Source organism: Nuphar pumila, chromosome 11 (genome assembly GCF_984573655.1).
Source record: "Nuphar pumila chromosome 11, dmNupPumi1.hap1.1, whole genome shotgun sequence".
Lineage (NCBI taxonomy): Eukaryota > Viridiplantae > Streptophyta > Magnoliopsida > Nymphaeales > Nymphaeaceae > Nuphar > Nuphar pumila.
Window position 1 is genome coordinate 3,913,048 of NC_143259.1, and position 72,089 is coordinate 3,985,136.

The following is a 72,089-nucleotide window of genomic DNA, read 5'->3' on the forward strand; positions in this document are numbered from 1 at the left end:
CACGAGCCAGATGAGCTGAGCTGAACAATGGCTTGCTGTAAAGGACCCCATTGTTGGGTTAGTTCGGCTCGTTTACTAGCCCTAGCTGTGAACATGTACCTGCACTTGGATTTCAGTGCAAGTGGCCAGATCGATCATCAGGATGATATGAAGTGGCAAGTGAAGACTGGGACTGGACTTACCTAATCGGTTGAATATCGGCCATTTTTTTTCAATCTCCCAATTTTATTGTGAGATTTTAAAAAACTATTTAATCCCAATAAAAACATGATATTTTCATAATATCGCTTATTTTGAAATTATCACAGCAACATTATCTTGTTATCATTGTAATATTTGTATTAGTATATATTTTTATATTTTCTTGAATATTTTTAAGATTAATTATACCAATATTTTCCCCAGAATTTTCTGAGAAACACAAATTTTTTTAATTTATCTCTTATGGTCAGTTCCAAATTAGGGGTGCAAATGGATCAATATGAATTGGATACCCGATCTAAATGTGGCACATTAATTTTGGATAAGATTAGCTCTGACATATGCGTTGAAACGTTTTTATGGATTCGAATTTAGATTTTGGATCAACATTTTCTATGAAATTGGGTTCCTATCGATCAAGATCAACTTTAATTTTTATACATGTAAAACAACCACTTTAGATCCTCCCTTTTTTTAAGCAAATATAGATACTACTTATAAATTTCAGATCTGAATTCAGTTCTACTATATAAAATTTAGTTTGGATCTGGATATGGATTTCAGACTTGATGCTTAAAATGCAGATTCAGACTTCGCTCCATCATCGTCCATATCATGTCCTACCCGTTTGCAAGCCTATTCAAATATGCTTACTGGGTTCATACCATAAATTAATTACCGCTAGGGGCGGCTCAAGATAGAGAAGTTGAGGCCCTAGGCGAAGCCTCCCAATGAGGCCTTAATTTTTTTTCATTGTACATAAAATTTTTATTATTTATGAAAGAGGTTGCACCATTTTTTTTAAATTCTCAATATCCACTGTATTTACTAATTGGGTTCATATATATATATTCATCATACTACACCAAAAAAACATAAAATAGTTTAACAAATATTATCTAAAATCTATATTTCTTGCTTTTAATGATGCAAATGTATTGATTAAATCTTTATGGTCAAGCTTTATCATTATATCTCGTTTAATAGATAACATAGTTAATCCACTAAATCTTTCTTGTAATATAGATGTTCTTAGCGTTGTCATTTATAATTTTTAATATATATATATATATATATATATATATATATATATATATATATATATATATCTAAAAGGAGCTTTTTTAAATGCTTCAAAATTTAATGGTCCACAATGCTTAAAGATTTAACTAATGAGAAATTCATGTCTTTACATCGAAATTACTTAAGGTAAAATGATCTTTTTTCTTTTCCGTGGGGACTAGGAGATTGGATTTTAGCGGTAAAAAAAAATGTCTGATATGAATAACTCAGTTTTTGGTCTCATTCCCTCAATCATTAACAAGAAGCGACACCTGATCACTCTAATGGGACGTGTCTAATTATTTATCTCTTGATTGGGAGCACTAGTTAGAGTATAATTACCAAAAAAAAGCCTACAAACAAATTGAATGTTCAAATGTTGATCGAACGATGTAGATCACATCTATGGAACCTGATTTGATCTAAACAACTTGCATCAATGAAATCCTAAAGAGAGGTACGAAGATAGGGATGGTCTAGAGGATGAGTGAAACCGGACTCGCGTGCCTATCTTGCCAAACCCACAAGCTCTCCAGTAGGTTTTAACCACTTTGGAGTGGGTCAGGTGACAAAGCATCATTCTCTCACAAGAAAAAAAAGGCTCATAGATGTGTGTGTCATTGGAAGCACTAATTGGGGTATCATTATATGCAATTTGACAATCTTTACCTTAGTATCCAGTTTTTTTTAGAAGAAAGCCTTAAAGAAATTCTTCAATTTCATCTGATTCATGTGCTACGACCCCCACCACTTGAGAAGCCTTTAAACCAGAACCCATCTATTTGTTTAGGGCTTTGTTTTGAAGGAGTATCCATCCTTTTTGCTGATTTGTGCATGATAGCTTTAGAAGAGGAGTGTAAAACATGATAATGTCCCAATTGAATACCAATAACGATTCATTTTTCTTTTGGGGGGACATAAGGGGATGGTCATTTTGGCTTTGCAACCACATTTTTTAGAAACGTTTTGCTTTTCTAACTCTCCAGTTGGTTTTTTGAAGTCTTCTTTTCCACATGTGAATTGCCTTCAATATAATATTCCCCTTACTTTCTTTAAAGAATTCATGCGTGTCAAAACCACTGATCATAGCATAGCAATTGTAAAAATTATATTCATTCATTTTAGCTTTGAAATTTCATTCCAATAATAAATTCCTGTTTACATTATGCATTTATATCTTTATCTGAATTCCGTGTGACAATTTGATATATATAGATAGAGAGAGAAGGGTGTAACAGTGGATGCCCATCTGGTCGAATGAGAATAGGACGCGCTTAGTGCATCGACACATAATGCCGAACAGTTTAAGTGTTAAGCCCATATATATATATATATATAGGGCAATACATCTGTGCTAAATATGGCAAGGTGTGTGCTAAATGAATCATTTTATTGAATTTTTAGTGTTTTTTTAGAAATTCTGAGTGTAAAGATGTGTTCAACATTTACTAGAAATCGACACTTTGATCATGCATTTTTGGATGAAAAAAATGGTATTCGGAGCCTTGAAAATTTATGACAATTGTAGGCCGTTAATTTTTGAAACCTTATAAAATCCTATCCATGCATCAGAATCAAATGCTCCAAGAACTGATTCATATAAAAACAAATATGTAGATCACATCTTTACCGTCATAATTTTGAAAATCCCCCGAAAATCCAATAGCATGTTTCAATTAGCACCAATGTATTACCCTATATATATATATATATATACTAGAACATGAGAACTGAAAATATGAGAGCTAATGTGTAAACTGCAATTTTCATGAATTTTATGTTTTTTCTCTTGAATCTAACTGTACGGCTGTGATCTACATGCTTGGATTTATAAGGACCTACTCTTAAATTATCAGATTATGATGCATAAACAAGATTTTTTTAACGGTTTAAAATCAACCCCTCATAATCTTCATGCATATTTAGGTATTCAAAAATAACATTTTTTCATAAAAAATACACTATCCAACAATTGATTCCTAGCAAATTCACCATGCCGAACGCATCTACGTGGCTGGATTTGCAAAAAAGGCATCCATATTTCTAGTTCTCATATTCAAGCCATATATATAATATATATACATACACCCACAAACTTTCAACCACTTCAAACTAAAGAAAAGAAAAAACTTCCTTTCCTTTATTTGTTTCATGATCCAGTTGTTGAACAAACAAAGATATGACAGACCTAACCCATATTGAAATTACAGGTTGCATTTTTTTTTTCATATGAATCCAATATTGTTCCAAGTGGATTGGATATGGACAGGATCATGACAAATCCAAGTTCATATCTGATGTCATAGATCTGAGTCTGATTCTAGATCTGAATGATATCTGATGAGGTAGGGCTTAACCCAGATAAAAAATATACACAGTAAAACTGGATCCAGTAAAAAGGACCGAAAACCAGCTTTTTGCATGTTAGGTATATTTTGCATCGGCACACTTGAAATGTATTGTTTGGTTGTTTCTTCTTCATGAATATCGCTTTCATATCCAAAATAGTTACATGACTGTCAATAGCTTGCTCTTCATCCATTGGTGAAACAAATTCTTCATTTGTATTCAAAGAAACTCACATCTAAGTTCTCGTAATTACCAACATCCTTCCAATGTCTATATTACTGTCAAAAGACATGTCTAACTTCCTTGTCACATTCAAATTAGTAGAACATCGACTTGTATCCATATCTTAGATATTCTTTTACCTAGCAAACAAACATTGAAACAAATATCAATGTTACAGAATGATGGTGCTTTCAAAGAAACTAAAAACTAAGAAGAAACAAAATGCAGTTTCATTCAAGTGAAGCAAGTAAAAAAGATAAAAAGGATGGATTGGCTTTAGAGGCCCTATTTTCCATTTCAAACTCATACAAAAAAAAGGTCACAGAGAGAATGGCTTTTGGGGAAAATGGCCGGACAAATGCTTATCAGGTTTTTAGGATCAAAAGTGATGCTGGTATGGAAAGTTGCTTCTATCTTAGCCAAGCAGTCTCAAGCTCAATTCCCATAGAAGTGCTTTAAAATCAACTTTTAGTAAACAAAATGAAAAATGTAACATCAATGACAATGACAAAAGCAAACAATAACTACAACATCTAAGAGTGTAGAAAACGCTAAATGTGAAGAGAAGTTTCCAATGAACTAAATGTAAAATCTAAACCATAGAAACAGAAAATATTTGCCATCACATAATGGGAACTTTGGGACTGTAGAAATCCATGTAATGTGGTATTTTGCTGTCTCTATTCATTTTCATATTTATTTTGATAAGTGATTTTTCTTCTAAATATGAATCAAAGTTACAAAATATTTATTTTGGGATGGGATTGGGAAGGAAGATGCTACAAGATTTCAGACAAGATTCATATCTGAAAACCAAAATCCTTAGATTTTTTAAAGGCTATAGAGAGAGAGGTCCGCTGCTAGGATCCGTCGATCAGCTGGGCTCCGCTAGCCATGCTCCACTGCGAGTTGGAGAGGGACTGAGAAGCGGAGAGATGAAGGGGAAAGGGGAAGAGAGACAAGGAGGGTAAGAGAGGGAGTGAGAACGAAGAGTGAGAAAGGTTGGGATCCGCCGTTGGGCTCCGTCAGCTGGGAAGAGAGTGAGTGGGATTCGAAGAGATAAAAGGGAAAGGGGAAGAGAGAGAGAGAGAGGAGTCGGGCAGAGAACAAGAGAGAGGTCCTTTTTTCAGGGTTTACATACGCCCCATGTTGGCCGTCCGATTTAACTAAAAATAGGACGGCCAGGATGGGTCGGATATTGTCAAAAGCAAATAGCGTCCCGCGATACTCCCAACTCTATCTATATGCATATAGATTAACAAAAATATGTAAACCATTCAAATATGTAAAACTGATAAAAAGTAAGATTTTTATTGGTTTTTTATTTTTTTCAAAAATTGAACCAAGGATGCAATCTAGATGCATGGTTTTATAGAAACTCTTGGATCACACGACTACCATGTACAAGAAGGAACTTTTAAGGCTTGAAAATTAATGGCTCAAAATTTTTGTAAATATGCAAGCATAGAAAAGAATCGTTTACGGTGGTTTGGACATATTCGGTGAAGGCCTAATGATGCTCCAATTAGAAGGATGAAGAAATAGAAAAATATATTAGTTAAAAGAGGTCGAGGTAGGCCTAGAAAGACTTGGATGGAGATCATAGGAAAAGATATGAATGCTTTGAACCTCACTGAGAACGTGGCATTGGATAGAAATGATTGGAGGAGAAGGATTCATGTGGAAGACCCAGAATGAATTTCTTTGTTGGTTCATATCACCGACCCCAATTGTTTTGGGATGAAGGCGTTGTTGTTGTTGTTGTATGCAAGCATAAAAAATACATTTCTTGATGGGATTACAATGATCTAATAGTTAATTCCAAAAAAATGAAAGGGTTTGATATGCAAAAAAACTATAAAAATCTTGGGGTTTACATATTTTGCTAGTTCACGTAAGGATGTAGAGTTAGCCAAAAATAGAGTTTTATGTTTTAATAGGTTTTTTTGATAGGTAAAAAAAAAATACAAAAGCGAGTTTTCAAAGTTTTTTTATGAGACTATTTGATGGTTTAGAGAGGTTCATAAATAAAGATGATGATTATCCTTTTACATTGTGGATCATATATAGATATGATTACTTTTTACTTCAGCATCTTTCTTTCAAGCTACTGGCAAAACCTGTTACATCTTTTTGTGAAAGAAATTGAAGCACATATGCACAAATTCACAATATTAAAAGAAACAAACTTACTAACAAGCGCGTAAAAGATTTGGTATTTGAACATTCTAACTTCTGATTGCTTTCACGAAGCACAGAAGAATACAAGTATTCAAGTTATAATGTTTTGTGTTTACTTCTTTATAATTTGTATATCAAGTTTTATACTTTTATTGTATATTTAATACATAATAATTTAATTTTTTTTGCAAGCAATGAAGTATTAGGTTTTGGGATGTTAATGCTGAAGATTTTGATTTAGAAGGGGATCGTGACTTTGAAACTCTGAAGATGAGATTAGATGATTGTGTTCTTTCATCATCCATTAATATGGATAACAAAGAAACTGACGAGCCATGACTTTTTTGTTATGAATTTTTTTTATAATAAAATATTTCATTTTAAAATCAAATTAATTTGAAAGGAAACTTGCTTCTTAGTAAATAAGTAATGATAAACATATCTAACAGTTTAGATCGAACAAAAAATACTTGAAAGTATGACTTTTAAAAGGTCCTAATCGACCTTAACAATAAAAAGGGTATGACCATTATATATATATATATATATATATATATATATATATATATATATATATATATATATATATATATATATATATATAGAGAGAGAGAGAGAGAGAGAGCACTTTTGCTGTCTTATATCTCTAGATATTGGTTTTTTGACTAGTGGAACTATGTCCAACAATAAAAAGGGCATCTTTCTTTCACCTTCAAATGTCGGTGTAGAGCCTTTGTCTCATTTCTTAAGAATTATCTTTTTTTATGATGAGAAACCCTTGCCAAGAGCCAGATCACTTAGTGGGCCTGCCCTCTGCAAGGTAAACCTGGTGAGGTCATTGACATCCAAGCTCTTGCTGAGCTCACCAGTTAAAGGTACAACCGTCAGGGACAAAGAGGTAAGCAATTTCTTCTCAGCCCCACTGCCGCTTAGAATATCTAAACTAGGCATGCCTAATTAATGGAACCCTAAGAAACCGTAATTAGCCATGAGAAAAATTAAATTAATCATATAGGAGGTGCTACTATGTTGGGAAAGAGATGATAACAAACAAACAAACAACTACTACGCCTTCATCCCAAAACAACTGAGGTCGGCGATATGAACCAACAAAGAAAATCATTCTGGGTCTTCCACATGAATCCTTCTCCTCCAATCATTTATATCCAATGCCATGTCCTCGGTGAGGTTCAAAGCATTCATATCCTTTCATATCATCTCCATCCAAGTCTTCCTAGGCCTACCCCGACCTCTTTTAACTAATATATTTTCCCATTTCTCCATCCTTCTAACTGGAGCATCATTAGGCCTTCGCCGAATATGTCCAAACCATCGTAAACGATTCTCTCTCATCTTATTTTCAATGGGTGCAACGCCTACCTTCTTACGTATCTCCTTGTTCTGAATCTTATCTTTTATTGTATTTCCACACATCCATCTAAGCATACGCATCTCAGCTACACTCATTTTTTGAATATGATGTCTCTTGGCATCCCAATATTCCGTACCATATATTAAAGCGGGCCTAGCAGTCGTCCTATAAAACTTTCCCTTTAGCCGCAATGGCATTCTACGATCGCACAACACTCCAGTTGCACTTTTCCATTTCATCCACCCAACATTTATCCTATGATTTGCATCTCCATCAATTTCTCCATACTTTTGAATGATAGATCCCAAATATTTGAAACAATCATCCACTGGTATTTCTTGCTCACCAAGCTTCACTACACTCTCATCACTACTTTGTTGCTTACTAAACCGACATTCCATATATTTTGTCTTACTCTTACTCAACTTAAAACCTCTTGCTTCCAATGTTTGTCTCCATAATTCTAACTTAGCATTAACCCCAGCTCTAGACTCATCAATCAAAACAATATCATTAACAAACAACATACACCACGACACATTTTCTTGAATTGATCTCGTACGCTCATCCATCACTATAGCAAATAGGAAAGGGCTTAAAGCAGATCCTTGATGTAACCCAACCGTTATAGGAAAATTGGTTGTCATCCCTCCACAAGTGCGGACATTGGTTACTACTCCTTCATACATATCCTTAATTATATTAATGTACTTGAGAGAAACACCTTTCTTCATCATTGTCCATCAGAGAACGTCCCTATGTACTTTATCGTATGCCTTCTCTAAATCAATAAAAACCATATGCAAATCTTTGTTCCTCTCTCTATTTCTCTCAATAAGTTGTCTAAGAAGATGTATAGCTTCCATAGTTGATCTTTCCGGCATAAAACCAAATTGATTCTCCAATATCATGACAATCTTCCTTAACCTAGACTCAATCACCCTCTCCCAAAGTTTCATAGTATGATTCATGAGTTTTATACCACGATAGTTTGTGTAATCTTGTATATCAGCCTTATTATTATGTAGAGGCACCAAAGTACTCTTCCTCCACTCATTAGGCATCTTATTTGTCTGCCAAATCTTGTTAAAGAGATTTGTCAATCATTTTAAACCTTTATCTTCCAAGCATTTCCAAGTCTCGATAGGTATACCATCTGAGCCAACTGCTCTCCTTGATTTCATTTTCTTTAAAGCCTCTGTAATTTCTTTCTTTTGAATCTTGTGCATAAAGTCACGATTCATCTCATGAAAAGGAATGGATAAGTCTCCAAGATCCAGAGCATGACTTCCATTAAATAGCTTATCAAAATAATCTTTTCATCTCTCCTTAATCTCTTCATCTTTGACTAAAACCCTTTGTGTTTCATTTTTGATACATCTAATCATACCCAAATCCTTCAATTTCCTATCTCTCATCTTTGCAAGCCTATAAATATCCTTCTCGCCCTCTTTGGTATCCAACTTGTCATAAACCTCCTTATATACCTTATCCCTCGCATTTCGAACTACTCTGTTAGCTTCCTTCTTTGCTATCATATACTTCTCCAAATTCTCATTATCACGACTCTTACTTAGATTTCTATAACACTCTCTTTTAACCTTAATAGCTAATTTGATATCCTTGTTCCACCATGATGTATCCTTACCTAGTGGTGCACTGCCTTTAGACTCACCCAATACCTCCTTAGCCACCTTTCTCATGCCACCCGCTATCTTATTCCACATTGAGTCAGAATCCTCCTCGAGACACCAATCAGCTTCCTTAACTACCTGCTCTACAAACATTCTTTGTTTAGCTCCTTTTAGTGCCCACCACTTAGTTCTAGGATCTATCCTATGTCTATCCCTTTTGCAGTATTGTCTAATTCTAAGATCTAAAATTAAGACTCTATATTGTGTAGCTACACTTTCTCCCGGTATAACCTTACAATCGATGCAACAACCCATATCTCTTTTTCTAAGTAGGAAAAAATATATCTGACTCGTATTAACCCCACTTTTAAATGTTACTAGGTGAGACTCCCTCTTCCTAAACCAAGTGTTTGCTAAGATGGGAAAGAGCTGATAATGGCCCAATTTATGCTGCCATTCCAAACCTTAAATTGTGCTTTAACACTTTTAGGTGCCCCCCTCATTATCTTATTTGGACTAGTAGTAAAAAAAACATTGCATTTCATCCATAAGGTACTATAATGAAGTTGTTCAATCTTTTAATGGCGAGAAACCCTTGCGGTGAACCGGGACACCTAATGAAAGTGAGGTGTCAAATGACGAGTGTAAAACTATAGAAGGGTAGAGACTCCCTCCATGCAAGGTTAAGCCAAAGCGTGGTGACTCCATGGGGGCAAGGGGTAAGCCCACTCACTTTTATGTTATCAGGACAGTGATTACAAGTATGGCAAGTAGAGCTAGAGCGGCTAGGTTTACGATCCTGAGGATGGCTTCTTTGTGTAAATATCAAAAAAGCTATAGAAAGAGTCGTGTAAATTTTTTTTTCTTTTACGAAGAACTGCTTTTCAGTGAAACCATCAACTTTGTATAAAACCCTACCTGAAGGGGGAGTCTCTCCCCCTCCCCCACTTATTGTAGAAGTAGGGAGAGTGGGGACGACACATTAAACAAGAGAGTAGTGAGGGTAACCCCCCACATACTCATGTGGCTATATAAACCCATGAAAACTCTCTCCCATTTCTTCATTTTTAGAGAGAAAAAAAGGTAAGAGAGAGAGAGAGTTCATGGGAGGCTGAAGCATCATTCGACCGAGAAAAGCAAAAAGCAACTGGTAGGTAGGTTGCCTACCCTTCCTCATTTTTTTATGAGAAAGACAAATCTGGCAACCATGATGGTTGTTGGCATCTCTCAAACAAGGGAGAAAAACAAGAGGTAGACCACCTAAGGTGGTTCCCATTGTTACCCGAATGAGAAAGAAAGAGAGATGTGAGATAGAGGGAGTGTGCCTCTGTCTTCGCCGACAACCATGCATGGTTGTCGGCGTCGTTCGAAAGAGAGACAAGAGAGAGAGAGAGAGATGAGGTCGGTGTTGCTTGTGCATGAATGTGACAACAACAAGATAGAGGAAAACGCCCTCTGTCTCGGCTGCTGTTGTAGGAGCCACAATGATTTACTTAGTCTAGATTTGAATCGAGTCTAAGATTTCTTGATAGAGACGGGTGAGACAGGCTCCTCTCCGTCTTGGCCCGTCATGGTTCGCACCCAGACCAACTCAGTCTGAATCAGACTGAGTATGGTCCAATGCACGGGCGAAGAGCGAATGCGCTCAGTCTTAGTCTGTTGGTGCCAGAAAAACTGACTTGGTCTGGGTAGAACCAGACCGAGTCTGGTCAAGACAAACGCGCGCGAGAGAGAGAGAGAGAGATTTCTCTCTGTCTCAGTTTGTCGATAAGGGACAAACCAACTCGGTTTGGGTGAAACCAAACCAAGTCTAGTCAGGTGGAGTGAGTCGCTCTCGGTCTTCGGTTATCATCAACAGATAGTTTGACTCAGTATGGAATCGAACCCAAATCGAGTCGCCCGTTCGGGGCAGATTGGACTGATTCGACCTAGGTTCGAACCCAGACTGAGTCCGTCTATACGAGATGAGATGGAGAGAGAGAATGAAAATGCTTTATCTTGGGTTTTAATTCAGCCCAAACTGACTCGGTCTAGGTATGAACCAAACTGAGTCAGCTCGCCAGACCAACTATGGCCAGAAGATTATTAAAAAAGACAAAAAATGAGAGAAAAATAAAAGAAAAGAAAAGGAAAAAAAATCAAGAGAAGGATTGTCTCATTTTTTCTGTCATGAACAGGGCCCATGCAAATCGGGTCTGGGTCCAAATTTGGTTATCCAGAGAGGTCTCAGGTCCAGTTGGGCTTAGGTTCAGTTCAGACCAAATCTAGATTGAACAGGGTCTTGATCTTGTTGGTACCAAGCATGGACTGAACCAAGATTGATCCAATTTGTACCTTATGGGGATTGAATTGGGTTTGATCTAGTTTTGTACCAAATTGGATTTGGATCCAGTTTGCTTAAAAGAGGTTTGGAACTGGACCCATTCAAGTTCAGTAAACCGAGAAAGAAGTGGGTACAAAAAAGAGTGAGAGAGAAAATGGGTTGGACCCACTTGGGTCGAGTTGAACCCTATCTGAATACATACTTATATATATATATATATATATATATATATATATATACAGAGAGAGAGAGAGAGTAATAGGTAGGTGCTAAATGAAATATTCTAAATGATACATGCAAAGTGCATTTTTTTGCTCTTTCAAAGTTTTTTTCATTGTTCTGACCTCATAAATGTGTTGGGCATGGTCGATTTACAAAGAATCCACACCTGGATCATGTGTTTTTTATGAAAAAAATGATATTTGAAGCCTCAAAAAATTTACAAAGATTTTGAACCGTTGATTTTTCGAACCTTATGAAAGCCCATCCATGTGTCAGAGTTGAAGACTTCAAGAGTTGATCCCTATAAAATCAAGTACATAGATCACATCTGTACGATCAAAATTTAAAAATAAAATCAACAAAACCTGAAAAACTCATTTAGCATGTATCGTTTTGCATATTTTATTTAGCACCTACACATTACTATATATATATATATATATATATATATATATATATATATATATATATATATATATATATATATATATGGAGTCTTGGGTCAACCAAACCTAAGCTTAATCAGTCAAGCCTAGATTGAACTCAGAACGAGCTTAGTTCTGACATAGACTGGGTCAAGTCAGTAAAAATACCAAATTACCCTTTAGCATGTGTGAATTATAAAATGGTCACAACTTATCACCTCAAACTCAAAATTTGGTGAGGTTTAGATCGTTGGAATGAGGAGTTTGAGAGAATTTGTATGTCCTGTTTTCATGACCAAATACGCATCATGAAAAATAAGATTTGATAGACCACCATCGAGAGGGATAATTTGATATTTTTACAAAATATAAGAGATGTTTGTTTAGTAATTAAGTGAGTCTTTATGTACTAAATAAATCTTAATACTACTATAAGAGACTCAACTACAATTTAGAGTTCAGTGTTTGTTTACGTGTATGATATAGTTTGCATGCAATCATATATGCTTGAAAATGTAGTTGTTCCTTCACTTATAGTGTAGTTGTATTATAAAAATGATTTGTATGCATACTTGAGAGACAGAATGAATTGTGTGATTTTAGCTACAATGCCGAGAATGGTTTCCTGTATCCTTGAGTTTTTTACATATATTAGAAAATTATGTAATTTTAGACAAAAAACTATATTCTATGCTTCTTAAGAATATAGAACTACATGCATGTGAATATAATTGAGTATTTGAGTGATTTTCTTTAGTCACTTCTTTTAGTTATATTTAATGTAATTTGAGTTATCTTAGTATGTTGGATTTAACCTTATAAATTTGGAAAGAGGCGACGGATGAAAATAGCTACCTAATGGCAGTTTGAGTAAGAGACGTCATAAGCATCCCACTCGCGATTTATTGATGTAGAGACACTACATCATCTGTATGCTTAGATTTTTGTGAATATCAGAACCCTAGGAAGAACTTGAGAAACTTATTGAGATATAGACAAAATAATGAACTTGAGGTAATTCATGTAGAAAATTAAACAAGAATTGTATAATGTATCATAGGTTTTATATTTTATAGAGTGATTTTGAACTCTAGTCTGACCAGGATGTAGCATAAGCCATGAACCATAGGAGTAGGTATAGCTCATCAGCCTGACTCTCTGGCTAGCTACCAATGGGTCCACTTTCACTGCAGTGCATATGATCCCAGTCGGAATCACTCATAGTAGTTCATAGTCTTGCCAACATTGTAGAATTGAAGCCTTTTATGTCGATTGTTATGCCGTATAGTAAGCTATTTTCGGTATAATAAATTCAGAGAAATGGTAAGTATTTATGAGTTTTGAGAAGGTTAATAGGGGTTAAAAGAGATAAACATATGTGTTATGTGATAAAAAAATAAACTAAAATTAATGGCTTAGAGCTCATTCTAATTGTAAGTCAAAGTTTAAGTTACTTATAAATATTTCTTACGGAGTTATAGACTCTCCCTTAATAATTATAATTGAAGGTTCTAGGAGATTGACTAGAGACAGGTCGACGTAGCCGCGACTTCAGCAGGTGTTCTTAGGCTACTAGATGAAGAATGGACTTTCATTGGTTTATGTTTTTATTTTGTTGAACTCAAATATGTATGGATTATATAGCATGGGAGAACTTTTATTATGAAATGATGATGTTTTATTTTGAAAAAAAAAATATGATATGGTTTCACTTTGTTTCAGTGTTGTGAGAGGCGTACGCCTCAGTACCTGAAGTGTACGCCTCAGAGGCGAGGCACACGCTCAAGGTAGTGAGGCGTTGCTGTGATGCGCTTAAAGTAAATATAAAAAGTTTCTAACCCAAATCTGGGATTTCTGGGTTAGAAGCAGCCATGTTCACCATAATAATGATGAAATGTTTCACTAGTGCGAGGCGTTGAGTGTGATGCCACATATTTTTATGATATTTTAGATAATACCACGGATACTTGAGAGTCTCATGTTGTGAGAGGCTCAACGCCTCGCTTCGCCTCATCGCATTTAACAACCTTGCTTTGTTCACTTTGGACTCTTCTCTTTGAAAAGTAATACCTATGTAACTAAAGTCGACAGGTCCCAGATCGGAGTGTGACACTTTGACTGAAATGTGAAGGGGGGATCATGGAATGAGATACCCTTAGGAGGTTTGTTCAATCTTAAATAAGGGGTGTAACAAAAATTTGCAATGAAACCCTTCTTAGCTTAGCTTCTTTGAAGGGTGTCCAGCTAGAGGGAGATTTTTTTGTGAGGAAAGATCTGGCGATAAATTTAAAAAAAAAACTCTCTTGAAACAACAAGAAAAACCATATATCAAAAATTGAAATTTACCCCAATGTAGAAAAAATAAACAAATGCAAAATTATGAAAAAAGAGATCAAAAGTATTAATATTACGTTAAGATCATGCATGACAAAATCATGGTATTCTGAAAATATTGCATTTTGGGCATTGTTATCAACCTTTTTAAATACCAAGAGAAAATCGAGAGATGCTTTGAAAATATCGACAATACTCTTGATAATGGCGAAGAGCATAAACAAAATAGTCTTTAAAGTAGTGACATAAATGAAAATTATTCCTTTTGTTTTTTATAGTATTTATACTTTTTTATTATAAAACTAAAAATGATAAAAATAAGATGACATGTACTTACTAGAAATAGCAACTAATATCAAATACGTATCCTATCTCAATAACCAACCGTTGCGTGCACATTTAGGTAGGGAGGTGCATTTAACATTCTAAGGCTACCTCCCATTATGTGTGGGGGTGCCTTTAACTGGGTGGGCTTCGGAAGGGCTTGAGTGTGGGTGATCCTACTCGAGGTGTTTTTTGGCCTGCGGTTAGATTCTGGACGAGGGTTCCTCGTCATAAAAAAATCCACTTGTTTGGTAAGAGCTGTCATTGCACGTCACAGCTGATGGGATGTTGCAAGTTCAAAACCCAATAGTACTTTGTATGATTGATGGGAGTCTACCTAACCCTAGCTTGCCTATTTCTAAAAAAAATACATTCTAAAGCTACTTAGAAGTCTAAGCATGCCAGGTAAGAGTGTCAATGGGTCAAGTTTACCCGGACCTGACTCAGAGTCTTGGTATGATGACAAATAAGAAGATCCGAGTCAGGATCCGAAGGTTCCAGGGTATAGTTTTTTGAAATTTTATACGAGACTTGGACCCGACCCGAGTTTTGATTAAGACCCACAATTTTCAATGTAAAAATGATAAAAAATATCATTTTACTGGGTATGGTACACGTATTTTATTGAGAGATTTTCAAACACTATTTAATCTCAAGAAAAGCTTGATATTTTCAAAATATCACCTGTTTTGCAAATATTAAATCAGTTCTTCTGTGAAAGATCCAATATTTCAAAATTGTATCTAGAATGATCGGAAAAGTAGAAACGAAGGAGCGGCTACACTATGCTCGCCTGAGAATAAAGGTCCCCCTACATTTTCTGTTGGGTCCAGCCCTATCCCTCATTAATGGTATGGGGAAGTGGATTAGCCACCCACTTGTCATTAATGCAGAAGAAGTTGAAGGGTTAGCCCTATCCCCTCATTTAATGATGTGGGGAAGTGGAATAACCACCTAACTCCCATTAATGCAGGAAGTTGAAGGGTTAAAACCCCTTCGGTTTCTGGAATGAGTCTAGAAGGCTCACTTCTAGGAGGTTCATATCTAGAAGACTCTATGCCATCTATAAATAGGGGTGTAGAGGATCTGTGCTAGGTGGAAAAAGGGTAGAGTGGCTGTGTGCAGTGTGCAGAGAAAGAAGAAGTAAGAGAGAGAGAGTAGAAAGAAGAAAAGGAAGGAAGAAGGTTCGTCACCACGCATTGATCCTCAGAGAGAGGTGTTGGTTGTGGTGTGGGCTTTGACTCGGGTTGTGCACCCGAGAGGTAATCTTGTATTCATTTCTTCCTGTGATTTCTTTGTTGTTATTATCTTTAGCTTTGGGCAAGCTATTGGACGTTGTACTCTCTACATTGTACTCTCTACTTTCATTATAGTGGATTATTCTGTCCGTGTCCCGTGGATGTAGGTCGTGTTGACCGAACCACGTAAACCCTTGTGTTGTGATTTGATTGTGCCTTTGTTAGATCATATATTGCTTCCGCATATTTTTGTTATCTTAATTTCTCTACAAGTGGTATCAGAGCTGGTTCGTGGAAAATCATGTCTTCTAAGTCAATTAGCTCTAAGTTTGAGGTGGAGAGGTTTGATGGCAAAGGAAACTTTTCTTTATGGCAAAGAAGGGTGAAAGCTCTACTTGCACAGCAAGGGTTGCACAAGGCTCTTGTCGGGAAGGCGAATAAGCCAGAAAGCATGACCGATGATGAATGGGATGATCTTGACTTGAGGGCTGCTGGTGTGATTGAGTTGTGTCTATCAGATGAAGTCATGTGTAACGTGATGGAAGAGAGGACAGCAGCGGGATTGTGGTTGCGGCTAGAGAGCCTCTACATGACCAAGAACTTGTCCAACAAGTTACACCTCAAGAAACAACTTTATAGTCTTCGTATGAAGGAAGGTACTCCCATTCTTGACCATCTTAGTGTGTTTAATAAGATTATTGCTGGTCTGTTTAGTCTGGATGTTAAACTTGAAGATGAGGATAAAGCTTTGTTGTTACTAACCTCATTGTCACCATCTTATGAGCATCTTGTGACAACCATAATTTATGGAAAAGAAACATTGGATATGGAAGAGGTCACAGGTACGCTCATTTCTAATGAAATTAGGAGAAGACCATCACCGAATAAGGATTCTGGTGAAGGATTGATGGTGAGTTCATCCAAAGGCAGGGGTCGGTCAAAGGACAGGAAAAATGACCGCAGATATAGGAGCAAGTCCAAGTCAAGGAAGGACATCACTTGCTACAATTGTGGAAAAAAAGGGCACTTCCAGAATCAGTGCAAAGAGCCAAAGAAAAATCAGAAAAAAGAGAAAGAGACAAAATCATCAGAAACCAAAGAAGATATCACAGTCACAGTTGAAGGTGAGCTTGTGATTTTGTCTACTACTAATGATCCATGTATCTGTGTATGTCAGGATACAGATTGGGTCATAGACACAGGAGCCTCGTACCATGACACACCACAGAGAGAATATTTCAGTACATACAAGACCGGTAATTTTGGTGTTGTCCGAATGGGAAACACAGGAACGTCAGAAATTGTATGTATTGGAGATATTCATCTCCAGACCAGTCTTGGGTACATGTTGGTGCTCAAGGATGTCAGACATGTTCCAGACTTGAGGTTGAATTTGCTTTCAGTAGGAAAGCTTGATAAAGATGACAGAAACAGTGTTTTTAGCCAAGGACAGTGGAAACTCAGCAGCGGGTCATTGATTCAGGCCAGAGGAAAGAGATGTTGTACTCTTTACAAGATGCAAGGCAAGGTATGCAAGGGACAGTTGAATACAACTGAGGACTCTTCTATTGATTTGTGGCACAGTCGATTAGGCCACAAGAGTGAGAAGGGCTTGCAGATTCTTGCTAAGAGGGAGCAACTCCCAAAGTTAAAAGGTACACGTCTAAACCTGTGTGTTCATTGCTTAGCTGGTAAGCAACATAGAGTATCCTTTGTTAGAAATGCCTTTCATAGAAAATCTCACATTCTGGAGCGAGTTTACACTAATGTTTGTGGTCCTCTAAGAACAAAAATTGTTAATGGTTTTACTGATGTGAAAACTTTCAGTGGTGCACTCTATTTTGTTACTTTTATAGATGACTTCTCCATGAAGGTTTGGGCATACCCTCTGAAAACCAAGGATCAGGTTCTTGATGTATTCAAGCAATTTCATGCCATGGTTGAGCGAGAAACAGGAAAACAACTGAAATGCATCAGGTCAGATAATGGTGGCGAGTACACAGGTCCATTCCATGAATATTGTAAAATTCATGGAATTCGCCATGAGTTGACAGTTCCAGGTACCCCACAACACAATGCAATTGCAGAAAGGATGAATCGTACAATTGCAGAAAGAATCAGGTGTATGCTTGCACAATCCAAGTTGCCAAAGAAATTCTGGGGCGAGGCCTTAAGGACAACAGTTGATGTGATCAACTTGTCTCATGCTCATGTCTTAGCAAATGATGTTGCAGATAGGGTATGGTTAGGAAAGGATGTGTCTTACAAGCACCTGAGGGTATTTGGATGCAGGGCATTTGCACATATCCCCAAGGAGGAGAGGTCCAAGCTTGATGATAAGACGAGGCAATGTATTTTTCTGGGATATGGTGATGCCGAATTCGGCTACAGGCTATGGGATCCAGAGAAGCAGAAGGTATTCAGATCCAAAGACGTAGTATTCTTTGAAGACCAGACACTTGAAGATATCAAGAAAGAGGTGTCAATTCAAACTTCTGCAGGTGGATCTATCCACTTAGATCCAGTTACTCCTCCAGTGGCACAAGTTGAAGGAAGAACAGTGCAGGAAGATGATGCAGAGGCGGATGTTGATTTACCCGCAGGCCATGTTGAGCAGGAAGAAGTTAGAGAACAACCTCTTCCAGAACCCCAATTGAGAAGATATTCCAGAGAGTCACAACCTTCCAGAAGGTATTCTCCACATGAGTATGTGATGCTTACTGATGCAGGTGAACCAGAGAGTTACCAGGAAGCACAAGAGTGTGAGCAGAAAGAGCAATGGCTAATAGCTATGCACGATGAGATGGATGCATTGCAGAAGCACCACACTTATGATTTGGTGGAACTACCAGAAGGCAGAAAGGCCTTGAAGAACAAGTGGGTTTTCAGGTTGAAGACTCAAGAACAATGCTCTCAACCAAAGTACAAAGCTAGATTGGTTGTGAAAGGCTTTGGTCAAAAGCAAGGTATTGACTTTGATGAGATTTTCTCTCCTGTTGTTAAAATGTCTTCTATTCGTGTTGCTCTAGGTATTGCTGCTAGCCTGGACTTGGAGATTAAGCAGCTAGATGTGAAGACTGCTTTTCTCCATGGTGATTTGGAGGAGGAGATATACATGGAGCAACCAGAAGGTTTTAAAGTCAAAGGTAAAGAAAATCTTGTATGCAGGTTGAAAAAGAACTTGTATGGGCTGAAACAAGCTCCAAGACAGTGGTACAAGAAATTTGATTCATTTATGGCTGAAAATGGATACAATAGATCGACTGCAGATCATTGTGTCTACATAAAATAGTTCGGTGAGAATTTTATTATTCTCTTGTTATATGTTGATGATATGCTTATCCTTGGAAAAGATATGTCTATAATTGACAGGCTTAAGAAGGAACTGAGTAAGACCTTTGCAATGAAGGACATGGGTCCAGCAAAGGAAATATTGGGCATGCAGATCTCTCGTGATAGAAAAACCAAGAAGATATGGTTATCACAGGAGAAATACATCGAAAAGGTGTTGGACAGGTTCAGTATAAACAATGCAAAGTCAGTTGGTTCTCCTTTTGCAAGTCACTTTAAGCTGAACTCAGAGCAGAGTCCATCAAGTGATGAGGAGAAGGAGAAAATGAAGAAAGTTCCTTATGCTTCAGCAGTTGGAAGCTTGATGTACGCGATGGTATGTACGAGACCAGACATCGCATATGCAGTAGGTGTTGCTAGTAGATTCCTTGCAAATCCAGGAAAAGAGCATTGGGCAGCAGTAAAGTGGATCTTTAGATATCTCAAAGGAAGCTCCAAAGTTTGTTTAAGCTTTGGTGGTGGATCACCTGTCTTGACAGGTTACACAGATGCAGATATGGCTGGAGATATTGATACGAGGAAGTCCACATCTGATTTTGTACTCACTTTTGCAGGGAGAGCTGTGTCATGGCAGTCAAAATTGCAAAGGTGTATTGCTTTGTCTACTACTGAGGCAGAGTACATTGCTCTTACAGAAGCTTGCAAAGAGATGTTGTGGATGAAAAGATTCTTGATAGACTTGGGTTTTGAGCAAGACAAGTACTTGGTGTACTGCGACAGTCAGAGTGCCATTCATCTCGCCAAGAATCCGAGTTTTCACTCAAAGTCAAAGCATATAGATATCAGGTACCATTGGATCCGAGATGTGTTTGAGAAAATTTTGCTTCATCTTGCAAAAATCTCCACAAATGATAATGGTGCAGATATGCTGACAAAGGCCTTACCGATGGAGAAACAAAATACATGTCGGCAACTGGCCGGCATGAACTTCAATTGATTAGTTGAATTGAAGTATCCCCTAGGGCTGGAGGGGGAGATTGTTGGGTCCAGCCCTATCCCTCATTAATGGTATGGAGAAGTGGATTAGCCACCCACTTGTCATTAATGCAGAAGAAGTTGAAGGGTTAGCCCTATCCCCTCATTTAATGATGTGGGGAAGTGGAATAGTCACCTAACTCCCATTAATGCAGGAAGTTGAAGGGTTAAAACCCCTTCGGTTTCTGGAATGTGTCTAGAAGACTCACTTTTAGGAGGTTCATATCTAGAAGACTCTATGTCATCTATAAATAGGGGTGTAGAGGATCTGTGCTACGTGGAAAAAGGGTAGAGTGGTTGTGTGCAGTGTGCAGAGAGAGAAGAAGTAAGAGAGAGAGAGTAGAAAGAAGAAAATGAAGGAAGAAGGTTCATCACCACGCATTGATCCTCAGAGAGAGGTGTTGGTTGTGGTGTGGGCTTTGACTCGGGTTGTACACCCGAGAGGTAATCTTGTATTCATTTCTTCCTGTGATTTCTTTGTTGTTATTATCTTTAGCTTTGGGCAAGTTATTGGATGTTGTACTCTCTACATTGTACTCTCTACTTTCATTATAATAGATTATTCTCTCTGTGCCCCGTGAATGTAGGTCGTGTTGAACCACGTAAACCCTTGTGTTGTGATTTGATTGTGCCTTTGTTAGATCATATATTGTTTTCGCATATTTTTGTTATCTTAATTTCTCTACATTTTCGACTGGCGACCTCTCTCTAAATAGAAATAGAACAAGGTCCAACCTTCCAGCAAGAAGTGTTCTATGAAAATAGTATTGGGTTCTGCGTTTTTTCATAGCGATGATGCATGTCGCGGATTGATGTCAGAAATGACTGATAATGGAGGAGACCACAACAAAAGAACGCACTGATGAAGGTTGGTGCCTCGTCAAGGTTACCTGGAAACCCCCGAAACTGAAACAAGGACGGAAATCGCCTCAAGCGAATAGGTTCTCGGCCTTACCGGAGGAACTGTCAATCGTGGAAATGTTAACGGAAACTGAAGTCCTTGTTTTCGCTGGAACTGAGCAGCGAGGCATAGATGCGCGGTGCAACAGGAAGCATCTTGGAGAATGGAGCACGACCATCTTCGATGAGGAGAAGGAGGGCCGAGTCCGGCCAAAAGAAATGGATGAAATCAATGGCAGAGACGATGACATTACAACGATGGAAGAGGAGGGAGCAAGAAGCGCCCCAGTGTGGAGGTCTCGGTGTGTCCCACCCCTGAAAGCGTGAAGGTCATGGCTGGAATCAACGAGTCATGGTGACTCGACGACAATGGAGGAGGATGTTGAGCGATGTGTCCCTGTGAGGAAGCATGTTAAAAAATGTGTCCCTGCAGAGGACATGATGTGTCCTATATCCTAAATCTTGATATTGAGGACAGATGGGGAAAGTGTATGGCAGAGGCGGTACAGAAAATGGCTGCACAACCCACAATTGACAGCGGTCATGTATCATCTCCAGCCAAAAGATGGGAAAGAGAGGCGTTGATGTCAGCAGCTAGGGAGAGCAGTTGGATACAGTTTCCCCAACTGATTTAATGTTATTGTTACCATTCAATGAGTCAAGTCCTCTTAAAGAGGAAGCCATAATGATAGATATACCCCCCAGCTTCCTTAATATTTCTTATCATAATGCATATGGTTCGAGGAGGGATCAGAATGTCGTGTCCAATCTGGTCCAAAAGGGATACCAGAAGATCAGAAGCATGAAAGAACTAATAAGGAAAGAAAATAAAATCAACCATAGGGGATTCAAGCCATATCAAAAATATACTCTTAAGGGAAGAAAGAACGATGCTGGAATTGTTCCAGCGCCAACTCTGCAAGTTGAATCTGGGCAAGGAAAGGTAGAAATTGAATTGCAACGCAGCAATGGTAATGGGCAAGGGAGAAATGTAGAGGAGGAGGTCGGCCTAGCCGACCATGGCCCCGTGACCCGCAGAGTTATAGTGAGGGCTCTGAAAGAACATCAAGTGGATGTAATTTTTATGTTAGAAACAAAAATCACTGCAGAAGCGATGCCCACCATGCAGAAAAAGCAATTTTGAGACATCAGTTAACAATTGTATTATATGTATGTCGAACCCGAACACTATCACAGTGGAGGTGATGTTAACCATAGACCAAATCATCATAGTTTTGGTGGTACAAAGTAACAAATGGTGATAGCATTAGGTGTGTATGGTCATAATGATGTAAATCAGAGGGGTCTGTGGGATATGTTAGAACAACACCCAAAAGAGGCCCCTTGGGTAGTACTTGGATATTGGAACACGATCAGATCTGTGAGCGATAGGCAAGGTTCCCTCACGGGCCACCAGGACTCGACCCATTTTAATGAGATGATCAGTCAAGGTGAACTACTAGAAGTCGAGCATTCGGGGCATATATTCACTTGGAACAATGGCCAACAGGGAAACCGATTCCGGGCGCCCGTTTAGATAGAACTCTGGTAAACAAACTATGGATCGAGAGGTTCCAAATACTATAGTCTGAATTCTGCCATAAACTATGACAGATCATAATTGATTACTACTAAGCAGTGCACTCAGAACTCGAGTGGCCTCTTCCTTTAAATTTTTCAAATTTTGAACACTCAAGAAAGGATGTAGAGAAGTTGTCTGGAATAGCTGGGAGATAAATATCAGTGAAAATCCCATGTATAGAATAGTGGCCAAGCTAGAAACAATTAAGAAAGGGCTCAAGATATGGAGCAAAAACAACATTAGTTTCCTTCCAACAATAATCAAAGCCATTGAGGAAGAGTTGAAAGTTTGTCAAAAGAAATCGGAAGAAGAAGCAAACAATGTTACGAAGGAGTTGCATCTGCGAGATGAGCTCCAACTTCTGGTTCAGATGGAGGAAGACTTGTTAAGGCAAAAATCTAGATGCCGGTGGCTTACAGAGGGGGATAGGAAGAGAAGCTATTTTTCTTCACTAGTTCATAAAAACATAACGAGAAACAGCATATCACTCCTAATTAGAGAGGATGGCTCAAAGATAACAAACGAAGAGTAGATAAAGTAGGAGGCGAAAGATGATTTAGGGATCTATTTTCAGGGGGACGTGCAAGGAGAAGATACAGAAGAAGTAGATGGCCCTAAGGTGTCTGAGGAGGACATCACCCAAATGAATGAAGAGGCAAGGACGAAAGAAGTGCGCCAAGCAATTTTTGAGTTGGATCCATAGAGTGCCTCGGGCCCAGATAGCTTTACAGGTCTCTTTTTTCAGAAATATTAGTGGGTGGGGATGTACGCAGAGCTATAATTAATTTCTTTAGAACCAGGAAGCTACTAAAAATAATTAATCTCACCAACATAGTTGGTATTCCCAAAGTGGATGGAGAAAATAAATTGGATCAGTTCATGCCTATAAGTCTGTAATTTTGTGTATAAAGTGATCATCAAGATCATTGTGAACAAAATAAGGGGGATTTTGCAACGAATCATAAGCAGCATCCAGACGGCATTTTTTAAGGGAATAAGAATACAACACAACATTCTACTAGCCCATGAGTTGGTTGATAAGATGGCCACAAGACAGCAGCAATATGTAATGTTTAAAATTGATCTCATGTGACAATTTTGTTTTGATAATAGATGGGTAGAAAAAGTCCCCAAAATTTGTAATCATCAACAATGGTGAAGCTAGCTAACTGTTTCAAAGTAGTATGGGCATAAGACAAGGGGATTCAATGTCTCCTTCTTTGTTTCTTTTGGTCGTGGAAAGATTGTCTCGATGTTGAATCATGAGAAGTAGGTTGGCTGGTTCCATTCAGGGTAAAAGGGTTGACGTGGCACCATAGATTTTATGTGGATGATGCCCCTCTTTTTCATACAAGATAAGTGAAATTCTGTCAAGAACTTCTAAAGTTTGGAGGAGTTTGAAAGGCTTTTGAGTCTCCAAGTGAGCAAGAAGAAGACTGTTTTTATCCCCTTCAATCTCTCACAGGCAAGGACCACACATAATAGCTAAGTGGATGGCAGGTTGGGAGTCTTCCCATCACTTATCCGGGCCTACGTCTTTTCATAAGAGGCCTAAAAAAAGGGATGTGCGTGAGTTTGTGACAAAATTTTGAGCAAAATTAGAATCATGGTAAGCTACTAGCAATGGCGGCCAGACTCGTACTTATAAGATCGGTTATAGTGTCCTTTCTGTTATATTGGATGGAATGCTTTAGACTATCCATTGCCATCATCCAAGAAGTTGAGAAAATTATATAAAGCTTTCTTTGGCATGATAGTGAAAAGCATAAACAATCTTGAAGATGCTAATAAAGCTGAACTTGCCAAACTTGCATGGAGGATAGCCCTTGGACTGCACTAGTGAGAGCAAATTGGAAGAGAGCTCGGTGAGGGGCCATGGCTCTAATGGAGGGTGTATGTTGGATGATGAGAGAGGGAAGGGACACTGGTTTTTGGTTTGATCCATGGATGAAATGGGGTCTTCTCTTTCTGCAATTACTGCCACCTTCTCAAAGAGTCATATATGATACTCTGCACCACATCAAGGTTGGGGAGATGATAGACCATCATATTCACCCGCAGATGAAACTAGTTTATGTCAGTTGCCTCCACCTATAATGAGGGAGGTGAAAGAGAAAATATGACAACCAGGTGTGAAGGATGTGATCCAATGGCAATCCAAAAAAGATTTTTTCATGAGAAGTGTAGAGTTAATAAGGAAAATGGGGCAGCCAGATGGTATTTTTAGGAAGGTATGGAGGAAAAAGGCTCGCCCGAGAGCGACAATCACCTTAAGATTGGCCATCGAAGGTAAGCTTCTTACACAATCCAGCTTAAAAAAACTTGGCTTCTAGATGCCAAGTCGATGTGAATTTTGCAGGAATAAAGAGGAAATAGAGGGACATTTTTTTCTAAGATGCCAATTGGTGGTGCAAGTATGGAAGACCAGCATTTTTATTTGGCAAACGATGGAGAGATGGTCTGGGAGAAAATTTAAAGATAAAGCAGTACAAACTAGTTGGGACATTTTCTTCCATGTGAATGGTGTGGAAGAAAAGGAATGAATTCATTTCTTAAGGTAAAACCAAATCCCAACAACAACTAGTGCACAAAATCATCCGGACAGTTATGGAGCAAGTCATGAATATTTTGAAAACATTCGGAGAGTGAGGTAGCCAACAGGTGGAGGAAGCAGATCAGGTCATGCTGAAAATGAGCGTTTTTGCTCATGCTGACATCGTGGCCATCCGATTTGCATTTTAAAAAGCTCAAAGTCAACAAAACCACGTGGCATTCATCCAAAATGCAAACAGACGGCCACGCCGCATGAGCAAAAACGCTCATTTTCAGCATGACCTGATCTGCTTCCACAGGTGGAGGCACATGCGTGATTGGGACCCACTTCCCTTGGGATGGATAAAACTGAATATTAATAGCCTCTACCAGGGTGGGTGGTGTCAGGGCCGTACCTGTGTTTTATGGGGCCGAGGGAAAAAATGGGTTCCTTATTAATAGTAGTTGTTCAAGGGCAGGGCCTCTAATTTTTTGGGGCCCCTAATGAAAATGGAATCCCTATTAAAAATGAGCCCCTAAATTTTTTTTTGGCCCATGGGCCCTGAGGCCCAAGCCTCATTGGCCTCTTGACAGGTGTGAATAGGTGCATGAGCATAGTGCTAATACAGTAAAAGTTGGGTGCTTCAGGAAGGAATGAATGATGGATGAGAAAGAATGGTCTGAATGGCTACACACCATACAACAGTCGGGTATAACAGAGAAAGTAATCTTGGAAACGGATACAGCTAGTGGATCTAGCGAGAAGCATGGCTCGAGTGCTGAAACGGAGGGGGCACTCGACTTACATCCCCAAACGAAGAGTTGCTATAGTACTTTGCAATTGTTTGTGCCGAAAGCCCACTAGGGCTTTGATTATCTGCTAGTTGAACAGAGGTCACGAGTTCTAAACCCACAGGTATGAGTTCCTTACAATGAGGTCAAAGATGGGTGTACTCTTTTTTTGGCCTTTGGTTGCTAAAACATTCAAGGGCCCCTTTGCCTATCACCCACTCCACCTAAGAAGACTGCTGGTTGCTAGAACCCTCGTGGGCCCCTTTGCTTAGCCCGGAGTACACAGTGAGGGATCCCTCACCCTTCCTTAAGTTTCGAACTTCTGACATCCCTTTCACTTGGTGACATTCACAAGCACCCTTAGCAGATGAGTGGAGCCGAAGGTGGGTGTACTCCTTGGCCCTTTTTGGGCAAGAGACCTGGGGGTTGTACACCAATGAGCTCAAGAGTGAGAGGTGTTCTCCCGTTACAAATAATAATAATAATAATACAATTTGTTTGTATCCAAATGGATGATTGAAATTTACTGAAAAACAAGAATGAATCCCAAATGAATTGCTGCTGTCAATGGATCACATTCAGGTAGATACAGGCAACCAGAACCAACTAGGATTCTATGTCACATGCATACAGAGCCGGACACGGATATGATACGTACTTGAAAGACAAATACATGATTGTTATGAAAATCAGGGCATGGAAGACACATACTTTTCAAATATTTGATGTGTAAAAATATAGTTATTAAGAATAAAATACCAAAAAGTTTTAAAATTATAAATGATGGAGAGCGCTTGTCATAGCATGTCATGTGGCATGTTCTTTTTTTAATATTTACATGGAGAAACCACCCCTAGTATCAGACCTACCCGGGCTGGCATTTCCTGCTATACTTACGGTCACTGTCCTGACAGCAGAAAACTTCCTGGGCTTAAACCTTTCTCCCAGAGAGTCGCCACGCTTCTGCTTGTGCAAAAGGTGACGCCCAAATGGTATGTCATATGGAAACCTGGTAGGGTCCTAATCTCTTGCTGGGTCGGCCTAAGCATAGGACCTGAACCGAACTGATGGAGCCATAGTAGCTAAACATGGGTTGCGTCCATCCCCGATCCAGTTTAAAAGAAAAAGTGGGACCCGCATCCACTAACATACGCTTGGCTTATCTCACGTTTGTACAGGTTCTGATCTGACTTCTTTACTGGTTAGGCCTGAAAATTTGGCACGTATCCATGGATATGCTCAAGATCCAATCCTGAACCCTATCTAGACTACCTAACAGATTAAGATGAAGGGTGAATTAACTGCAATGTGTATGTCACAAGTACAACTCGGATATTCTACCATTTAGGAGTTAGGACTGATGAATGTGGAGCTCCCAAAGACGAAGAGGTCGAGGAATGACTCCATGACCAAGGTAACTAGATACACAACTTCCTCCGCTGCATGGTGGGCATGCATAGACCTGCTTGACAGCCACTCATCTTGACATTTCTTGATATGAGTGTGGTGTTCATCTCAAAAAAAAACTTGAGATGGATGGTAATCAGCAGTAGAGCTGCATGGACCTCTGCATAAGAAGTGGCCACAAAAAGAAAACCCATGATAGCAACTTTGAAATAAAAGAGTAAAACCATTTTGTATTTAGATACATGAAAAGTAAGATTTGTTGGCATTTTCCAAAGCAAAACCAGAATGTAAAATCAAGAATACATTCTGGTAGACATCATGGATGAAAAGCTCAAACTGTCAAGTCGATGGTGAGAAGGACCCTGAACTCCCATAAATATGATGTACTTATGTCAAACCGGATCATATCAAGTTGAATCCGATTCATATTTCAACAAAATTATTTTAAAGTACAAATCTTTGGTTCTCAAATCCAAGGATATTTAATCAGAGGATCGTCAGGTCGGTTTGGGTCTAGAACAGCCAAAATTTGCAAAAATGCCTTCCTCAACCCTTTCCCTTTGTAACCCTACCTACTTCCCTCTAACATACTAATTTAAATTTATTACTTAGGCCTACACATTGAGCTTAAATGAAATTAAAGAATTGCTTTTGAGAGCCACAAGATTCATCCTCTTAATAGGCATGTAAGACCATGGTGACTAACTAAGATGAGCAGTTGGTCACATGGGCCAAGTAACTTAGAAATCAATTATTGGCCATTAATTAACCATCGCGATTTTTTATTAAAATCTTTTGGATCGAGTATGCGATTGTTCCAAGTGTCACATAGAGAGTGGCTGATTAAATGTGATGCAACTCATATGAAGCAACTAAGTAGACAGGGTGAGCTAGCTGTTAAGTAATTGGAAAGATGAGCCATGTGACTGGAGAATAATTTTGGTAACGATTTGCCTTTGCCGTATTATTCACTACTTAGCAATTAATTAATATGCATACTGGACAACCTAGCCATGGTTGAATATTAGAAAAGATATCAATAATTTACAAATGCGTGTGAGTAATGATAGGCCTTTTTCACAATCAATTATTTAATATGAGACCTTTTTCACAAGCAGGAAACTACAGTGTTTTAAATGAACAAAGTTTCCTTTGCGGATTCATGATCTTGAACCTTATACTAATCTCAAATACTCATTTCATCAAAATATGCATAATCCAATTAAACATACGAGGCAAGTTATTTATGTAACTTGGCTAATGGGGTGGTAGATATAGACTAGCCAATATTATGACACCAAGCAGGTGCTAGTATCCTACACCATGTATCTAAGCTATAGAGAGAGATGGGTACGTGCTAAATGAGTTTTTCAGGTTTTTTTCATTTTATTTTTAAATTTTGACAGGACAGATGTGATCTATGTACTTGATTTACAGGGATCAGCTCTTTGAGCGTACCATTCCCACACATGAGTGGGTTTTTATAATGTTAGAAAAATCAACGGTTCAAAAGCTTTGCAAATTTTTGAGGCTCAAAACATCATTTTTTTCATCGAAAAAACATGGTCCACGTGTAGATTCTTGCTAAATCGATTCTGCCGAATACATTTTCACAACTCTCTCTCTCTCTCTCTTTATATATATATATATATATATAGAGAGAGAGAGACTAAACAGAATTTCAACATAGCAGAACAGAAACAAGCAGAAGTAAAACAAACGAAAAAACAAGCGGCTCACATAGGAGCCGCAAAACCAATAAGGTTGGGGGAAGCGAAGCAACAACCGGAAGAGATGTTAGATCGAGAAGATGAATATGCAGAATCGCGTAAACGTCCACTAAGATTTTTTGTGCGCGCGTGAAAGAGAGAGAGAGAGAGAGAGAATGGCAGGTAGCAACAGAATGAACGATTGCGCTTGAGATGATTATGCATAGTCCTGCAAAAGTATTAAAACGACATATAATTCGATGGATCATATTTAGTGGTAAATGAAGCACTGGCTAACCACACAAGCCTAAAGACACTCAGTTAATGGTCTGTCTCACTTGCTACTCTTTGGAAAGATGGCCTAAAACATCTCAATTTGTATTCGTTTGTGCCCATCTGTATGGTCTGAATGATGTTTGAGTGATGATATTAAATTGCCCTTCACTGAGAGAGAACAAGAAGGAAAACTTCCATTGCAATTCATGGACAAACGACTCCGTGTGTTAAATAGTTGAGCTGTGCCAATTAACTCTTCTATATGTTGCCCCAAAGGGGTTTGGACTCGTGGGATGGGGGGCCTAGGCTGCTAGGCAAGTGGTTCAGGTTCAAATCTCGTGAGTGTCAATACTTGCGCAAGCCGAAGCATGGTGACTTCCTGGGGCAAGGGGTAAGCTCACAAAGTTTTATGCTGTCAGGACAGCAACCCTAAGTACAGCAGGTAGAACCTAGCGCGACTAGACTTACCCTAAGTACAGCAGGTAGAGCCTAGCGCGACTAGGCTTATGATCCTGTGGGTGGTTTCTCCGCGTAAATATTAAAAATAAACTCTACATATTCCAAAAGAAAAGAACATATTGGTCCCTAAAGACAAAATACACTAAGGCCTGCTCTATGAAAAGTCATCACAATGTGGTTATGGCACATCATTTTCCTTGTTAGCTTCCTGCCCAGTTTCCTCTTTCCTAATCCTTGAGTTTTCCAGCTATGAATGGACATAACTTTAATAGGCCTACTTGATTAAGTCAATTTTGTGTACTATTCTCAACACTTTCCACAATTAAAGTGATAAAATGATAATCATGACAATTAATGTACAAGTATTCTCAAATTTTTTTCTAAAAAGAAAAGAAAAAATGAGAATGTAAATCATAAGGTTATTCTTTTGCCTCATGAGATTTTTCTAGGTTCTAACATCTTTGGGGTTGCAAAAATAACACAAATTGCTATAGAGTTAAACAAACCATAAACAATCAGTTATATTGGTGATCGTTTCTTAACTATGTCACAAGTAGGGGTGGGCAACCGGCCCGCCCCATGAGCAAGCCGACCCGGCCCCGTCATGGTTCGGGTTTGGGCCATAATTTTAAGCCCAGACTCATTAGGTACCGGGCCAAAACCCAGCCCGTTATATAAGTGGGCCGGGTCCAAGCTAGCTGGCACAATGGGACTGAGTTATTTATTAAATTGTTTAATAATATATAATTTTTATAAATTAACTATTACATTTAATTCATTTTTTGTTAATTTTAAGAATGAGTAACTATTACTGGTTACTAATTTTATGTTTTTTTCATTTAATTTATTTTTTGGCATTCTAAAAACTAATTAATGTATTAATTTTATTAAAAATAACCTTCAAATGGGTTTGAATCGGGCCAAGCCAGACCAAACCTGACCCGCTTCACATTGGCCCATTGAACTAATGGGCCGGACACAGGCTCATCTTCAAACCCAAGTCTGTTAAGAACCGGGCCAAAACACAGCCCGTTAGCAGTCAGCCCGGTCCATTTGCTATCCGTGCTGGCACAATGCCCACCCCTAGTCAAAAGGCATGTTGGCAGCTTGCTATGGTGACACGACCAGACACGTGCAGACTTGTGAACACGGACACTGACATGTAAAACCATTATTTTAATATTTTAATGTTTTTAACATTTTTTTCAGTAAAAAATATAGTTTTAATATTGAAATATCAAAAATAGTTTTCTATTGATTAAAAAATTAAAATGTCTTCTCCTCGTGTCCTATTTTTTCCAATTTTCGAACTTGCAAAGTCAAACCCGCATGCATTCAGAACAAGTCTCTGCGACTCTTTCCGTCAGTCTCATATATATGTATATTAGGGGTGGCAAAACCTGACCCGACCCGCCAACCCGCCTCTTAGGCGGGTTCGGGTTTGAAAAAAATGAACCCGTTTAATAAACCGGTTGACCTGCCTAACAAGTTTATTAAACGGTTCGGGTTCGTGTTAGGGGTATGCCAACCCGCCAACCCGGCTGACCCGTTTAATAAATGGGTTAGGCGGGTGGGTCGACCCGCCAACCCGACCCGCGAACCTGAGAACCCGTTTACCCGACCCAACCCATTTATTAAATGGGTTGGCGGGTCGTGTCGGGTTACCCGTTTATTAAACGGGCTGGGTTCGTGTTTGCCACAGCCGACCCATTTAATAAACGAGTCGGGTTTGGGTTGAGGTATGCTGACCCGTCAACCCGACACGATTGCCACCCCTAATGTATATAATCCCAAATATTCTGTTTTGTCGTTTGATGGCATAATTAAGTGTGTCAACGGGTCAGGTCTAGTTCGGACCCATGTAAAACCAGACCCAAGACTGATTTGAGATTATGGTACCGGGTCTGGATCTGGGTTCAATCAGACCTACCATAAGAAAAACCATACCCCAATCCTATATAAAGAATATTACATGAACCAGACACTAACCATAGCCCATAAAATAATATTTTTATCTTTTTTTACATTGAAAATTTGTGGATCTTAGTTGGAACTGGGGTAGGGCTCTGGTCTGGTATAAAATTTCACAAACCATACCCGGCTCTATATATTAATCGATATCCTTCGGTCTGACCCCAATTCTAATCGGGCATTCTCATTTATTACCAAACCCTGAACCTATACGGTTTGGTACGGGTCTATCTGGGTCAAACCCGACCCATTGACACCCATACTCACTATGGAGAGGCTTTGTCATGGTATGAAAAGATGTACTCTCAGATTTGTAGTATCTTCTTTCAATTTTAATGGAGGTGACCATGCATTTTGGTACCATCAGATTTTTTTACTGGGAGAAACCGCCCCAGGTGCAAAGACGTAGCTGCACTGGCTCATCCTGCCTTACTAAGGGTCGCTGTTCATGTCGGTGTGTAAAACTTCGAGGGCATACCCCCTCAACCTCAGAGAGCCACCAAGCTTCGGCTTAGGGAGGGGGGTGACGCCCATGACATTTAAACCTAGACAGACAGTCACAACGGGTCTAGGCCCCCCATCACACAACGCCAAACCCCTTGGGTCTTTTGGCACCAATCTTAATTCGGGAAAAGCAAAGAGCAAGAAATAAGTAAGATACCCCACACGCCAAAAAAACAAAAAAAAAATACGTTGGTGAGTGTGAAAGAGTGAATGGGAAAGAGAATGGATAAGCAGAAGGGGGACACAAACACCATTAATGGAGAGATTCACCGGCTGCACATACGCTAAGGATGAGCGTCTTTTCATGGGCCCTTTTTTTTTGCCAACTGCATGATGATCCATTCCAGACAAAGCAGAGACAGAGAACACAAGTTACTGCCAAAAACCAGCACCTCAAGCAATGGCAAGGTTGTTTTTCTATGTTTCATGAAAAGCCCCTCTTGGGAATTACAAAGTCTTGTGTTTGGTTTCCAGTAAGAAACATGTAAAAGTGTCCCCCACCCATCTTGAGAATTCCAAAGTCTTGTGTTTGGTTTCCAGTAAGAAACATGAAAAAGTGTCCCCACTTATGTAGAGTAGTGTGTCTATGACCTTGGTTCTCATTCAAATGCTTTAGAAGCACAGAGCCCAATGCTTCTGGTGTTGAAAACTACCCACATCGATTCATGACTGCCATGGCATGGTTTGAGAGAGAGAGAGAGAGACAGAGAGGCATTCAAAATTGATAGGCCTAGCAATGGTTTGTTTGGACGTGAAAGGAAAAATCTCAACCTCCGTGAATGCCGCTGCTTTAAGATTGAAGAAAAATTGAGTCTATTCAATTGCGTGCAGCAGTATCTGCTTCTGGTCTATTTGTCCCCTTATCAGTTATCACCATACTTCTCAAAAAACAGCACGGCTGCACCACCCATCTCCTTCCCCCTACCTATTCGTAGGGGCCAGGGCCAGGGCCACATCTCCTTCCTTATCCCTACTGTGTGAACAGCATGACTCGACACGTTGCAAATTTTAATAGAAATACCACACCAGAACTTTATATCAATAAATGCATTTTTATTGAAATACATAAAAATATATTAAAACTATTAAAATAAAATATATCTACGTTATAACATGTCTTTTGAACACAACTCTAAATGGCGTGTCATGTGGCATATATATATATATATATATATAGAGAGAGAGAGAGAGAGAGACTCTGGTGGGATTTGAACCGAGACCTCTCAGATAAGATGGTGCAGTACTGAGTTTCAGATATGCATTCAACTCAAGCCAAAGAAAGGCAGATGGTCTGCACACGGTGCTTTTCGTATGTCTGACATTTCTTGAAAATATCATGAAAAAATATAATATTTTAGGTTACCATTTAAACTCTTTCAAAAAAGAAAAAATCTTTCTAAAAAAAAATAGGTTACCCTTTAAACTAAAAGATATCAATTTTCACTGTCACAATATTTTCACTAAAATGTAAATATCACGATTTGATCTTGACATTACCTATTTATTAACTATTTTTGTGATAAAAAATTGGTGCTTTATTTTATATATATTAATTCTTTATTTGTATTTGTTCTTGTGAATGTATTCTCTTTTTTTGCTGATGTTTTGGTTATAAAAGAAAAAGAAATATGATACTTTTCAATTTTCTCACGCCAATTTGGCAGCTGCTATTTAGTCGTTTTAAACTTTTGTCACTATGCTCTGGATTACTGTTGAACCAAATATAAAAATTTTCAAAAATAACATGCGATTGTTGGGTTCACTCAGCACCATGCCCATTGATTTCCAAATTGAACGGTTCAGATGTGCCCACCTGCCACTGTAAAAGAAACAAAATGGTAAAGACCATTGAAGAGGGCGACATACTAACCCACTGCTACATGGCCATGCCAACTATCATCATCATCATCATCATCATCATTATCAACTACATGAGGTCCACCTTCTAAGGTATCCACCGACTATCTTGACCATCAACCACCAATTCATACCATGGTGGGTTAACTAAAGTGTCACCATTGATCAGTAGGTTGCCTCCAACTAGCCAATTCCTTTTTGCTAAGGTGTTTCACGTGAAATTTAAATGCCAACCTCTTAATTGTTGTCCTTTTCTTTTCTTATTCTTTTTTTTTTTTGAGTTCTACACTTTAAGGATCCTTTTGTCCATTAATGAAATTTCTCTCAGGAAGAAGAAACTACAGAAAATGAATAGTAACAAGACAAATAGGATATATACCCTAAACTCGGTCAGTGTGACAAATATGGCGAGATTTATGCGATCGATAATATCGCGAGAAATTGCCTGAAAGTTTAAAACAGCAATTTCTCACAAGATTTTCAAAATATCACGAGATTTATGAAAAAAACATAAATACCACGATTTAAACATGATATTTACATTTTAAACGGCTATTTATCATGAAAAAAATCTTATATTTTTATTTTTAAATAATTTTTATTAATATTTTCTTATAAAAATAAAAAAAATTTATTAATTTTTTATTGCTGAGATTTTGCCAAAAATGCGAGATTTATGAATTTTTTTCAATTTCTCACGAGTTTTTGAAAAACAAGAAATTGCCCATAAAAACTTTTGTCACTATGGACTCGGCTACCAATCTTTAGTTTTTATCTTTTATAGTCAAGATGGGGTTAGGCAGACCCCTACTAGTTCATTGATCAACTAAATATTGTAGTTTGTACAAAAAAATCACCCTTCTATCAAAGGGTGCCAGGCTGGGGTGATCTTTCCGAGTGTTGGACATTCCACTATAGCCGATTGTGCTAGGTTTTTAACCAAAAAAATGAACTTTACAGTATAATAGCTAATGTTAATCTTATCAATCTTTAGTTAATAGAAACTAAAAGGTAAATATTTAGTAATAATGAAGGTACAAAATTATTGAGTAGAAATCATTTTTTTATATTTTATTGTTCCTTTTTCTTTAAATACAACACTAAGATGTGATTTACAAGGTTTGTTTTAGTAGGAAATGGGTTTTGACTCATGTAATTGTGACCTGTAAGTGGGTTTTTCAAGAGCTTTAAAAATAGATGGTTCACAATGTATTAGAATTTCGGCACTCAAAAACATCATGTTCTTACATTGAAAAGCATGATCCAAGGATTGATTCTTAACTAATCAAGCATGACCACCAATGATTTCTACTTCAATAATTATGTACCTTCATCGGTGCACAGTCTAATCGGAACTAATTAAAACTATTGGTTAACATTGACATAAATTGATAAAATGGGCAAAAATTAGCTAATAATACGATTTATATTACAAGACATGCTCATTTCTCGTTCTGCCCCCATTCTCCTGTAGGTTTTAAGTGTTTTGTGACAGATCTGAACCATTAGATGTGTTTATCATGATTGATTTAGTGAGAATCGACTCTTGGATCATGTTTTTTCAACAAAAATACATGTTTTTAAGAGCCAGAAAAAACTGGCACCTTCATAGTCATTCATTTTGTTGTATCACCAAAAAAAACTTGTATATAGGTCAAAAACCTGGTTTCCACTAAACAAAACCTATAAATCACATTTACGCCGTTGGACATGAGAAAAGGTACTTAAAACTATGATTTTTGAAGGAGCCTAACCAGACGTAGCAAAAAGGGGAGCCCAAGAAATGCATTACTCTCTCTCTCTCTCTCTCTCTCTCTCTCTCTCTCTCTCTCTATATATATATATATATATATATATATATATATATATATATACACCCCATTTATCGTTCTGCCCATTCGGCATCGTAGGTTTTAAATGTTTTATGATAGATCTGAACCATTAGATGTGTTTAACATGCTCGATTTAGTGAAAATCAACTCTTGCTTCATATTTTTTCAATGAAAAAATATATTTTTATGAGCAGGAAAAATTGGCACCTTCATAGCCATTGATTTTGGATCACCATAAAAACCGCATACAGGTCATATTCCGGCGATCCAAAAGCCAATTCACACTAAACAAAACCTATAGATCACATATACGGTGTTAGACATGAGAAAAAAACTTAAAACTATAATATTTTAAGACCTAACCAAAAGGGGGCTAAGGAAAGCATTTCTCTCTCTCTCTCTCTCTCTCTCTCTCTCTCTCTCTCTCTCTCTCTCTCCATATATATATATATATATATATATATATATATATATATATATATATATATATATATATATATATATATATGAGAAATATTGGCTACTAAAAAAGGTAAGGATCTAATGAGTTGAAATTACTTTTTTCACCTAGGAGGTGGTATCCCATGTGGCAAGCGGGGTCTTGTGCCAAGCTGAAGGCCCACGTTCGAATCCCTCCGACACACGATGCTTGAGAGAGATCTGGTAGGGGTCGTTCTAACCTCAGCTTGCCTTTAAAAAAAAAATTACTCTTTTCTTAAAAAAATTCAATTTTTCCTAGATCAAATGTTGCAGATGTGATCTGCGTAGAAAATTTGTTTTGAATTATGTAATTATGACACATTATTAGGTTTTTAAAAGGGTTAAAAAATCTACCAATGTCGTCCCAAAATTTCATAACTCAAAAGATGATGCTTTTACATCAAAATGCAAGATCCAAGGCATGATCATTAGCAAACAATCCATGCTAAACACATCTATGCGGTTAGATTGAATTGATAACATATGATTTCTAACCCATTAATTTTTTAAATTCATTAGTACCAAATATTTTCTCGTATTATTAGGTCAAAAGGCTTAAAACAAACTATATGACAGATTAGAGGACACGTTGGACAAAAGCAAGTTGTCAATTTGCCAAAGTTGCGTTCCCTCATTTGCCTTTCTTTATTTAGGTTTTGCCCCATTGTCATGCCAAGTACATGAAGCACCATCCTCCGCAATTAAGCCCCATAAAACCAACACCGTGAGGTTGAGGCCATGCCACACGGTCCCCACGGAATCCCACATCCTCACATTTCACACCACCACCACCACCACCACCGTAGCAAATGCATGCCTCCACATGCATGTGCATAATAAGAACAAGCACAGGCACATGCATGAGACACGTGGACTTTCTCTTGAAGTCAATTTCATGTCATAATCAAAGCTTAGGCAAGTAGGCGTCGCCTCATATAAGCATGTAGATAACCCTAACCCCGCACTGCTACACGCCCACATGATCTTTGAAAAAAAAAACGAACGTACAGTTGTACACAGAGAACGTACATTACAAGACGGATTGGACAGTAGGTGAAGCTTGAAAAATGACGGAACTTAGTTGTCTAAAGAAGAAAAGAAATAGTAGATGGTAGGTTTGATTACATCAAGAAAGTTGGAAAAAAAAATGTGATCTGCAATGTATTATTATTACCACTAAGATATACAATAAGAACCAAGGAAAATATTCTGGTTTTGCAGCAATCTCGTGAAATATTTACCTCGAGATGGCTGGGTACGGCAAGTGTGGTCATACCATCATGTACCATGCATCTCGAGATGAGATGGATGGAGGACAGGGATGCTGTGTACAGCGACTGTTGCGGAAAAACTGACCCCACATTGGAAGCACACATAAGGAAGAGCATCTCTCTCTCTCTCTCTCTAAAAAGTTTGCAAAACTTCTAGCAGAAGCATGCAGAGAAGAACCTAATTCCCAAAATCTTCATTAACATAGATACCGATAGATGCTCCCATTGCAGGTACAGATGACCCAATTTTTTACTCCCTACAGAAAACAGAAGGCAGTGTCTTGTGACCTTAGTAAATGACACCTCTCTCTCGGAAAAAAAAAAGAGGGGAAAAAGATAATTACCCCACAAAGTCAAACGTCCAAAGGCACTGACATTGAAGAAATTATACTTAAAGTGAGAAGGAAGATGCATTGCACTTCATACCATCAAAGTGGCCAGAAATGAATGATTGATTGGTTACAACTTTTATCACCTACATGCAAATAAAACTACTCAATTAATTAAACTTGTATAGCTGAAATTCATGTGAACCAGGATGTAGGTGACAGATAGGACTTTGCTGGTTAGCTTCTCAACAACTGGAGGGGGAGGTGCCATTGGGTGCCAAAATAGCTAGTAAGAGATGGTGAAAAGCAGCAGTAGAAACAAGAAGAAACAGAACAAAGAAGTACCAGCTGGAAACAGCACAAAATTGGATGGTATTCAAGCATACTGTTTTATACTACAGAACAATGAAAACCAGCAGCAGATTGAATCGGTGAGAATTTAAGTCCCAGCAAAAATATATAAATTTCTTAAAAAGAGAAAAACAGAGAAGAAGAAGAGAGATGATTCAGTGCAGACCCCCCAAAATATACAACAGAAATTCTAAAAAACAAAAATATACAATGAATATCAGACCAATTTGTTACCTCAGATCATAGAACGGTCATCGGAACTCTCTTGGGTATCACCGGAATCTTCATGCACTCGCCGGAAGCACCACCTACCGACTAGCTGCCACCGGATTTTCCGGAAAACTGGATCCGAACACAATTGGTTATCGCGTGAAAATCACAGGCACGGTCGATCGCGCCTCATTGATTTTCAACCAAATGAATTGATTGAGATCACGTGTTACAGAGCGAACCGAAACATCCGATCTCTTGACAGAAAATTCCAGGTGGGCAACCAAGAAACGATCGGGAAATCCCATTTTGGAAGCTCAATTGGGATTGTCCGGATCGATGAACTCGGCATCGGAGAGAGCCGAGGTCGAGTCGTCGACAGTTGCCGGAAGGTTCAGATCGAGCATGCTGTCGTCTGTCTCCGGCATCGGAATTCCCACTCTCGCGCCCGAAACGTGGGTCCTCTTATGACCCCCGAGGGCCTGGCCGGACACGAAGATCCTGAAACAAACAGGGCATTCATAGATTTTTAGGTCGCGAGAGAGCTCCGGGAGGCCGTCGAGTCCGACGGGAACGCATCCCCCCTTGTTCTTCTTGTGGCCGGCGCGGTGGCCGCCGAGGGCCTGGTAGGAGGGGAAGACCCTAAGGCAGGTGCCGCACTGGAACTTCCGGCGACGCCTAGGGCGGATTCCTCCGGGAGAGGAGGAGGCCACGATGGAGTACTCCGTCCGGGGGCGGAGGTCGCGGGAGAGGAGCATGAGGGAGATGGCAACGTCCTCCTCCGGTGAGGTGTCGGAGATGGAGCTCGCGGGTTCCTCCGGAGAAGCTTCGCCGCCGGGGGCGAGGCGGAAGTAGAAGCGAGCGGTCCTCTTCCTGCTCGGCCGGTGTCGGGTGGCCGAGAGCTCTTCCGTCTCGCTCTGGTTATCATGGACGCTGGTGGTGCAGGCGGGGACGCCGGGTGGCTGGGCGGCGGAGGAAGAGGCGTCGATGGTGAAGGAGAACTCGGGATCGGACAGGCGGAAGCTCTTGCGGGGATTCTCTCGGAGCGAGTAGACAAAGTTCTCCTCAATCTCTTCTCTGATCGTTTCTTCATCTTCTTCTTCTTCTTCCTCCTGCTTTCCACCTCCTTCAAATTCTTCTTCTTCTTCTTCAAGATGGTGGTGGTGATGGTGTTTCTGCTTCCATTGGTGGTGGTGGTGGTGGTTGTTGGGGGGGTCGATGGGGAGCTTGAGGGTGGTCATGTGCGACCTCATGTGGCCGCCGAGTGCTCGGCCACATTTGAACGTCCGGTCGCAGATTTTGCAGACGTGCGCTTCGTCTCTCTCTTCCATAGCCCCAAGTAAGTGCATGGTGTGCAGAGAGAGAGGAGAAAAAGGTAGGGAGGAGGAGAAGAAATGGTAGAAAGAGAGAAAGAGAAGCGAGTTGGAGAGATGGTGATAGGGTAGGAGAAGGAACGGTAGAAAGAGAGCAAGAGAAGCGAGTTGGAGAGGAGGGCCATATGGTAGCAAGAGAGCAAAAGAAGCGCTGGGTATTCTCTCTCATGAGTTAAAATTACTGAAAAGGTCTCTCCTTCCATTTTGGATCGTGGAGACTCGGAAATTGTTTGATTCAGAAATCAGAATCATGTGAATCGGATCGTCTCAGTGCTTTTGTTTCTTTTCTTGGCACTTCCTCTCATGTATTGCAGATTTACAGTAACGGTCTTGTTTACAGGAGCTCATCAGAATCTGAAATTAACCAATATGACGGTCCTGAGTTTATCTCTTTTCCGCAAGAAATTAAAGCAATGATATTCTGACTCGTGGTTCAAAATGACACTACTATAGATATCAGCACAAAAAAACAAGAAAGGAGAAGAAACTTCTTTTTTTTTTAGTAACGTGGCAGCAGATTCCTGTCAATACTTATCTTCAAACAAGTAAATGAATCAACCAAATTATTGCTCATTACTAAACCAGGTGATTGTATAATCGACTCGGAAGAGATTGACTCTGTTTTTTTTACTTGGATTCATTCTATACACTTTTATCATCGCTTTGGTCCATTTGGTTTACTCATACTAACCATCATCAAATGAGCCTCTTCACTCCAAGTGACTCAATCTCTCTCTTAAAATGGGTGAGATATGACTGATTACATGTAGACACAAGAACTTGGTCACTTTTCAATCAGTACGACTCTTCAAGTTTTCTTGACTGAACTTGGGCAAACATCTCTTAAGCTTTGGAGCGCAGAATGAACCTGGATGCGACCCGAGCTCACTGCACCACCACCAACTTCCTGATCAAGTCAAACATCCTAAAAGCCTAGCCAACAACCCTGCCTTGTTGAGACTTCATGATCAAGTCAAACATCTTAAAAGCCTAGCCAACAACCCTGCCTTGTTGAGTTTCCTGCAAATTCCCAGTAGAGTCTAGTGCCCAAATTATGAACAAATACACTGGTTTATTTATGTAAATTTTCTTCACCAATTAAGTTGTGAGGCAGTTCTGTCTATTTGATAAAGAGCTCATTGGCTTTGTTGGGCTGCTGCATGTGAGTTGTTGCTTAAGTTTTGACTAAGGCTATATGGGACTCTATGTGAGAGTTGGGGCTTCTTGAGTCAATATCTTAAACAGTAGGGATGGTTTTGCCTTTTTCTTTTATTTTTCAATAATCATTAATTTCTTTTTTCAGCTGAGGAAATCTGTTGGTGCACCGAAAGATCGTTTGGTTGCTTGCAAAAGGGTGAAAAACTAAAAAGTGGGAAGCGTTAAAGTGAAGAAAATTATCACAAGACTATTTTTTTCTCTCTCTATTTTTTTTTTAATAATTCCGTTTGGGTTTTGTTGGAAAACTTTTTCAGAAGAACTTATCAGTCTTAGACAATTCAAGAATGCACCTAACATATCAAAATTTTCAAAAAAACACCCCATAGTTTTGCTTATGTAGATAGAAGCAAAGTTCTTCAATACTAACTTATCTCGAATTACTAGTTACTGCAAAGAATTTTACTACTTTATCCTCTAACAGTAAAAGTATATTCTTGCTCTTATATACCAACTTCGATTAAGAGTTACTGGGGCTTTGATTTGACATATTTCTCACTTTTTTATTTTCCTGTTTTTGATAATTTATTCTTATAATGCATTAATATTGAGATCATCATGTTTGAGTGTCACAACAAACTTAATCAACTTATAAAAAAAAAGAGTTGAAAGTTTAAAAGAAAATAGAGCAAAAGTGACTTCTAAACTTTTAGAAGTAATTTTTTTTAGGGAGGATGAAATTAGTTTTATTTAAAGATAAGTTCAGAAAAAGTCTGGGTGTTAGAGGTATTGACTTAGCTTTACAAGAAGATTATGAATCCAATGAAAGTCCATCGCAAGCTATTTCTGCCTAACCATATGAAAAACATCTGATAGAAACTGAAAGAACAAAGAATATGCAGAGCGAGCCTCCATCGAAGATCCTAGTGTTTTTTTTTCCTCCAAACAGCCCACCAAGTAGAGAATAACCAAACAAAAGAAATGGGCGAACCGAGATTTGAAAGAACATGATCTGAGAATAAGAACAAAACCACAGCATGTGCGGGAGATAGATTCGACATTACCACCACACATACAACATACATTAACCAAGAAGAAGCCCCTCCTAGACAGGTGTGAGCACTCTTTCCATAAACACCAACCTGGCAAAAAATTTAGATTTCGGTGTTTGACCTCCAGCCTACACATACTTTGTTGGTAAATTAAGAGTCAACCCCCATTTGGCCAAATGCACGACAGAAGGACGCTACTAGGAATATGGTTGAAAGGGAATGAATCCAAATGCACTGCTGCTGATATCCACCCATAACGTTCTATCTCAATAAGAACTTCGACCAAATCATACACCATTGTGGCCAAATCCCAGAGCATACCCACGCCCTCCTATTCAGAGTCCAGTCGCATGGGGTGCCATGTAAGGCGTATTTTCTGCTGAAGTATGGTGTTAGGTCATCATTGTTACTAAAAATACGAAGAGGGTGGTGTATGTTCGCCCCCGATGATTCACTGAATCCCACGTCTGTGTTTGGGGGGTCGAATGAGCGGCACGTATTTAGGCACATGGGGCTTGTATTCCCGTGTATGATGACATAACTTTGCATCGGACTCTGGTGTTGTTGCAAAGACTTAATCACCCTTACTTGCTTTTCTTGCCCTGAAATGATTGTTTGAGTAAATGACAAAAATATCGTCCATTCAAAAGTTGGGAAAATACTGTTCGAGAAAAGGACAAAAAAGTCCTCCATCCAAAAAGTTTGATGTTAACTATTTAAAGTGGAGACGTTCCCTATTCATGAAACTCATGCGTCATCTGCTATAACAGTAGCTCCCATTATCAACCCAAACTTTGCCTTCGTCTCCAGTCGAGGTTTCCGCCTTGTTTTTTATCCTGTTTTACAACACATTGTCGCCTTTTCGTGTCTGCCTTGTGTTACAAAACATTCCCCTGTCTTCTCTTCATTTTTTCTGTCGTTAGGCATTATGGAAGAAAGCAATGATGCACAAAACCAGTGTCATTAAGGCGGCGTGACTAGCTTTCCATCTCATCATGCTATCGATGAAGAAGGCATGTCGTCTTGTGTGTCATTAAGGCATTGTTTGTTTATTGCAGGTAGATCTTGTTCTTACGATGGTTGGAAACTTATCGATATTTGTAAGACGCTGGGACCTGTTGACAAGAATGCTTGTTTACAAATGCTATGAAGGGCCTCTACCCCATCAGGTATCATACATTCACTCATTATATGCATTGTATCTCCAACCGCTGTAATAGTAACATACTCCCGTTTTTGTGAGATATATCTTTGTTAGTTAATATCGATTTGTTTGCTATTTTACTCGATTTCTTCCGTATCGATTTGTAATTTATTGTGCGATATATTTATCGACCTTTTAGATATTATGGTTTTGTATTGTCGAGTTGTAAGTTATTATGTTGAACTGCCGTATCGATTTTCAATATATTATTCGATATTCATATCGCTTTGTAAAATATTATATGTTTTGTAATATGTATTTCTAAGATATTTGTACACAGACTTTGAAAACGTGTGTGTGCAGAAACACATCGTTACACGATTGCAGGGGCGATTTTCGCATTCATATCGCTGCTCTGTCAGCGATTTCTATTGAACTCGCTTTACAGCATCGTGAATATAATGAGAGCGTTATCGTCAACACACATGTACGACATGTATCTTTTATTGGCATGGTAAGTGACAACTCAATGCTCAGTATAAGCAAATATCAAACCGTACTTGCTTGGATACTGTCATTCATTAAATCGTTGCTTTGACTTGCTTAACCTTATCGGTATTCGTTGTTATATGCATCCTGATTAAATCGCAATAAACGTATGCGCTTGCTAACGTAAATTGATATATTGCTTACAAAACATTCCACTTTCTTATCTTCTTTTTCGTTGTTGTTAGGCATTATGGAAGAAAGCAATGATGCACAAACATTCCAACCAGTGCCATTAAGGCGGCGTGACTAGCTTTCCATCTCATCATGCTATCGATGAAGAAGGCATGTCGTCTTGTGTGCCATTAAGGCATTGTTTGTTTATTGCAGGTAGATCTTGTTCTTACGATGGTTGGAAATTTATCGATATTTGTAAGACGGTGGGACCTGTTGACAAAAATGTTTGTTTACAAATGCTAGGAAGGGCCTCTACCCCATCAGGTATCCTACATTCACTCATTATATGCATTGTATCTCCCACCGCTGTAATAGTAACATACTCCCGTTTTTGTGAGATATATCTTTGTCAGTTAATATCGATTTGTTTGCTATTTTGCTGCAAACACCAATTGATATATTGCTTAAAACTTTGTTGAGCTTATCATCAGGTTGTAATAAATATGATGTAGCTCAATCAATTGAAAGATCTGGAGAATTGAACATCTATACTAATGACGCAACTGAAGAATTGAACATCTGCGTTATTGATCTACATGAAAAAAAAGATGCAGGCATTAGACCCACTCTTGACTTGAATGTTCCAGTAGAAGAAATGCAATTCAATAATAAGGTAGATTACCATGACAGTACACATAATAAAAGAGTAGGCACCAGGAATGTAAATGGAAGCACACTAGACTTGAATGTTCCAGTAGTGGAAATGAAATTCAATAATGAGGTAAATTTTGATGTTAGTACACATAATAAAAGTGTAGGAACTGGGAATGTACATGGAATTACACTTGACTCTGTTCTTGTAGAAGGAATGCAGTTTAATAACGAGAAAGCTGCATATAAATGTTACAATGATTATGCCTTAAAAGTTGGCTTCAGTGTGAGAAGGTTTTCTTGGTCAAAAAATGCATTAGGTGTCTTGGTTAGAAAGACGTATGTTTGTTCCAAGCAAGGTTGGAAGAAATCAATGGGAAATCCAACAAGGAGCATGCCAGAATCAAGATGTAGATGTCAAGCGAGAATGGTTTTGAGAAGACATCCGAATGAGAAATTTGTAGTTCGTACTTTAATAAGTGATCATAATCATGATTTATCTGCATCATTTATGACTTCTATGCTAAGGTCACATCATAAAGTAACTGTAACGCATGCTGCAATGGCTAAAATAGCCGATAGCGTCAGCATTGCACCAAGGAAGACATACAATTTGTTTACCCACATCGACGATGGTCGCGATAATGTGCCATTCACACCTTTGGATCTAAGAAACCACTTGAGAAGGAATAGGACAAATAACATAAAGAAAGGAGAAATATGTTCTTTGGTTGATTACTTACAGAATAAATCATGCAATGAACATGGTTTCTTTAGTGCAATGCAAGTGGACGAAGATGGATGTGCTGTGAATATGTTTTGGGCAGATTCAAAGTCAAGAATAGATTATGAATGCTTCAATGATGTGCTTGTATTTGATACTACAATAAAGATTAATACTGAACAGTGGCCATTTGCGCAGTTTGTCGGGGTGAACCATCACACACAGAGTTATATATTAGGCGGGGCGTTTTTGTATGACCAGACAAAGGAAAGCTTTGAGAGATTGTTCAGAGTATTTACACAGGCAATGAACAGGAAGCAACCTGAAGCTGTACTTACAGATGGTGATCACGCAATTGCGGCTGCAGTGCTTCATGTGTAGCCAAATGCACATCAACGCCTATGTTTGTGTCATATCTTTCAAAATGTAGCAAACAACATAGGACACATATTTAATCAGAAGACAGGGTTTGACAAAAAGTTTACTAGGTGTGTGCTTGAGAGCGTAGACGAGATCACCTTTATGTCTAGTTGGGAGGAAATGATTCAAACATACGACCTTGAAGATTGTCTGTGGTTACAAAATTTATATGCAGAAAAGGAGAAGTGGGCATTGGCATATGGAAGACAATACTTTTGTGCTGGTATGATAAGCACACAAAGAGCTGAATTTATGCATGCCACGCTGAAGAAAACCATGTATTCATGTTTGACAATGTTTCGTTTCATGGAACAATATGAATTATTTGTAGGCGGTCTAAGACAGAATGAGCTTGAACAAGACGTGAAATGCTTCAATACACGACCTCTAACTTTTGGCATGAAAATATTAATGCGACCAGCAGCTCTGTATACACTAATTGTATTTGAATGAATCAAGAAAGAGCTGTTACTTGTCATGAATTACAAAATAGAAGGACTCACGCAAACCGAGAATATGCACAAATACCATATTTTAGGGCAGGGCGAAAAGTATCACGAAAGGCGAGAAACACATGTCACGTACAATGTTGACAACGAAAGAGTTGAATGTTCGTGCAAAATGCATGAATTCAAAGGTATTTTATGTTGTCATGCATTAAAGACACTCAATCAAGAGAAGATACAAGAAATACCAAAGTCTTACGTAATGCGAAGAGACATACAAAGATTGAAACCATTGTTATGGAAAATGTAAGTAAATCTGGTGTTGACGAGAAGTGCCACATAGCCTCCCGTTACCAACAACTGTGTAGGTCATTTATGCATGTTGCTGATTTGGCATCGAGAAGTGAAGAAGGCTATGTATGCATGAGAAAAACTTATATGGAGTTACTTGAAAACTTGGAGTTAATTCACCTTAAGTCAGTTGCAGCGAATGAATACCAGCCGAAGATAATGGGATCGAACAGCGTAGGCGAAAATGATGTTTCGCTTGACACTCCTGAGAAGTTGCGCTGAAGCGTAAACATTATCTTCAACAAGTCAGTAGTGAACGTTGTTGATTATGGTTGACATATTTATGAAGCGAAGGGTATGAAAGGAAAACCTGCCTCTGATCGCAGTCGTCTGAGGGCAAAGGTTGCACTAGAATTGGTTGGCAAGAACAGGACTAAGAAACAACCAAGCTGTAATAAAAAACAACAAAGCCTTTTGAATGAACAGGTATGTAAGACATTATATTGCTTTCCATTACGTGAAGCTTGTCAATATCTAACTCGTTTAATGTCCAACATGCAACAATACCCTACAGAAGTAACACCAAACGTTGAAACCTTATTCCTCCCGGCCAGATTTTCGGCAACGATAGCTTCAGTTTTACAAGTCTTTTGGTATGTAATCAATGTTGGGAGCAGGCTTGCATTTCTTGTGAAACTTAATGCAGTGTCTTATATTTTCTATTTCATGACAGGCTCTAATGCATTCGACAATTAGGTATGGGACACAGGAATCTCGTGTGGGCTATTAATTTAGTTGACATGCCCCTTTGCATGACCCGATTTCCACATTGTCGGATTTGTTAATAGTTTATAGTGATTTGTCAGTGACGACTTGCGGTCCGTTGTTGGATTTGCTTAAATCGATAGATAGCGATTTGTGACTTCTGCATGAAGTCGATTCATGGCATCACTGAATGGCGATTTATGGCATCGCAACATAGTGATTTGCGGGTATTGTTGGAATGTCAATCCAAGCGGGTTGAGAAGGGTTGTTCCAGTAAGCTCTTTTGGGCCATTAATCAAGGTTGTGATTCATTTTATGATGTAAGAAAGCTTTCACCAGTGTTTTCCAGGTAAGTGGTTGCACAATGTTGGACTTGTGTAATGATAATAAAACGAAATCATTTTATGATCTGAGTTTTTTTGGTTGATTTAAACAAGTCCTTTATTTATTGAATTGCGATTTACATCCAATAAATAGAATGTGTCCCAACATAGCTGCCAATCTACTTCCAAGATAGTGTCATGTTCACAAGCTACGAGTGCCCTTCTTTTTCTTTGTACTTGTGCATATAAACATCTTGTAAAATAGATTATTGTTTTATTTATCGTAAATTGCGCTTTAGAAGTCTTTTGGTATATAATCAATGTTGGGATGAGGTTTGCATTTTCCTGTTTGCAGTATGTGTCTTATATTTTCTATTTCAATGTTGGAAGTAGATTGGCAGCTATGTTGGGACACATTCTATTTATTGGATGTAAATCGCAATTCAATAAATAAGGAACTTGTTTAAATCAACCAAAAAAACTCAGATCATAAAATGATTTCCTTTTATTATAATTACTCAAGTCCAACATTGTGCAACCACCTACCTGAAAACGCAGGTGAAAGCTTACTCAGATAATAAAATGAATCGCAACCTTGATCAATGGCCCAAAAAAACTTACTTGAACAACCCTTCTCAGCCCGCTTAGATTGCCATTCGAAGGACAACCGCAAATCACTATGTTGCGATGTCACAAATCGCTATTCAACGATAATTACAAATCGTCATTCAGTGATGCTATGAATCGACTTCCTGCAGAAGCCACAAATCGTTGTCCGGCTCACAGCATAAACTATCCAGCGATGGGTGTGCCATCCTTCTACCGGTGGCTTGTTGACAAGTATCAAAAGATAGTTGTGGTTGTTAAAGAGGAGAGGACAACAAAGGATGAAAATGGAGTTGAGTTCATATACTACAAATCGTCATTCAGCTAATAATCACTACTACAAATCATTGTCCAGCGAATAGGAAGAACAAGGACAAAATGATCAGGTGGCGCGCTTGGAATTCTGCTGCAGAATTGAATAAGGAGGGAAACCAGTCACAAACAGCTTTGAATGTAACACCATAATTGTTTTCCATTGTAATCCATCACTTATAAGACCAAACGCTTTTAAGATTGCTAGTGTAAGAATCAATATATGCAAATCGGTCCACCAATGGTGTTAGGACTGTTTTGCTGTAAGCTTGCAATCGAGGATTGTTTACTTAATTTTTCACTAGACAAAAGGGTCTCTGTAATTATTAATGTTATCCCAGTAAGGTAGCCCTGCTTGAAATCCAGTGGACTATGGCAATTATTCCTCATCTCCTTCCTCTTCTTCTTCGTCTGTATTGATCGAGGTCATAAGACCACCTCATCCAATCGATGTACTACTTACGCGCCTTGCATGTTCCACAGTACTCTACGAGTAAAGGGAAATAGGTCCTCAATAGGCTGGCCTAGTAAGGAACGGAACGTTTGTTGTTTACAATTCTCAATACACATATGCATTGAGTACAGACAACAAAGGATGTATCGTAAGTTTTTTTATTAATCGTACATTATTCATTTATCACAGTGGTTGAGCAGTAGATCTTTTGGCTCATAGATAGTCGCACAAGCACTGAACTATGTGATTATCTTCTACTTCATGAACCAGCAATAGTCAAACCGATGGTACCTTTATAAACCTGGAGTTCCTCCCTTGAACACGTGAGACAAAGGAAGACAGCTACACGACCAACAATGGTGAATCGGTACGATATTGTCTACACATCGTCTCCATTTTCATCAAAATCAATCTCTTTTATGTCGTATCTGCGCTTTATGTTGTGTACTCTATAATTTAATTTCAATACCGTTCATTGCAATGTCCTTGTTCATTTCAGTAGAACATCCACCGACGAAGTTGGGCGAGAACTTAGTCAATCACTCCTGCAGGACATCAAAAGAATGCACAATGAATTCGCACAGTGCAACATGATTAGTAATTTTGTTCGTATGAAAGTAGTAGGAGTTGTCTATATACGTAAGCCATGTGTATGTACGTTAACAACCACATATTTGCTGCAAACAGACTATATCCGATTTCGTCAGTTATATTAAAAGCAACGCGCCAAGCAAAACTATAAGCATTGTCAACCCATATTTCATGGTATATCAGTTGTATTTTATGTTGCTTTTGGTTATTGATTTATTTCAGTTGATTCGTATGTTAACATTGTTGTTAATAAGGTTTCGGTTTGCAGACTATCTTACGCCGTTTGACATACTCCAGTAGATTTAAAGACGACCTACCTTATTGGGTTAATGGTAATCATTGCGGAGACCTTTTGTCTAATGAAAAATAAGTAAACACCCCTACAGTGCAAGGTCACAGCATAACAGTGATAACAACATTTTTTACGATCCATTTGCAGATATTAATTCCTACACTCTGGAATACTGAAAAGCATTGGATCTTATACGTGATGGATTTACACGAAAAAACAACTATGGTGTTACAATTCGTTGGAAGTTGACAGTGGTTTACGGCTTGACATTTCCCTTCTTATAAGATTCCATCTATATGAGTATCGTGTCGTGTACTGTGGTCATGAATTTACTTTCAACCACATTATTCTCAGATCGGTTTCGTCAAAGCCATTTTGGGAGTCGACGTTAGCGAGTGGATCTATAGCACAGCATACCATGCTCCTTTACAAAATAATGGCATTGATTGCGGCGTATTTGTAATGAAGTACATTGAAGCGATATACAATGGTGCAGAACCCTGTTTCGACACTGTATGTCATTTCTTGGCCTCTGTTATTAGTGATTAAATGCATGTCTATTGGTTCCACATTAGAATTTATTTTTGCAGGTTGATATACCTGGATTCCTTGAAGAACTTTGCCAAAAATTGACGTCCTTTCTAATTGCGGAGGCAAATCTAACCGAGCCGCCACGAGGATCTAAAAGGCAACAACCAACGATGCCCAACCCGCATGATTGACAGTCGCAGATTTAGATTGCGATGTATGCAATGAAAGAAGCCTTCTAATGTTTGAAATGATAATTTTCAACATCGTTATGAAATGTTTAATGTTTAAACATCGCCTTATTGTTGACACGAACAGAATGAAAATCGCTGAAGAGATTCGAGATGAATGCGGTGAACAAGAGCTATTAATGTCGCTTCCGTAATTACAAATAGTACACAGCGATAAGACGGGTTTGCTGTTGAGAAACGGTGGTCTAACGTCATCTTCACTACTACTACCATGAAATCTTGTGTAAGAATTTGAAATTTTTTTGAATTTAAAACGACTTTTCCTTTAATTATGAGATTGCATACATATGAAAAGAGTCTTCACGGATAACACAACTGCGTCGAATCCGCCTATACACTCGATTCAAGAACAAGTTATTTTTTGCAGGAATTGTCGGTTTGTCGGTTCCTTATTCGCGAAGCAAAGTGAAACACATCCTTAACCTGTGTGATGGGTCATTCAAATATTAATGAAACATCCTATCACCCTCTGTCAATTTTCAAATAAATATGACAGTTTTAATAAACAAAGAGCAAATCTCAAATAAAATACCCTCCGCATTAATGAAATTGAAGAATGGCATGTCAGAGAGCTATTCTCAAAACTAATCAATGTGATTGGACCTGGTAGTTCACATCACGGTAGCAAGTAGCGTGTGGGTTTGATTGTAGAAATATTTTTTGTTCTTATATAAATCCACAACTTCGTCCACACGCGTCCCAACAAATCGCCTTAGGTGTACATTACGGATTTACACCTCGACATTGGTTGACGCGAGTCACTCTCATCTAGCCATACACTACATTCGTTCACGATGGGGCATATATATTACGATTTCATTCTCGCAAGTTCAGCAACACAGCGATTTCTGAGAACAAACCCTTCTTATCGATAAATACTTCGTCATTTGCTCAAAGCGAACCTTACGTGCCTTTGTGGACCATAAATCGCGGAAATCTATTTTCGGGCTTTTCGTTCAAGTAATGAGAGCTATACAACGATTTCAGAACAGTAACAAAATATCTTTCGTTGTACAATATTTTTAATTACCAAAAAGCATCATTACTAGCATTTGTTAAGCGCATACAACACAAAACTATTTCTCGCTACGATTTAGTTTTTGTAGATGAAGTCGTACAACGATTTACAAGAGTGTTTTGTAATGTTTAAATTATATTTCAGCGGAGACAGATTTACAAAATTTGTAGTCCTACAAAATTTGCCTACCGGAAGTCCTTCTCCTACATATCTCCAGTCTGTCTCTATCTCTCTGTGTCTGTCTCTTCGATTGTGTTGATACCAGAAACAAGACGATTCAGATATCGGGTTAGATGAACCCCCGTCACCGGAACGATCGCTCCTCTGAAACCTCCTCCTCGCGAGGGAGAGGAACGACCGCTCCTCACCATGTTGCGACTGCACCGCCGGAGTTGGGCGAGAACGGTGATGGCGGAGCTCGTTAGGTTGTACAGAGAGAGCAATCGATAGGTTTCACATTACATATTTTGTCTCCCGTTCTTTTTAAACTCAATCAAGTTTTCGCATATTTTCTCGCGTAATTCCGGTATATCTTCCTGCAACAAAAATATGTAATGTGAAACCAATATATAACAGGAATCCCCAATAACAACAGATACAAAGCTCATACATCGTCGAAAGAAGGTTCTTCTTCTTTGTATATTGCTTCAATATGCTTTATTACGAATATGCTACAATCGACCCCATTACTTTGTACAAGAGCATCGTCAGTACAGAGCAACATTCACTCGGCAATGTCGAGACCCACATAGTCGTTTAGAAATCCCGCCTGTGATAAAGGGAAAATATAGTACAGTCCGGTCCACCTCAAATAGCTATGATTCACCTATGGGCAGAAGCTTACCAAATGCATAGCGTCACGTTCTACACCATTGTGGCAGTCCAATGACTTGTAGCACCATAGTTGTTTTTCCACAAAATTCATCTCGTATAAGACCCAATGTTCTGGATTTTGCCACAACGTAGGAAGTAAAATCTGTGAATCGATACAATAATTTATAATTTCATAGACATATCGTGATGGGGATGTAACGACTAAACCTTAGAGAAGAGGTTTGTTCACTTACCTTTTCAAAATTTGAAAAGTCTACGAACTCATCACTGTTGTTCCAACAAGGTAGTGCATCTAGGAATCCATTGGTGTATGGCTTTCGCCGGATGTACATCTGTTGCACGAAATAGTAAGGTTTAACCACCAAGAAAAGTGAAGCAAATAAAACAATGGCAGACAAGACATACCATGAAATAAGGGGTGATGATGCGTACTGTATTGCTTGTTTCGTTGCTTTGAATATAATTGACAAAATCACACATTGTATGGTTGCAAAAGTTTACGAACTTCAGAACATACAAACCGAAGACCTAGAAAATGATAGTGGTTACATACGTACAAAATTACTGATAGTGTTCCCATCTGCAAATTCATCTTGCATCTGCTCGATGTCATCTACGACCTCGTTAGGGCATTGTCGCCCACCCTTGTCTGTGGATGTTGCACTGAGTGCACCATGAGCGTAGTATTCAGAATTCAACATTGAAACTATTTTTCACAGTAAACAACACAAGCGAAAATACGACGTGAAAAGGCAAATGTTGACTAAACCGATCAGAAGGTTCAAAAAATATACGTCTTAATCGCTACAACTGGATCTGTGTAAGTGGTTGTCTTCTTCTTCGGCGTTGTGCCTGGTCGTATTGCTCTCATCGTGCTCTCCTTTGGCGCCATGCCTGGTCGAATTGCGCCAATCGTCCTCTCCTTTGGCGCCATGTCTGGTCGTACTGCTTTCATCGTCCTCTTCTTCGGTGCCATGTCTGGTCGTATTGCTCACATCGTCCTCTTCTTCGGCGCCATGTTTGGACGAAGATATCGATACCACCTTTGCAACGTAGATACGGAATCGACGTCGTCAGTCAAATATAAAGGAAACGAACTTTGACATGCCGCCCTTTTTCTAAAACCGCCTGCAAATTAAATGATTGCATTTTAAATATTTAATAATATGTCTTTTCACATGCCGCCCTTGTTCGATAAACGCCCGCAAATTAAATGATTGCGTTTTAAATAATTAAAAATAGGTCTTTCCCCATGCCGCCATTTTTCGAAAACAGCCCCCGCAAATTAAATGATTGCGTTTTAAATAATTAAAAACCCATTGTTTCGAATACCGCCCTATATCAAAAACAACCCGCAGCTTAAATGATTGGGTTTTAAATAATTAAAAAACCATCGTTTCAACTTCATATTATAACAATGGTTGAGTGGGAGATTGACTCGACCGGAACAAACCCGTTTTCCAGGTATGAATAATCTTTGACGATTATTGAGTTGATTATCAAATATGAATACATCGATATATTCATGCCACATATCTTAGCCCTTATCAGTTTTTTAACAACAAACGTTCATTGTCGCTTTATACTAGTATCATTTAACACCGCAAATCGCTGTTGACCTACAACGTTTACAAAGAGACAAGTCATTGCCGTTTGCGTTGTTGACCTCATGAATTGCAATCTTATTTCGCAGTTTGCATTGAAGGTATCTCCGCAAATGAGCGATTTCTGTCAGGGAAAGATATCGTACCGATTTTGGCTGGCCGGCATCCTATTGCGCGATTGCAATTTACTTATGATCATCAGTAGCAATTTCTGAGCATCAAACTTTTCTTATCGCTATTGATTGTTATCATTTACGACGTCAGAACTCGTTAAATTATTGTTCACGACATACATGTATTCTCGAGACAGAGACAAATACAGCGATTGTTGGGCAGAAATGCTCTATCATAACGATGGCGACCTTAGTCAATGCCACGGATTCTAAACAACAGACATCTATTTTTTATTAAAGTTTATTTATTTATGAGATCCACAGATGAAACGTGTCTGTTACATGTAATAATAAAGAATTAAAAAATACAATAATGTCACGTTACGATAATTAATTATACAATTACAACAAATAGCTATCGTGATAAAAAATAATGCCCAGGGTTTATTCCTAGGCACTTGACGAATCAAATGAAATATCATACACTTGTCTCTCTATTTTTATTGGTGGACTGTCTATCCTGGGTGGCCTCTGGGTAGCGTCCATCTTACTAAAAAAATTGGTCATCATTTCTACCACTGAGTTCAATTGTATCCCCATATTGCTAATTTCTGTCCTTAATTTCTTATTCTCCCTCTCCATAAGATCAAACCTTGCGGCAGAGACAATGTTCACTTTTGTAGCAAGTGTTCGCTCTTTATCGCGCTTTGTTACTGAGGGAATCATTGTTGTAACCAAAGAGAGACGATGTTTTGGTTGTAGAGGCTGGGCTGCAACATAAGAGAGGCAGTTGGGATGCATGGGTTCCCAATTTTATCAATCGACAGATTTCGGCGCATTGGTTCCCAATAGCTTTCGAAATAGAAGAGATCAAATTGTCGTCCGCTAGAATCATACGATACGGCACGGACACCACCTGAGTTCCAAATGAATAATTCGTCCCTCTAGCGTTCGCGCCAATTCACGTTTTTGCACCCACCACTATTCATCTTCCTTCTCACTTCCAGTGGCATATTTGGGATAGACTGCCTCAAGCCAGATTGTAGGAGAACTCAACTACCATGCTGCAACTCGACTTCATAATTGCAAAACAGCCATAAATCGCGGTCAGACAATCTAGCAGCCTCTGCAACAACGTCTTGGTCATCGGCCTCCCCATCTTCATAAGGTCTCCACAAAACCTGTACATTGGTAATTCTTTTTAATAACGAGTGACAAATATATTACAATTTACTTAAGCATGATATGACGACAACGATATGTACTACGAAAGACAATCCTGCAACGATGATTACTTAAGAATGCTAAACATTACAATGATTTATAATACTCAATGATAAATGCTGACACGATTGTAAACAATTTTAGAACGTTTACCTCATTCAGTTGCAGTCCATCTAAAATGGACTTAGCATTATGAATTGTGACATTTATTCTAGCCCAACGACCGATCTTTGGAAAACCACAACTCGCAGGGGCACCACGTGGACGCAATGGGATAATATGTTCCCACGCCCAAGCCTAACAAAAAAATTATTATTAGATACACTACAACCTTCAATGAAATTAGTCTACAATTACTAAGTATGCAATCAACAAATACCTGAACAAATGGCCAAAATCCCCCAATTGTTTTCGTACCATTACTCGCACGATAGAGTTGACTGTACAAGTGTGCGAGCATAGCGGCACCCCAGGCATAGTTGTCGACTTCGTCTAAGTCTGCCACGTACTGCAGCCACATGGAACTTATTCTCGAACCAGAACAATCGAAAAATAATGTAAGACCAAAAAAATAAAGAAGGAAGTCGCGCAATTCTTGGTCAGTTGTTTCAGATGCACAAATAGCGGAGCGACCTTCCCATTTATTACGGAAAAATGAGACTTTCATTGATGTGGACTTCATTTCACCAGAAATACATTGACTCCATTCGTTCATTGACATTCCTAAAAGGATCGTGCATTTTTCCCTTGCGTTATAGTTTGAATGCCGTATTAGGACAGCATTGTCATCGCACTTAAGGTCAGTGATCCTCGCCACATCTTCTAGAGTCATGGTGATCTCAAAAGAATCAAACTGGAATGTGTCAGTCTTATCATTTCACTTATTTACCAGGTGGGTCATGGTATTCCAGCAAGTTTCAAAATATTGCTGGTCCAAAAGGGCACCGAAGTGTATATTTCGTAATCGGTCCTTCTGATATGCACTCAGCTGATCATACCACGACAGAACTACAAGCCATTGACACCGACCTCCGAGCTTTTCACCTGGTGCTCTACTTCTGTGACCTCCCTGTAACACAAAATAACATATTATTCATACCAATTGTAAATTAGTTTCATTTGTACTTATAAATAGTATTCTACTAATCGCTATAAATAATATTGGTTGCACACAAACTATCACAGTCATCGCTATACATATTAATATCTAACACAGTAATCGCTATACCAAAATCGCTAAACATATTATTAAATTTTAAAAAACAGGGCAGATTTATTTACCTTGGTCGCTCTTTTCTCTTGTTCTCCCTCCAACCTAGGCCTTTCTGGTGGGTCCACGCCTTTTCCTTTTCTTCTCTACCCGCTCCACCATCGCCTTCCTTTCCCTCTCCTTCTTTTTCTCGCCCTCCTTCTCCTTTCTTATTCTCTCTTTCCTTTTCTCGTGCTCCTTCCTTTCTTTCTCCTTTCTTTGCTCGTCTTCCTTCTCTTTCCTTTCTCTCTCATTTTTCTCCTCCTCTTTCTCCTTCCATTCTCTCTCCTTTTTTGCCTCCGCCTTCTCCTTCCTTTCTCTCTCTTTCCTTTCATCGTCCTCCTTCTCCTTCCTTTCTCTCTCCTTTTTCTCCGCCTTCTTTTTCCTTTCTCTCTCCTTTATCGCCTCCTCCTTCTCCTTCCTTTCTCTCTTCTTCCTTTCCTTGTCCTCCTTCTCCTTCCTTTCTCTCTCCTTTTTCTCCTCCTCCTCCTTCCTTTCTCTCTCATTTTTCTCGTCCTCCTCCTTCCGCCGCCTTTCTTTCTCTTTCAAATATTGTTTTCTTCTTTTCTGCACTTCCTCCTCCTGCTTCTTCCTTTCTCTTTCATTTTCTTCATCCTCTTCCTTCTCCTTCCGCCGCCTTTCTTTCTATTCCAAATATTGTTTTCTTCTTTCATGCACTTCCTCCTTCTGCTTCTTCCTTTCTCTTTCATTTTCTTCCTCCTCCTCCTTTTTCTTCCGCCGCCTTTCTTTCTCTTCCAAGTCTTGCTTTCTTCTTTTCTGCACTTCATCCTCCTGCTTCTTCCTTTCTCTTTCCTTTTCTTCATCCTCCTCCTTCTCCTTCCGTCGCCTTTCTTTTTTCTTTCAATTCTTGTTTTCTTCTTTTCTGCACTTCATCCTCCTGCTTTTTCCTTTCTCTTTCCTTTTGTTCATCCTCCTCCTTCTCCTTCTGTTGCCTTTCCTTCTTTTCCTCATCCTCCTTCTCATGCCTTTGCATTTTCTTACCTTCCTCAAACTCCTTCTCCCTCCTTCGTTTTTCCTTTTCTTCCTCATCCTGAGGCTTATTCCGTTCCTTCTCTTCCTCCTCCTTATTCATTTGCCTTTGCCTCTTCTTCGCCTCCTTCAGTAGCTTTGCCTTGTTTCGCCTTGCTTTATTCTCCAAGATCCCCTTATCCAATTCTGGTCTGGACTCCATCATTACCTTGTTAAAATACATTTGCCAATCCTCCTCATTCTTTTTTTGCCTTTCCCTCTGCTCTGCCATCTTCCTCCGTCTTCTTTTTTCATTCTCCTTCGTATTTCTTTGTTTTGCCTTCTCTTCGTCATCTTTCTTTTGCATCTTTCGTTCTTCAGCATTCTTTCTTTGGTCCGCAGCCTTGATATCTGAGGGATAATCCTCCGCATAATACAATTCCAAGTCTTTCTCCCTGTTTTCATCGTTCTCAATCTTAAGTATATTTTGGTACCTCTCAAGAACCTTAGATAGATGCGACTGGCGGATCACTTCTCTAATACACAAACCATAGAACGACAAGACATCTCTTCTCTGATGAGCCGCAAACATTGCTAACCTGCACAACACATTAAACGATCATCATGATTACAAATCGTCGCAATATTTGGGTTCATAAGTACACATCTTTGTAAGATTTATCAAACTTACAAGTCGTTGTATAAGAAGCAACCTACAGATTGAATAACGAAACCTTACACGAAACTCACTGAAACGATAGGATTTTGGATATTCCAACTGTAGAGTAAGCAACAGTAACAACTAATACGCAACAGAAGGTGGCAACGATGTTGCGACTGCGTGTAAGACGGAAACGGATGCTCTGGAACAAAGGAAAGGATGCTTCGTTGTACACAGATGAAAGCAAAGTATGCTCCGATAGAGTTTTCTACAGCTTGCTGCATACGCAAACTTTGCGGAACGTTTTGGCGCGATAACGATGGAGGGCAGTTTTGTCCTTTTCACGAACCGCCGATTCAGTTTTCTAGATAGAGGGCATTTATGTCCGTTCGAGAAAGAAGAAGAGAATGGCGGTAAAGGGTACTTAAGTCTTTGCGACGACACCAAATTACGATGCAATATGATGCGGACACACATGGGGATACATGCCGGTCTGCATCTTATACGTGGCGCTCTTCTAGCACCATTTGAACAACAACACATCATTTTTTATATTTAAGGTGGGGATCCACTAGAACAAGCAACCAGGATACTCTTTGAATGCTCAGAGTCGCCTCCCCACAGAAAAGCTCGAACATGCCTCTCATTCTTAGCATGCATCTTATAAACTGACATTAAGTGGCTCCATGCAGTTCGGGAGAGATATTTGTCTTGTCATGATTGCAATAGAAATTCAATTTTTTTTTTAAGACCGGTGACCAATGATGGGCATGTAGCATCCTGCTATCGATCAAGAGCCCAAGGTAGAAGATAGGCAACTCTTTCCACACTGCAACTAAAAATGTGTAATGCAGCAACGATGGCAATATGGGGTCTGCATTGAAGACGAAGACTTCAGTTTTCTGCTCATTTACTTGTAGACCTGACAACATCCCAAATAACCTTAGGATGCATAAGATTCTCATCATCTGCTCAGTAGAGGCTTTGCAAAAAATCATGAAATCATCGTCAAATTGCAATAGCGTGAAATCAAAGTCAAGTTGATATTTTACTATAAATTTAATGTCTAAACTATTCGTGAGTTATTTTTTTATCCAATAATAGAGTTTATGTGCATTGTGGGAAAATATTCAAAATACCGGTGCATTTTTTAGTTATGCTAAAAACTTATATGCCAAATTAGAAATTACCCACAAAATAAATAAATGATGCAGCTACCATTGTAGTGAGTTCAACATTTTTTGCACTTCCTTTTCGTAAAATTTTTGCAGTGCTCACAATATTAAAAGGGACCTTTGATTTGAGAAAGCCATGAGACGGTTTCAGCTTTGAAGTAAATGACAATACTGTAGGGCATTGGGTTGGTCACGGTTTTAACCATGTTCATCTAACAACTTGGTCATATTGAATGTCGAGTTGGTGAACTTTTCACACTAGTTTGATCCTAACACGGGAGATTGGTTGAATCAATTAGCTTGTTTGGTAGGAGGAGTTAGTGCAAGTTACCTTGTAGCTTGTTTGGTAGGAGGAGTTAGTGCAAGTTACCTTGTGTTGGTAACTTTGCAAGTTAAAACCTCAATAGTATGATGTATAACTGGTGGGGATCTGCCTACAACCAACTTGCCTATAAAAAAAAGTTCTTCCATTCTAGCCTAGTGCAGCTTAATGAAGTCATGAAGGTGCAGGTTGAACCCTACTGTCTCAAACACAGCTTGACTTGGCCAAGTATGGATCAGGTTCCAAATAAACTAGGTTTGTGTGCAGCTTTAATTGGGAAAATAAAGGCTTCTCTCGTTAATAGTACTCTCTCCAGCATAAACTACTCAATTTAACATTTTTTTGATTTTTTTTATAGATCAAGCTATGGGGATATGATCCCACTGGCGTCACTCACCCCTTGCCCAAGTGGAAGCGTGGGGACTCCTTGAGGGCAAGGGGTAAGCCTACTGAGCTTTATGCTGCCAGGATAGCAGGCAATGCCAGCGGGCCTAATTAAGTCTCTGATCCTGCATGTGGTTTCTCCATGTAAATATCAAAAAAGCTATAGGGATATGATCTACACGACTATTTTTCTTTTTTTTTAAGATGGGCAATCCTGGCCGAAGCTAGGTAGATCAGGTGGCTTTTGTGGCTTAAGAGGCCCATGCCTACCCTACCTTATGTGGCTTACCTACAAAAGCTACAGACACACTCGTGAGCATGTGAGGTTTGATCCGGTGCCTTCATCTCAGCAGCATCCATGCGAGTGACTCCCACGGTGGTTGGCTTATTTATTTATTTATTTTTGACAGAGAAAGCTGGGGTTAGGAAGACCCTAACCAGTTATACAACCATACCATTTGGGGTTCGAACTTGCAACGTCCCAAACACATGGTGACATGCACTAACTACTCCTGCCAGACAAGCTAAGCAAGTTTTTTCAGAGCTTTAAAAATCAATGGTATTCGATGAAAAAAAAAACTGATTTCATATTTCTACATGATGGTAACCACTGGATCAAATGTTATTCTTAATAAATTAACCATTAGGAGGTTTGATCAGATAAAACTTTCAACCATGGCTTTCTATTAGAGTGATTAGAGTCAAATGTATCAAATATAATCCCAGATAAATATACAACTAAATTTGGTCACTGGTCACTAGCCTTGATACTGAACCGGGTCAAAAGACCAGAGCCAATTGAGCCAAGTCAAAAGCATGGAAAAGCGGTCTGGTGTCTAGCAAATTATCATTGCAGTAAGTTCATACAGTTTTACGTTATCTGGTCCTGAGGACGGTTGAAAAAAAAGTCCTGACTCAAGGTATTCCTGCAAATACCTAAAACTATGGGCACTTGTTTGAAAATATTTTTTACTTTACAAAACATGAATTATATAATTTCTTTTTATTTTTTGAAAAAAATAAATTAATATTTTGAGAAGTCTGTGGGTTAGTTAGTTGTAACGAGTGAGGCAGGAAGAGAAAAGCACGTGGATGCAAAGCTGTTACTATCTTTTCTTGAAATTTTGTGCATTTTATTTGTTATAATCTTCTGTTCCTTTTTTTCTCGTTCTCATCCACCCCCACCACAAAACCAGTACGGGATGAACTTACTCTTGCAGCCGCCCTGTCCTGTTCCGTCCCTGATCCCTGTTAACAAAATTATTAATATATCCTGATATATATATATATATATATATATATATATATATATATATATATATATATATATATATATATATATATATATATATATATATATTCCTAACCTTAAACCCTTCTTTTCTCTATTTTCTTTTTATTTTTATTAAAATAGGAATAAAGTTATTTTGAAACGGGGACGGGGACGGGGACGGGGATGAGGATGAGGACGGAGACAACTATTTTGAGACGAAAATGGAAGGCAAAATTTTGAGATGGACAGGGATGAAGACCTTGTCCTCCTGCACCCTTCCCGATCCACTGCCATCTCTAACCACCACATTGTTGTAATTTAGCATGGTTGCTGCCAATGAGTCGGATACAGGGCCAAGATGGACACAGACCCAAATTCCGTATTCTACCTGAGATTCGACCTGCACCCAATTCAAGCGCAACTCTTGTTGAAATTGAAAATTCATGGAAAGGTAAAACTTGTTCAACAATGATGGACTCATGGACTAATTACCCGAGTTCAGATCCAGACTGGCCCACTGGTTGAGGCCAAATGGACACAGGCTGGATCATGCTTGATTCAAATTCGAATCCAAATTGCATGCAACAGATCAAATTGTGAGCTTGAATCCAAACACACGAAGTAGTATTGAATCTGTAACCAAAGTTGTATGGTAATACTGGGTCTGGTAAAAGAAGACTGAAAACAGGCTTTTTATACGTAAGAGGTTCAAGTGAATCAGAAATTCACTGAGCCTGAACATAGATCCATATTACAGATCCGAATCTTATCCAAAACCAAAATTATTTGATTAAACAAATTCAATCTGATACGAACACATATTCAAACTTTATTTTAAAATCTGCATTCGATCATAACCTAAATTAAGTGTTGGATCCGGTCCGGATTCAACAAAACCCGATCTCTTTGCACCCCTAGATCGAGCACGCCTTTTTGCAGACCTCCATGTTGATACTCTCTTTGTTTTCTTTTTGGAGCTTTTTTTTTGTTGTTTCTCATGCAAAGTTATTATGACCAATGTTGCTAAAATCGGTTTGCTAAGTGAATCGGTTTCTTTAAAAAATGAAAATATAGAATCGGTCTTGAATAGGCCTTTTTTTTATCATCAGATGACACGTTAAAAAATGTTAAAAAAAAATTAACCCTTTTAAAAATATTAAAAAATTAATTGAATTGATCTTGAATTGGCCCCTTTTAAATAGTCATTAAACGGATCCAATCCAATTTCGACAACATTGATGATGACAAAGGCCCTTATTAAGTAAGGGCCATAGTGAAGTGACAAACGTTTTTATCAGCAATTTCTCGTTTTTCAAAAATTCGTGAGAAATTGAAAAAAAAAACATAAATCTTGCATTTTTTGGCAAAATCTCGGCAATAAAAAAATAAATTATAAAATTTATTTTTTATAAGAAAATATTAATAAAAATTATTAAAAAACAAAAATACACAATTATTTTTTTGCAATAAATAGCTGTTTAAAACATAAATATATATCTCGTTTAAATCATGGTATTTATGTTTTTTCATAAAACTTGCGATATTTTGAAAATCTCGCAAGAAATTGCCGTTTTAAACTTTCAGGCAATTTCTCGCGATATTATCGCAAGATTTTCATAAATCTCACGATATTTTGTCACTATGGTAAGGGCATGTTTTCCGTTGTTTTTTTAGATAAGCAAGCTGGGGAATAACTGGTGTGGAATTCAAGCTCAAGTCCACGAGTTTTACGCTGTCAGAACAGTGATCATAAGTACTTCTGGTAGAGCCAGTGCCGTTAGGTCTCTCATCTTGGGGTGGTTTCTCTGTATAAATATTAAAAAAAAAAAAACTCAAGTCCATGGTTATGACCTAACCATCTAGCTATCTCATTCGACAAGAAAAAGGCATACTTATCCATGCTAATATAACAAATGAAATTTTATGCAGCTGGTCATGATTTTTTTTTGTTTGGATAGCGGCCTTGCTCACTGAGTTCATTATTGGTGTAAAAACTCAGGTTCCCTTTACCGACTAGGAAGTACACCCAGCTTCGGCCTTGCTACAAAGAATGTACACCCATAGGTTTTGAACTCGTAACGTCCTATTAACTTAGTGACGTTCACCGGACACCCCCACTAGATGAGTCGAGCCCTCATGGACTACACAACTGAAAATTTGTGTTCAATTTGAGTATCAAAGAATGTTTATGTTCAAATTTGAAACATATATAGAGATTAGTTTTGAACCTTGTAGGAAGCTTTTTGCACCCCCCTTTCGGCTCATATTTTATTAGTAAGATATGTAAGCAGTGAATTGGATGAAGTAGCTGGTTCAAAATGGGTCATAATTGGATGAACCCATCCTACATCTTGGTTTGAATTGGATGAACGCATCCAAATAATGCTGTTAAAATCCGTCTGAATGGCCGATTCAATTCATTTAGGAGTTAAAACAGTGTAATATTTTTTAATTTTTAATAACATGTGTCATCTGATGGTAAAAAATTGATGATTCAGCTTGAATCGGTTTTTTTAACCGATTCACCTGGTGAACCGATTTTAACAACATTGCATCTAGATGAAAGGTCTTACATATTGATATTTTTATTTTGAATATCCAACTAAGTCACCATAAATTAGTCAGAGTGGATCAGCGATGGCTGGTTTTGACTTGAATACCCTTTTTTTTTTTTTGGACCTCTCTCTCTCTCTCTCTGGGTGGGGACACAACCATCCTGCCTTGCATGCCCCAAAGTACAAATTGGACGACTTTTTTAGAAACTCATGCTACTTTCTGGGCTTAGTGTATTTCCCTTTCATGGGAACAAAAAAAATGGGGGCTAGCACTCAAGTTTTGAAAAGGCCAATGTCAGGGGTGAAACAGGGAGGGTAGGTGTGAAGCCATTTCCGTGAGAAACGCAGTGTTTCCCTACGAAATGGTGAAGCCCACCTTAGTGGTGTTTGTTTCACCTGTCATGAGAAACATTACACCATTTTCACACGAAAATGAGTCTTTTCCCACGATTTGTGGTGAAACAAGTTGAGCCCCCGGCGGTGTTTGTTTCATTCTCTTTCCTATGAAAGAGAAATAGGGCCTCTTTCCTACAAGGGTGAAACAGACATATCTATGAAAAAATATATATAGTGGGACCCACATGATAAATGAAAAAAATAAAAAAAAGCAGCTTTCTTTCGATAAGCACTTTCCCTCAAAAGTGGTTCTTTCAAACGAAAGAGGTTTCCCTTTATTAGGAGTGTAACAAATGCTCCCTAACACCTCACTTATAGGTTGGAGGCTTACTAAGTGTTTGATTGCGCGCCTTGAATATGAGATTATCCTAGTGTTTGATATGATGTGGGACCCATTGGATTAGTATTTTTTTTTTTTTGAAAGGCGATCTCGGGTCAGGCCATAGTGACAAATGTTTTTTTTTTCTGCAAAATCTTGTTTTTCAAAAACTCCAGAGAAATTGAAAATTTTTCATAAATCTCACATTTTTTGGCAAAATCTTTAGAATAAAAAAATTAATTTAAAAATATAAAATATTTTTGTAAAAAAAAATTTAATAAAATTTATTTAAAAATAAAAAAACACATTTTTTCATGATAAATAGCCGTTTAGAATGTAAATATCATGTTTAAATAATGGTATTTATGTTTTTTCATAAATCTCATGATATTTTGAAAATCTCATGTAAATATCACGTTTAATTTGCCATTTTAAACTTTCAGGCAATTTCTCACGATATTATCATGAGATTTTCATAAATCTCGCCATATTTGTCACTATGGGTCAAGCACACCCCTACCAGATATCTCTTAAGCCCCATGTGGTAGAGGGATTCGAACATGGGCCTTCAGCTTGGCACAGGACCCCGGTAACCAGATGGGATACCACCTCCGTGGTTGGATTAGAGGTTTTGCAAGTGAGGAATTGTAAACACCAACCCGTGCTCAGCTTGTCTGGCAGGAGCAGTTAGTGCATAACTGGTAGCGGTCTGCTTAACCCCATCTTTCTCTGTCAAAAAAAGGTGAGGAATTGTGTAAACTCCCCGCTCTGAGATAGAAGGAATCAAACACGATTTTAGGATCTCAAAACCGTGTATCTCTGGCCCGACGCTCATCTCACCTGATTCCGAATCCGATTAGTTGGATCTTGTTACTAAAACTGAATCCGATAAGTAATCGGATTCGGATTCGATATAAAGATTTCGTAACTGGATCTGATGAATATTCGAATCCAGTTACATGTATTCTTTGGATTTGTTATTAGCTTTTTCTCATCCGATTAGCCAATATCGGATTAGTCGGATTTGGTATTGACTACATCGAACCTGAGACCGAAACGTTTACATCCCATATGAGATTGTCAGTTGGCATGCCCACAAGAGTTGTGTGTGACTCAGGCTAGATCTAACCACGAACCTCGAGATCCAAGCCATTCAAATACGTCCATAAGGACTTTATTGGATTTGGTGTAGGTGGATATAAGAGAGAGAGAGAGAGAGAGATGTGAAAAGAAGGGGGGAAATGGATGACAATTGGATTGATTAACGAGTATGGTCCATATCCAATTAAGATCAGGTGCCATGTGATTGCACACTTTAAGTGTGCGGCCCCACCTGATCACCCTCCATCACCATCAGATGTTGGGCCCCACAGCCCACAGGCTGAATCCCAAAGATGAAGGGTGGTCAGGTGCAGCAGTACACTAAAAGTGTGCAATCACATTGCACCTGATCCTTCCCTTGTGCATATCTCATTTCATCATGCACTGAACTGTAACCGATAATACGATGAAAAAGGTGACTATTCATTAGTTTCTAGCAGATAAATATGGGCGTCACCATTTCCTTTTTTTATTAATTTTTGAAAATCCTATAAATCTATTTATTGCAGATCATTTATCAGTGTAGCCAGTCGCATATGACTAACTGAATAGTATGTGTAAATGTAGGCTTAATCTAACTTTAAGCCCTTGACGCATTCGACTGATTAAAATTATCAAAATATTACATCTTATTTTTCTTTTCTTAAAAGAAAAATGATTAAAACATCCTAAAAGTAGTAATATTTTTACTAGAGAATGATGTAGATGACACTAATTTTATCCCAATAACTCCCCTATCGCTTGCCTATGAAAATTGAATTGTACTTAGTCTGAGGTGTCCAAAATTATTTTGATTTTTCTTTGGTACTCTTACCCGAATTGACCAATTGATCTAGACCTTTACCTAACCGAGTTTACCCCTACCCAAAAACCTGAAACTAAACCCAGGCACACATCATTATACCATAAGTTTGAGGGGGTGTTAAAATGTGTATATATATATATATATATATTATTCTTTTTATTTCTGTATTAAAAATAATATTACCACAAGCTAGAAAATATAACAAACATGTCCACTTCTGTCATATTTTGAGTTGAAAATTGGCCATGTTTGTCATGTTTTGTTGGTCTCAGCCAAAACATGGAATGGTGCCAAAAGTGAGTGTCATCTACTTCTTTGTCAGTAATTTTAAAAACATAGTAGCTCTTCATATATAATACAAGTCAAAAGAAAAAGAATAAGGAAATTAAAAAATAAAATTATTTAGAAGCCAACCTTTGCCCTCTAATTCCAAAAAATGAACCTCACTTTTCTATTTTTTTTTTTTGAAAGGAAAGTTTTTAAATTTCTTGATATGGAAAACTGTCCAACGGAGACCTAGTGTAACATATCAGGAAATTTAAAAACGTCAGTTATGGACCTTAACCTGAGGTTTTTATTTGATAATTTTTAGAAGATCTGTAGCCCATATCAGGAAAGTAAAAAAAATGAGGCATTGTTTTGAAATAGGGGCACAAAGTAGAACCCTAAATTAAAATTTCTCAAAAATAAAAGAACCCACACGCAGAGTCATCATAATTGGATAATTCAAGAGCTACAGAAGAAGAAGAATGGATTTTCTCCACTGGAAATTTCCCAACTTTTCTATCTTGGGAGTTTCAACTTTCACAAGTTAACTTTGCTTATCTATTTATTTATTTCATAAAAACGAACAAGAGCAAAAGAAAAAGTCTGGGAAAACCTAGTATGCTTACCAAAAGAGTTTAATAACCTGACGGTTTTCAAATATTAACTTTTTTTTAATGACAAGAAACCCTTGCCGCGGACCCGGTTACTAAATAGGCTCGCTCCACGATAGGTAAACCCGCGGTAGTGTCACCGATACCCAAGCCCTTAGGGAGCCCACTACCCGCACACCCGGTAGCAAAGATGCAAAGATGATCATGTTAGGCTTGACTTTTCTTGAATAATTAAGAAACTGTTTCAATAATTATGATTATGTAAACATCTATTCAAATTTATGCCTTATAAATTCAAGGCCTATCGCCCCAAGTGGGGTTGGCATAGTGGGGTGGGGCCTTGGCTGCTAGACGGACGGTCAAGGTTAGATTCTCATGGGCATCGCCTCTCTGCTCAAGCCAACAAGTAGCATAGGGTGACAGGCATTCTCCTTTTAATTGTTCATTCCCCATTTGTGTTTTGGACATGTTTATGACTTTCCAATTAACATCATTCCATCAACCAATCAATGCTAATTTGATGGCACGCATTTTATTATTAGCTAACTTTCTGTTTTTCTTTTTTTAATAGGCCAATAGAAAACCCCCCATCACCGACTACACATTGGTAGGCCTCGGTCAGTAAAACTTTTGAGGTCCCGCCCATAGTGACAAATGTTTTTATGGGCAATTTCTCATTTTTAAAAAGCTCGCGAGAAATTGAAAAAAATCCATAAATCCTGCATTTTTTTCGGCAAAATCTTGGCAATAAAAATATTAATTTAAAATTATTAAAAAATATTTTTTTATAAAAAAATATTTAAAAAAATTAAAAATAAAAATACATATTTTTTTGCGATAAATAGCTGTTTAATACGTAAATATCGCATTTAAATCATGGTATTTATGTTTTTTCATAAATCTCACGATATTTTGTAAATCTCGCGAGAAATTGCCGTTTTAAACTTTCAGGCAATTTCTCACGATATTATCGCGATATTTTCATAAATCTCGCGATATTTGTCACACTGGTCCCGCCAACAGGGGGTTTGGCTTGTCTGGTAGAATCAGCTAGTGCACATCACCTTGTGTTGGGTCGTTGCAGGTTCAAACCCTAATAGTATAGTTATATAACTGGTAGGGCTCTACCTAACCCCAGCTTGCCTTTCAAAAAAAAAAACTTTTTTTATGGTCCTTCCTGCCACTGAAAAGTACATTCGGCTTAGACCTTGCGGCAAGGGAAGCCTTGGTGGGTTTGGAACTCGTGACATCCTATCAACTTGGTGACATTCAAATCTATTGTAGGCACAAGTGATAGGGGATCTCATCTTATATTGCAAGTTGTTTTAACTCAATCCTACTTTGTAGATGTGTGTAGCAAATTTGATGGGATCAACCAGGACATCATATTTTTTTCAACCAAAAAGTATGATTTCTTAAGTCAATATAATGTTATATTCTTTTTACAACTAGCGTTTTTTGAGTTGCACTAAGAGCTTGCTCACATATAGAAATTCAGGTATACAACTGTTGATCACCATTAAATAGATCGTATAGATCACATTTGTATGGTTAGATTTGCAAAAAGAATAAGAAAAAAAAAGATGTGCCGAGTTGTAGCAAATATATCTCCTAATAAATTATAGGAAAAAGTTTGTTTTGGATAAAATGAATGCTCAATCTTATTTCTTCCTTGTTTCATTTAGGCACCGTTTGAATCCCTCGGATCCAAGATCCGAGTTATTAGATTTGACATGGGACCCATGCCAAATTGAAGAAAATCAAACACTAAATTAATCTCTAATCTTCATTTTAGTGAAAATTTTCAGGGTTTTGGGTTGACTGAGTGGGGCAATTTGGTCGAGGTAGAGTATGTCGATCTTTAATTCTCAGTTCTCAAATCAGATCCCTTGGATTTGAGATCTGAGGAATTCAAAAGCACCTCCTGTTTGAAATCTAGGAACTGGGATAAGATTTAATGCATTTGGCAAAAAGTTGGTCAAACTACCACTTGGTGGTTGTTTGGAAACTGGTAGGTGGGATGGGAGTTAATGCATTTGTGTTGGAAAGTAGCATTGTATTTACACTAAAGCATGAAATCCAGGATTTGGCAGCTGCCACTTCCTGAAATGCCACTTCACATCCCAGCTACTAGTTTCCAAACAGGGCCTTAAAGGCTAGCCAAGCAAGAGTGTCATATGGTCAACAGGAGTGAGCAGAGGTGCAGTCTAGCCATTTGACCACAATGGCCTAAAGCTTGATCCAATGAGTGTACTTTTTGTTGAGGGGTTCATTCCCTACAACTATTCTATGACAATCCAACCAATTTGGTTCTGTGGTTGAGTGTGATATCTCTTGCCATGGAATTCAAGTATTTGCAGAATTTCAGTGCTGAGATGCATAACCGTATTACCAAATTATTTACCATATTCGACACCAGATCCGAACCCATGTAGCTTTGGACTCGTACCAGCTCTAAATTAACATATAGGATATCCTAACTGGATTCGGTTACTTATCACAAATTTTGGTGTGTGTGTCTTTTATGTGATTTAGATTTGAAAATTTTAAAGATTTATTGGTTGAGTCCTCCTCAACCTAAGACTGCATTATCTATTTACTATTAACAAAAATTTTCTTTCCCTCAAAAAAAAAATAGATTTGAAAAACACTCACCAGATCCAAAGATTTGTGTAAACCCATGTCACAAATATCACGATTTTATGAAATATTTTCCATGGTCGATATTTTATTGAAAATAAGATATATTTTGAAACATTTATACTGAACATCGTGTTTTTAACTTGATTTAATACATTACTAATGCGATCAGATCCAGTTTTTGAAATATTTCTATAGTCCGTATGTTTATATACTACAATTTTTATACATAGATTTATATGCCACTATTTTTCTGAGGTTTTCCCAAGATTTTCCGGGAACCAGATTGGTGACTATGTAGTAAGCCAATCATCTAATGATCTGGTCCTATTAACAAGCATGATTAAATGGATTTGGCTTGATCATAAAAAAAAGAAAATGCTTTTTCTTTGTTTTTCCGGATACCAGGAGAAAATTTGCCTTGTTTGTTGCATAAGACCCATGTCCCTTTTTTTTGTTTTTTTTTTATAGGCAAGATGGGGTTAGGCAGACCCCTACCAGTTATACAATGATATCATTGGGATTTGAACTTGTAACGTCCCAAGACAAGGAGACAAGGTGACGTGCACTAGCTGCTCCTACCGGACAAGCCGAGCCCCTGTTGGTACCTCATGTCCCTTTTACTGCTAGGGAGTGTACCAAACTTAGCATTGCAGCAAAGGACGCATAATTGCATATCTACCTGTGGGTTCGAACTCCTGTCCTCCTGTTTGTTGCATTAGACCCCATGTCCCTTTCTTTTTTTTGATAGGCAAGCTGGGGTTAGGCAGACCCCTACCAGTTATACAACGCTACTATTAGGATTTGAACTTGTAACGTTCAAACACAAGAGGATGTGCGCTAGCTGCTCCTACCAAACAAGCAGAGCGCCCCCTCCCCCCCAATGTCCCTTTTAGTGCTAGTGACTGTACCAAACTTAGCATTGCAGCAAAGGATGCATAATTGCATATATACATGTGGTTTCGAACTCATGACTTCCTATTTGTTGCATAAGACCCCATGTCCCTTTTTATTTATAGGCAAGCTGGGGTTAGTCCGACCCCTACCAGTTATACAATGATAACATTGGGATTTGAATTTGCAACGTCCCAACACAAGGTGATGTGCACTAGCTGCTCTTACCAGACAAGCGGAGCCCCCGTTGGTACTCCACCGTTGGTTTCAAACTCGTGATGTCATGTTTGTTGCATAAGAACCCATGTCCAACGACCCACAATACTTTGTACATCAGATGGATCATCGTTGGTTGTAGATTTTGGACCTTCCTTTGGTTGGCCAAATCCTCTCTCTCTCTCTCTCTCTCTCTCTCTCTCTCTCTCTCTCTCTCTCTCTCTCTCTCCATGGTTTCTTGGTTCTTTTCTCTTCAATCCAACCATGTGGATTTGATCTGGTTTTTTGTATACACTGATGCAAACACGTCAAATAAAACATATTAGATAAGGGTTTTCAGTTTTTTTTGTTTTTTTTTTTAAATTCTGACCATACAAAAGTGATCCTTTTTTTTATAGGCAAGCTGGGGTTAGGCAGACCCCTACCAGTAATACAACGATACCATTGGGATTTGAACTTGTAACGTTCAAACACAAGGTGACATGGACTAGCTGCTCCTACCAGACAAGCGGAGCCCCCGTTGGTAACCCATGTCCCTTTTACTGCTAGGGAGTATACCATACTTAGCATTTCAGCAAAGGACGCATAATTGCATATCGACCTGTGTTTTCTAACTAATAACGTCTTGTTTGTTGCATAAGACCCATGTCTCTTTTCTTTTCTTTTTATAGGCAAGCTGGGGTTAAGCAGACCCCTACCAGTTATACAACAATACTACTGGGATTTGAACATGTAACATTCAA

General features: G+C 38.5%; 1 protein-coding gene across 1 annotated transcript; it reads right to left on the minus strand.

The window, feature by feature from the left end:
• Nucleotides 1-37,518: 37,518 nt before the first annotated feature.
• On the minus strand, nucleotides 37,519-40,138 carry LOC149821678 (zinc finger protein ZAT1-like). Its single transcript, XM_089980696.1, has 3 exons — nucleotides 38,700-40,138; nucleotides 38,130-38,260; nucleotides 37,519-38,042 (listed from the first exon to the last, which is right to left on the minus strand). The coding sequence occupies exon 1, from the start codon at nucleotides 40,022-40,024 to the stop codon at nucleotides 38,993-38,995; it is 1,032 nt and encodes a 343-aa protein (XP_089836822.1). The 5' UTR covers nucleotides 40,025-40,138; the 3' UTR covers nucleotides 37,519-38,042; nucleotides 38,130-38,260; nucleotides 38,700-38,992.
• Between the last annotated feature and the right edge of the window lie 31,951 nt (nucleotides 40,139-72,089).

What these genes read in the sequence shown, in the direction of transcription:
- LOC149821678 (XM_089980696.1), bottom strand. Translation starts at nt 40,024, where the DNA reads ATGCACTTACTTGGGGCTATGGAAGAGAGAGACGAAGCGCACGTCTGC.